Raw genomic sequence first — 72,089 nt, 5'->3', positions numbered from 1 at the left:
GCAGCTAATTGTGGATTTCTGTTGTATTATTCTCATAATTTTTAACCACCATAGCTCGCCTCCACATCATCATCATCAGGGAGGGAGCAAATGGCTACTGGGGATGGGGAAGAAGCTAATATCAATATTTTCTGCTGCATTTTACACATTCACGCACATTAAGTACAAATCTCAGGCACATTAAGCACAACACTCACGCACATTGAATACAAATCTCACGCACATTAATCCACCGCACATCCGCACGGGAACCTTTCAATATATATATATATATATATATATATATATATATATATATATATATATATATATATATATAGAGGAGATATTCCAATGAGACAAACCCCTAAGTGGGACTGTGAGACCAACATGGATGCACTATTCTACCCATATTTATAAATTTTGTGAGATATTCCAATGAGAACACTTCTCCCAGTGGGACCCTGAGACCAACATGGATGCAGTATTCTACCATATTCTACCATGCAACGTAACTTCAAATCTTTAAAATAGCATTCATGGGCACATCCAACTGAGCTGTACCTTTAGGGAAACATTGAATTCATAATACACATTTAACATGCAGCTGATGAGCTGTACCTTTTAGGGCGAAATGGATTCATAATACACATTTAACTTGCAGTGTCCTAACTCTGAAGTTAATTAATGTCGTTATTTGTAAGGAAACAGTTATATTATAAATATTGGTAATAATATTATTTGTGTTTGGCAGATGAAGAATTTGCTTCCATTGTTAATATTATACGTGCCATCCATTTATTCCTTATTTTTGCCATTATTACATTTTTACATGTAACAAAAACTTTATTCCTAATTAGTATTACAACTTTCAGTAGAAGTGTTACATTTTCATATTGATCCGACTTGACTCAACCCTTCTTACGAATAAGAATCTAAAAACACTCCCAAACAAGTGTGATCCAAAAATTATTGGCTTCACCATCCCTATTTATTCGTGATGTTCTTGTTTTGAATAGTTTTATCCTCCATCAAAAGATTTGTGGACCAATTATCAATCCAACCATCTTTCATTTAAATTATATATATATATATATATATATATATATATATATATATATATATATATATAAATATATAATAGAGATTAATAGGCTTCAGGTAAAGATGGAGTTTAATCTCAACCCTTAATCTAATCAAAACCAACAATCCAGGTTGAAGAAAACTTTAAAAATAATGCATGATAATTTGATCTTTTTGCGTATTAGTCAAACTTAAGGCATGTTGTTGGTGCGTGATTTCTGTATTTAAGGTGTGTCAGTTCTTCAATTGGGAACTTAAAATGCATTTTTTGTTGAAACTTTAAGGTGCGTCAATCCTTACCCCAAATATATGGCAACGATAGCCCGCATTGAGCAGTTCAACAGGTAATAGGGGTGAAATTTGGGAAGAATGACCAGGGATCGAGTCTCACCAGCGGTAACATGAGTGAAATTTAAGAAGAATGATCAGGAATCAAGTCTCACCAGCGGCATCAGTAAGCAAAGGTCGGTTCATCCTCCCATATGCTATATGGTAACGATCTGACAACATGAATTAATGTGAAGTTAAAGTCGTTATTTGTAAAGAAATAGTGAGATAGACGACACACTGCAATGTAACTGGAGCGTGTTGGGGAGCTATAAATATTGGTAATAATAATATTTGTGTTTGGCAGATGTAGAATTTGCTTCCATTGTTAATATTTTACGTGTCCGTTTATTCTTGATTAATGCCATTGTTATTATCCTAGCTAAAAACTATAAGAATTTGATGCATGAGTTATGATGATCACTTGCCCCAACTAGTTCATGATGACAGGGCAATTCAAATTCGTGGTTATGTAACATTACGCTAAAAGTGGTCATATTTGATGATAGGATAATGCACAACATGCTTTTAATGGATTCGAATCCGAGAGATGACAATTATTGCGTTTACTATTATACAAAAAACTGTAGTTAGTAGCAAATACATAACTTTATTTCTTTATATTTGCTTACTAATTAACACCACTGCACGTTTAGATTAATTCTCCTTAGCTTCTAAGTGATAATTTTAGAGAGAGCAAGTTATTGAATATATAGAGTTCAATTCAGGACTCATCTATAGGTGAGGAATAAGGACTAATCTTGTGCGTTCATTTTTTTTTTTTATTTGGATAATCCAAATTTGATTTTTAAAGATGACATGGGTAGATTTTTTTGTTAAAGTGGGAGTAGTTGTTTTTTTTTTTTTTTTTTTTTTTTTTTTTTTTTCAGTGTGAATGTATGGGTAATCTTTGGCCAAATTTATTTCCTATTTTCTTGGATCCTCACTGTTGCGTTTTGGATCCGCGATTTCTTCATCATCGATCGAGTAGTGTTCGTCCATGCAAAGCGACTAGTATTTTTTATTTTCTTTCATTCGTTCTTTTGACTGTTTGAGTATAATATTGCTTATATTTGGATGTTGGCGTATATGTACACATGTTTGGATAGTACGATTGTGCATTCGGGTGTGTTGGTTGTGCAACGCAATGTTGTGTGTTGTGCATCGTAGGCTACTGACATGTGCATTGGTGCACATAGTGCAGTGCATCATAGGACATTGGGATATCCATTATAGGATTTTTTTTTTTTTTTTTTTTTTTGCGGTGTTTGAATTCACAACTACAGAGTTATCGATGCACAACATTTAGTATAGGAATGCATGCTATTCTGTATAGGAATGCACAACTTCTAATAGGGTTGATTTAACCCTAACAGTATATTTTTTTAATATTTTAAAGAGATTTGTTTCCTTAATCAGTATAATTTCTTCCTTTTAATCTGAGTCGTGCATCATTATGGTTTAATGGTCTAGATTAGTCCTTCACGTCCTCACCTAAGGATGAGTTCTCATGTGAACTAGACCCTATATGTATATATATATATATATATATATATATATATATATATATATATATATATATATATGCTTTGGATTCCATGAGAACACATCCTCAGGAAAAAAACTAAGAACAAATCTGAGTCTTACATCTGTGAGAGTAGCTTAGCTATTAGCCTTTTTGGTTTGAGTTGGTTAACTATATATAGATAACCTAAGGCTAGTTTAATCCTTTGTTAGTTAGAATCATCAAACAGAATTTACCTAATATATACTCTGGGATAATAGTTGTAAATTTCTCTAATGACCCAAAAATCAAGTATAGTGGTTATTATTTTATACTAACATACACAATTAACTATGGCATGCATAATAAGAAGTAAATTAAAAACTGGACCTTCCTCACTATATATAGTCCGTAGTACGTAGCATTTACCGCTGCAACATTTTTCAGTCATGCATGCATGCAAGTTGCCGTGGCATTTAATTTTTGGAGTTAATTCTTTTTATTTCTGGACAGAAAAATTTATTTCTTAATTTATAAATAAGTCAGAGTTATCGAATGTGTCAATGTAATATATATTTTATTTTTAAGAATATTCCTAATTTGTTGTACCTGATGCAGTAAATCTCATACGTCCTGCAGGCATATATCTTATTTACCGCTGGAATTGCCAGTGATTTTTTTCTTTTCATCCTAAACAAGAAAGGTAATCATTCAAACGTCCACCTTCGAAGTTAAATTTTGAAATAGAGTTACAGAGACTAAAATTTTTGACCGGAGAATAATTTTTATTTTGTACTCTGCTAAAAAATAATCTACTTATTAATTGTTAGACGGCTGCTACATACGTTTCGATGACAGGATACCAAACTCGACTCCTCAATTCATTGTTATCGCCACCTGATGGATATATTGGACCCGGAGCGAACCGACCCGGAGAGACGGACCCGAGACGCCTCGGCCCAATCCCTTGGGCCGTGGCCGAGTCGGCCCAAAGCATCTCGGCACGTGTCCACCTCGGCCATGCCGAGTTGGCCCGCCTTGGACCCGGTCCCGGAGGGGACGCGGTCAAAGCGGGCCGATCTAACCACCCCCGGTCCTAGCGGTGCGGTTGGGGGTTTGAGCTGATATAAAAAGCCTCTATCTTGTCCTAAACAGGGGCACAACATATTCTTGAACTACTATCTTCTAGCATTATTGTCCTAATCAAGTCTTGTAATAGCTTATTAGCGATAATTAATACAATACACGGTCCCTGCGGCCTACGGTCCCTGCGACCTTATGATATATCTGCGTTACGTTATTTATTTTTTATATTCTCTTATCCGGGTTTAATAATTCGGACTACCCCGGGTGAATTAAATCCATCATTGGTGCTCTTGTTGAGAGCTGCTGTCCCAGCTCAAGCGTATTCTACATTTAATGGTCTACCACGACCTGCTACCCTGACGAGATCAAGATCCAACTCTCGCCACACCAACGGTTCCCGCGGCACCCAGCTCGTCGCAAACGGGAACGGCCCCAACAGGGCACCCAGCGTCCAACCGGCCGCCTCCAACAGGTCGGCAGGAGACCTGAGGGCCCAGCTCACCAACCACCGCAGCAGTGGTGCACCACCCCCCGTGGCTCCCTCTGCTACCGCTCCAACTCGCGCCCTCATCCAGGAGGGGGTGGCGGTCTTCGAACAAGCCTCCACGGCACTGGCCCGTGTCGCGGCGGGCCTCCGGGCAGAGGACCAAGCCGACCTAGGCGCCCACCAAGGGGACCTGCCGCCGAGCACTGTACCGCTTCCACCTCTACCTCTCTCCAAGGGGCGTAGCGGGCCGAGCACCGTGCCACCACCGGCACGGGCCACACAAGGGGAAGTCAACTCCCCCCGCCCGACGGACAGACGAGGAGGAGAGAGCTCCCGCCGAGACCGTCAGCACGGTGATGATGGAAGGGCCCCAACCCAAACTAGGCCCGCCCTGGAACGGTTGGGCGATCGCGTGTCGGCTCGGGACAGGCTGGGTCCGAGGCCGATCGCCAACGAGCCACCCGCAGCGGATTCGTGCTCCCGCAGGTTGCCCCGACAAGCATTGGGCACCGGGAGGTCGCCAAGCCACGGACCCCGACCCTGGCTGCGGCTGGATGCAGGCTCGCGTAGATCCCCAGATCGTGAGACCCGAGCTCCCCCGCGATGCGGACAGCCTACCCGGGTAGAGCGAACAGGTGAGACAAATGGCCGAGTCCCGAGCTCCAATCGGGACGAGGTCGAGCAGTTACGAAGGAGGATGAACGAGCTCCAGAAGAAGTTCGATGAGAGGGACGGGTCCTCGGAGCCCCATGACATACTGTCCACCCCGTTCGTGAGTTCTATCATGAAGGAACCTTGCCCAAGGATTTCCGTTTCCCCACCATCAAGGCATACTCGGGGACCACGGACCCGCGGTCGCACCTCACCAGGTACAGGGCCGCCATGATGATTATCGAGGCCACCGACGCCATCCTATGCAAGGGATTCTTTGCCACTCTGGACGGGCAGACACATGACTGGTTCGGGTCCCTCCCAAGGGGATCCATCTCCACCTTCACAGACCTAACCAAATAGTTCCTGTCCCACTTCGCCACCAGCATCCCAAGGAAGAAGCAGATCGCCGACCTGTGCGACCTGAAACAGAAGAGCTCGGAATCGCTAGCCGGGTATCTCAGTAAGTGGAAGAAAGAGGCCATGGGAGTCGCTAACTTCGATGGTAGGTCGGCTATACCAATTTTCAGGAATAATGTGAGGTCGGGTGCTTTTCACCAGGATCTCATCCGGTACCCCCCGAAGAACTATGCCGACCTGATGGATAGGGCGGCCAGATATGCCGACGCCGAAGCCGCCGAGAAGAGGAAGAGGGAGCAGGAAGAAGGGAGAGGTCGGAAGGACAAGGCCCCCAAGGAGGAGCGCGGCAGGGCATCTCGGCAGCATCGTCGTGAATATGCCGAGGGGCCCAGGCTGAACCCTACACGGTTCCTCACCCCGCTGACGCACCCCGTGAGTGTCATCCTAGCCCACGCGGAGGACCGGGGGATCGTCGAGTTTCCCAATGAGGAGTGCATGAAGATCTCGGCAAAGGGCGACCCCAAGAAGTACTGCCGGTTCCATAGCCAAAAGGGTCACGACACGGATGAGTGCATCCGCCTGAAGAAGCAAATTGAGGAGCTCATCCAGATGGGTTACCTGGGCCACTTCATCAAGCAGCCTAGCCAACCCCAAGGCTAGGGTCAGGACAACGTATGGAAGAAAGGGAGTGGTGGCCCCGCGCCACCCAACTCGGCACCCCGCAAAAGAGAGCACGGCCAAAGCTCTGAAGAAGATGACAAGACGATGGAAGACTCCCAGCCCCCAAAGAAGCGGTCCATCTATGTCATTTTTGGAAGACCCGAGGGTGGCAACACCCAAGCCAAACGGAAGAAATGGGCGAAGAGTCTGTACCTTGGGGAGGTGACACAAGCCCCACAAGAGAAGAAGCTACGGAGGGAACCCATCACCTTCACCGATGGGGCCCCCAAGACATGCCAGGCCTCAACCGCGAGGTGATCACACACAAACTGGCCGTGGACCCCTCGGTCAAGCCAGTCCAACAGCGGAAGAAGTACCTCTCCACATACAGGAGAGAGTTCGTGAAAAAAGAGGTCGACACCCTCTTGGAGATAGGTCATATCAGAGAGGTCCTGTACCCCACCTGGTTGGAAAATGTGGTCCTCGCCCCGAAGCCGCCCACCTGGAGGATGTGCGTGGACTACACCGACCTAAACAAGGCTTGCCCCATGGACCCCTTCCCGCTTCCTAACATTGACCAGCTGGTGGACGAGACAGCAGGGTGTGCCCTCATGAGCTTCCTAGACGCATTCAGGGGGTACCACCAGATCTTCATGGAGGAGGCCGACGAGGAGAAGACAGCTTTCACCACTCCAGAAGGGGTCTATTGTTACAAGGTCATGGCCTTCGGGTTAAAGAACTCAGGCGCCACCTACATCCGGATGGTAGCCAAGGTGTTCAAACAAGTCCTCGGCCGCAACCTACAAGCTTACGTCGACGACATGATCGTGAAGAGAACCGAGGCCAATCTGCACACGGACGACCTAGCTGAGTCCTACAGGTACCCCGAGATCAAAACACGGATGCCGACATGTTGTCCAAACTCAGCCAGGGGGCCCCGGAGCACATCTCAAAAATTGCCCGAGTTGAAGACTTCGAGAGGTCGAGTCTGGAGTCCTACCCAATCCTACCCATACAAAGCCGACCACCCTGTTGGTTGGACCACCTCAAGGAGTACAAGCAGACAGGTACGCTACCTCCTGATGAGGTTGATGCCAAGCTAGTGAAGTGGCGTGCCCCCACATATGTCATCATGGGGGACACGCTCTATAAGAGGTCGTACAACGGCGCCCTACTCCGCTGCTTGTACCCGGACGAAGCCAGGTCGGTCATGGAAGAAATCCACGAAGGGACCTGCTCCGCCCACCAGGGCGCCTTCACTATGGCCCGCCGAGCCATCTTGCAGGGGTACTTTTGGCCGAGAATGGCCAAAGAGTGTGCCGACTACACAAGGAGCTGCGAGACATGCCAACACTTTCAGGTCGGCCCCGACCGACCCGCCACGAACTACACCCCGATCAGCTCGGTCATCCCCTTCTCCAGGTGGGGGGTGGACATAGTAGGGGCCCTGCCTATGGGGTCGGGCAAAAGAAAGTACCTCATAGTGGCTGTCGATTACTTTACCAAATGGGTAGAGGCGAAGCCGCTGGCAAGCATCACAAGTGCCCGGTGCAAACAGATTGTCTACCAAGACATTTTATGCCGATTTGGAGTCCCGATGCAACTCATCACTGACAACGGGCGCCAATTCGAAGGGCAAGAGTTCGAGAGATTCTGCGCCGAGTGGCGCATCAACCATAGCCGAGTGGCCGTTTGCTATCCACAAGCCAATGGGTAAGTGAAGAACACCAACCGCACCATAGTAAACGGTTTAAAAAACAAACTTGAATCCGCAGGGGGAGCATGGGTGGAGGAGCTCGACGTCATCCTATGGGCCTACCGCACCACCCCCAGAAGGGCCACCAGGGAAACACCGTTTTCTTTAGCTTACGGTTTTGAAGCCCGAGCCCCCGCGGAGGCGGTCATACCTTCCCGGCGAGAAGAAGAATATGACCCCGACACCAACGAGGAACACCACCCCAACCCCAAGCCGGAGGGAAGTTCGCGGCGAACTGGGAGGGCCCCTACATTGTGGCAGCGGTGGTCCGTCCTGGCAGCTACACACTCAAGAACCCCAAAGGGAAGGTGATACCTAGAGTTTGGAACTCGGAGCATTTGTTGAGGTATTACCAGTGATCCACCATGAACTGGCTCGACCATTAGGGGTTAGGGCCATCTCCACTCTTTTTTTTTTTTTCCAAACAATGTCATAGGAGGCGACAAGCCCCCTCCGTTGCTATGAACAGAATAAAGTTATGTATTAAGAAACATTTTTTCTTGTTCACTTGTCAAGAAGGGAGGCGGCTTCTTACCCGACTTCCCCAGCCATACCCTAAGGGGGCACGAGGTCCGACCTCGCGTACCAACCCCGACGGAGGAGCCCCATGGTCTAGTCTAACGAGGACTATACTGTCGCGGCTGACATACCTAAGGGGGCACGAGGCCCGACCTCGCGTACCAACCCCGACGGAGGAAACCTATGGTCTAGTCCAGCAAAGACTAGGCTATCGCGGCTAACATACCCTAAGGGGGCACGAGGTCCGACCTCGCGTACCAACCCCGACGGAAGAGCCCCCCGGCCTTGTTTCCAAAGAACTCAGTTCGAACGGCTATCAAAAAAAAAAAAAAACGACTCGGCCAAGGCCGAGTCCCACATTAACCCCGGGCCCCAGGTCTAGGCCCCGGCCGACCAAGGTGTTCTCTCTTTGGTTTTTCCTTTGTGAAAGCGTAAAGACAACCAAGGCATGTTCTAATAAGTTTAAAAACAAGAAGAAGTCCACACAGGATAGAAGGTGCAATATCAAGTCAAGGAAACACGGAGTTCACACGGACAATAAGTTCGAACAAAATAAACAAGCTCCATTTGAAGCCAAAATAAGCATAAGTTTTTGGCTCTAAGTGCCACAAAAAAAGAAATCAGTTTTTGGCTCTAAGGGCCACAAAAAGAAAGTAACTACGGACTAGCCATTCAAGTCGGGGGCGTCACGGGCAACCTCGGGAGCAGCCATCCCCTCGACATAAGTGTTCAAGCTAGCATGGATGTTCTCCGTAGAGGGAGCAACGGAACCCGCAAGAGGGGCCTGGCTCACGAGCAAGGCATCCAACCTCCCCAATGCATTCGCACAGCTGGAAGCCACACCTCCATCAACAGCACGGGTCCTGCCTCAACAGAAGAAGCCACACCTACACCAACAATGCGGGTAGAAGTACCCGCCCCAGCAGAAGAACCGGCTGCGGAGCCCTCGGGCAGGGGAAGATAACCTGGCAAGCCCCTCGCCACAGGATCAAAAGTGGGGTCCTGTCGCTTCAAGATGGCATATATATCCTGCTGCATCGTGTACTCGCCCACATCATAAGCAGCCATCCCCTCGTCCTCGAGGCGACTCCTCCCCTCCTCCGAGGCAAGCCACTCGTCTATGAGCTCATGCCGCTGGCCCCGAGCATATGACATAGCATCCAAAGTGAACTGGTGGGACCTCTGGTAAGCCGGCACCACGCGGCCCATCTCCTCTCTCAGCCTGTTCACATCAACTCGGCGCTCTTCCCTCTCCTGGTCCAACAACTGGGTGAGCTCAGTGACCCGTCCCTTAAGAGTCCCATTGTGCGCCCGGAGTGCCTCATGGCTCCCGCAAAGAGAAGTGCAGTGGAGAACAACCTGTCACCCAAAAAGATAAAATACAAGTTAGAGATAACATGTGAATCATAAGGTCTCATCCCCTAGAGGAGAGACACAAGACTACCCCCGTTTGAGGGGAACACAAACATGCTCACCTCTATCAAATGATTATACCTGGCCCCCCTCATTAGCGACAGCCGGTCCTCGCGAAGAAACCAAGTCCTGGAGCAACGTGCGGAGGCGCGAGAGATCGGTGGGTCCCGACCGGCGTGGAGGAACAACCGGTGCTCGCGGCGGGGCGGTGGAATCGCCGGCCCAATAGGACGAGGTGGGATCGCCGGCCCAGTAGAACGAGGGCGCATCGTGGCTTCACTCCCCTCGGCCTCTCTATGGCGCTTCCTCCCTCGGTATCTCGCGACCCGATCAGCCATCAGGGGAACGTCTCCTGCAGACCACCAATCAAAGTACATGATCAAAACACAGGGGATGACATAAGGGCACGAGAAATAACCTAGAGGGGGGAGCAGCGACCTCTCGGCGTAGCCAGGGTAAGCTCAAGCTCGGACTCAAGCAGGACCTCGGGTGTAGAAGTCGGCCCCGCCGAGGCCGAGCTGGGGGACTCGTCCCGATCCCGTGGCAAGAACTCGAAGACCATATCATCCGAGTTCTCACCTCCGGAGGGCGAGTCCACGGCAATGGACTCGGGCTCATCAGCGGGGGGACCCGGCAAGGGGGGAGGAAGCGGGGCACCCCGGGCAAAGCCCAAACCCGCCAGGCTCTCCTCGGTCACCATCGGGGTGATGTAGATGATCGGGCCACCCCGTTGGAAAATACGGGCGTCCTCCAGCAAAGCGGCTCCTTTCCTAGGGGTAACATACTTCCGGAACCGGGGACTCCAAGGTGATATGAAAGGAAAGTCGGGGCCCACGGAGACATACACAAACTTGAGTTTCCATTTATGGTTAGAGGAGTTGAGATCTTGGAAGGTTTTCATACGGGCACGAGCCGAAAATGACACCCACCCCCTACTAGAACGACCCATGGAGTTGGTGGCTTGGAAAAGATAATTGAAGAGGTCGAGGTAAGGCATGACCCGCACCTCTCTACATCTAAGGAGAAAAGCGAAGAGGACACAATGCGAGTTCGGGACTAGTTGTCCCGGGGCAATCTCGTAGTAGTTGAGGAGGGACACGACAAAGGGGTGGAGTGCGAAACGCAACCAGTATGAAAGAGAAGCGACGTGCACCCCAAAGAAGCCGGCTCGAGGCGGGACGGTCACATTATCATCCGGCTTAGGTGTCAACACCTCGACACCCGGCCCCACTAGTTGAAGGGCCTTCTCGTGTTGGTAAGAAGAGAGGCGGGCCAAGGTGGTGACCGGGATGTGCGGGTCGAGGTCGGTATACCCGACCTCGGCCTCGTACGGGCCCGTAGTGGCCGAGTCGTCCCCGAGGTCCTCGGACCCCTCGGGGAGAAGTGTAAGCTCGTCCTCAAGTGGGATCGAGCCATTCGGAGAGTTCGGAGAGTTGGGGTCGCCCATATCAATTTCACTCTCGTCTATGGAATCTAGAATCCCAAAATCAAAGCTAATAGACATGCAAAGGAGACAAGGATGTTGAAAATCGCACCAAGAGCTCTCGGCCGAACCAAAAAAAAAAAAAAAAAAAAAAAAAAAAAAAAAAAAACGCAAAGGACGTAACTCGAAGCTAGGAAGGAAAAGGGGGAAGAAGAAACAACTAACCGAACTCGGGACGGAACTTGGAGACCCGGAGAAGATCTTGTGACCCTAGGAGGAACTTGAGAGATTTTTGGGTGTTGTGGGAGTAGTATGGCGAAAAAAGGAGAGGATTGGGGGGTTTAAATAGGAGATGGGTGGTGGAAAAGAGGGGGAAGAGGAAGAGTTGACTAGAAATTCAAATTTTGAAAAGGTGCATGGGGAAAATGAAAAGGTGATGGGGATGGGAAGTAGATTTGATGGGAATGATAAGGGGGATTCTCAAGATTTTATAGGGAAGGAGCTGCATTTTGAGTGAGATTTTACCATATCTGAGGAGGATTTTTCGGAAGGAAAATTCTATCCGCAACAAAGATTTTATCCGGACGAGGTCGGCCTATTTTCAACTCGAGACCTTATCACAACGAAGAGAGTGGGGGACTCGTGATGGATATATTGGACCTGGAGCGAACCGACCCGGAGAGACGGACCCGAGACGCCTCGGCCCAATCCCTTGGACCGTGGCCCAGTCGGCCCAAAGCATCTCGGCCTTGGGCCGAGCCCGGCCACGGACGAGCTCGGTACACCAGAGCTCGCCACCATGGACTCGCCCACTACGGAGCCGGTCCATGGTGGACTCGGCTAGGCCGAGCTCGGCACGTGTCCACCTCGGCCATGCCAAGTTGGCCCGCCTTGGACCCGATCCCGGAGGGGACGCGGTCAAAGCGGGCCGATCTAACCACCCCCGGTCCTAGCGGTGCGGTTGGGGGTTTGAGCTGATATAAAAAGCCTCCATCTTGTCCTAAACAGGGGCACAACATATTCTTGAACTACTATCTTCTAGCATTATTATCCTAATCAAGTCTTGTAATAGCTTATTAGCGATAATTAATACAATACACGGTCCCTGCGACCTTACGATAATTCTGCGTTACGTTATTTATTTCTTATATTCTCTTATCCGGGTTTAATAATTCGGGCTACCCCGGGTGAATTAAATCCATCACCACCCAACAATCCTCTCCCATCAATTGTTGGGAGAAGTTGATACCAACTGTCAGGATTAACCGCGTACCACTATGCCGGAAGTTAACTATAGCGAGTAGCCATGACACAACTTTATTTCTTTATATTTAAGCAACAGTCAGAGCCACATTTAGATGGCAGAATATTGGACTCGGTTCTCCAAGCCGCCACACAATAGATATTTTTAGTGAAATATTTTTTTATATACTATATTTATTATTTATACAAAAAGAAATAGAAAATAATATGTTTAAATGATGAATGATCATCAATTAATGTTATTTTGATGAACCTGTAATATAGTTTTAATGGACATGTGCACATGTTTAATCTAACAAAAAATTTAAATAACATGACATTAGATTTGGCTCTTTCAGTGGTTGCCCAAGACTTTCAATCGAACTGTCGCACATCTCTTAATGAAAACACAATTAAAGTTGTTTAAAAGACCAACCAGTTTTAGACTTTAATTTGCATTAAGGTTAGAAAGGTACAATATTTGTTGGACCAGTTGATGTCTTGCAAGGGGTGGTTTTTTGTGGGACCCACAAGAAAGAGAAAATGAAAAAGAGAGGCTCAGTTTTTGCGCGTTTCGTACAGTTCACGCGCCGCTGGCGTGTCAAGAGGCTTGCTTTTTTCTTTTTTTTTTTTTTTTTGCAATACACGTCAGATTTGTTTTTCTTTTTCCTTCTTCTCTCCCTGCTTTCTATTCTAATTGACACCTCAAAAAAAAATGCTAAATATAGTGTACACTTTTAAAAATTTAAGGGAACTCTAGAGCTAAGGCATACATTTTTTTTTATTATACGTATCTTAACTTTATTAAGGAATGAGTAAAAATTATAGAGTGTCAAGTACCTTAGCTTGTGCTTTAATGAAATCATTGTTATTCTTTCAAATGGAAGATTACAAGTTTGAGTCTCATTTCAATCAGTGAATCAAGGATATTAGAAATTATACTTTTTAATTAATATATATGTAATAATTTTTATATACTCATAAAATGTATTATATTATAATTAAAATAAAAAATATTATACGTCTCAGAGGATATAATCTCACACAAAACTTATCTAAAATTGTATATGATCTTTTTAAAAGGAAAAATGAACCAAAGATGATCATGTCATTAGTGACGTTATAGGATAGGACAACCCTATTTAATACTCATTTTATCCCTTTTTTTTTTTTTTTTTGGTTAACTCAACTCTTTCTTTTTAATTTTTTTAAAAAAGTAATTGTTAATTTTTTGTGTTTAATAGTACTTTTGATGTAATTTCTAAATATATAATTTTTATATACTAATGCTAAATTTAATACTATAAAAATCATCGTTAATTGAATTCGATACTTAAAATAAATGCAAATTATGTATTTTCAGTTAACGTATTATGTACATGTACATAATTTGGAATTATATAATATGGCAATTTATATCCTACACCACGGCGCGCGTTGCACTATGCACCCAGATGCAAAACGACGTCGTTTTAATTATTATTTTTTTTTGAAATTTCCCGCCCCAGTGAATGGCAGTAGTTTTTTCTTTAAAAAAAAAAACCGCTGTTCAAGAATGTACATAATGTTATACTAGAATACACATAATGTTATACATGAATGTACATAATTATATAACAAAATATACATACTCTTTTTAAAAGATAATACACATAATCTAACATAATACATAATAAACATAAACTTTTAACATAATACACATCAACTCTTAACATAATACACACAAATTTTCTGATTCGGATGTACATAATTGTATAAAAAGAATGTACATAATTGTATAAAAAATACACATAACTGTATGAACCAATACACATAACGTTGTGAACAAATACACATAACGTTGTGAACAAATACACATAATCTCAGCAACTTCCTACCGCGCCTCCCAACACTACCCCAAAACGACGTCGTTTTGGGAGGCACGCGGCGCACAGTGCTATGTGCGCCGTGGTGTAGGATATAACGATTGATATAATATGGAGTATATTAATTGTAATAGATATACAATTTATTAATTGAAAATACATAATATATTAACCGGAAACACATAATTTGATCAAGATCCACCATACATGGCACACCATGCATGGTGCATACGGATGCAAAAACGACGTCGTTTTATTAAAAACGCGCGTCTTACTTAAAAAAAAAAAAAAATCAGTTTCGATTCTCAGCAACAACATTATATTGTGCATAATTTGAACTAAAATTCCAGAATCGATGAACTAAAATTCCAGAAAGAATGAACTAAAAATCCATAATGAATGAACTAAATATCCATAATGAATGAACTAAATATCCAGCATGAATGAAAAAAAAACTCAGTTTCGATTCACGTCTAAATATCCATAATCAATGAACTAAAATTCCAGAATCTATGAACTAAAATTCCAGAATCTATGAACAACATAATGTTGTTGAGGGAAATCGAAAATGAATTTTTTTTTTAAGTGGGATGCGCGTTTTTAATAAAACGACGTCGTTTGGTGCATACGGATGCACAGCATAACGATCCACCATACATAGTCAAGGCCGGATTTTGGGCTGTGCAAGCTGCCCAACAGCATAGGGCCTCAAATTTTAGAAGACCAAATATTTAATTTTTACCTAACAAGTTAAAAAATAAATAAATAAAAATTTACAAATAATCTTAAAAGACTTCATGGAGGAATGGATAGAAATGTGTGTTTATAGTGTTTCATCTTGGAAATCAGAGGTTTGAATCCTGCCTGTCACGCAACATTTTACCACATAAGTATTGCTAAAATAGGAGGTCCTTTATTTAGCAGAATATAGTAGCACCATAATAGCTAGAATATGAGGTCCTTTATTTAGCCAGAGTATAGTAGCACCATAATAGCTAAAATATGATGTCCTTTACTTAGCAGAGAAGCACCATAATAGCAAAAAATGGAAGTAGACGTAGCAATTGATATTGCCATTATTATTATTTCTCATCTCTCATCTATATTTATACCTCTTCTTCTTCTTCTTCTTATGCATATTCTCCTTGCCAGTTGCCACCAAATCCTACAACATAATCCACATTTATCTCTCTCTGTCTCGATCTATAGGGTTAGTTGATCAGAATGGGAAGGTCACCGTGCTGTGAAAAGGAAGGGTTGAAGAAAGGACCATGGACACCTGATGAAGACAGCCAGTTGTTGGCTTACATTGAGCAGTACGGCCATGGAAGCTGGAGAGCTTTGCCTGCAAAAGCTGGTAAGTATTCTATACATACATTCTTTCTTTGCTTTCTGATATATATGATCATGGTTAGTTACGGTTTGCATTAACTTTTTTTCTGGAAATGTTTGTTTAGGGCTGCAAAGATGTGGGAAGAGCTGCAGACTGAGATGGACTAATTACTTGAGACCTGACATTAAAAGAGGAAACTTTAGTCTGCAAGAAGAACAATCCATCATTCAACTCCATGCTCTTCTTGGAAATAGGTAATTAACTAATCATATTCAAATCTTACTTTTTTAAGTGACAAGAAAAATTTGCAGCCGCCACTATTTGAGGGTGTGCATTTGGTAACACCCGTCACCTTATAACCCTAACTGGTAAATGATCATAAGGAGGTAAACCAGCCTATGTTACCTATTGCTAACCCACTCATACTAGGAAGGTTAAGAGTAGGCTGCTCCCTTAGGAAAACTAGGATCATTATAGTCACCAAGCTAAGTCAATAACCAGATCAATTTGGCTGGGGTTGCCCCTTTAACGAGGGAAGGACCGAATAAACCTGCCTTGTGGTCATAATCGACAATCACAATGTGGCCAATTCAAACCAATAAAATCAATAGGCTGCTCCTTTTGGAGTCAAACTTGAAACGATTTACCAAGTCAACAATCGATATATTGCCCCTATTGACCGATTCAACCTCTACCTGCAATCATGCAAATTTTCTCCCAAAAGGTTATTAAATCCTCAATTCTAAGAGCCCCACATTCAGCTCGATAGAGCAACAATAATCTCAATCTTAATGGCCCCACATTTCGGCTCGACAGAGCAACAATAATGTAAACATGATATTATGGTTAGTTTACTGACGTGAGAAATTATGAATTTTTGTTGAGTACAGATGGTCAGCCATTGCAGCTCACCTGCCAAAGAGAACAGATAATGAGATAAAGAACTACTGGAATACCCATTTGAAGAAGAAACTAAGTAAGATGGGCATTGATCCAATGACGCATAGGCCAAAGATGAACTCCTCCTTCGGCTCCGCCGCCAATCTCAGCCACATGGCCCAGTGGGAGACCGCCCGACTGGAAGCCGAAGCTCGCCTCGTCCGCCACTCTAAGTTCATCAGTTCCTCTCTTATCTCACCTCACCACTTCCGCCTCCACAAGCCATCGCCGCCGCCGCCGCCCAAAGTCCCGCCGTCTCTCGACGAGCTAAAAGCTTGGCAAGAAACGTGGACCAAGCCGCCGAGGACGAGGGTTTCATTATCCCATGTACACGACGGCGCGTTTCTCTCAAACGCAACTCCACATCAATCTCCGACAACCTTAAACTTTTCTGACCAAAACTTAAACTTTCCCGACCAAAACTTAAACTTTTCCGACCACGAAAGTTCTTGGAATATAGGAAACCCTAACACCACCGGCGACGACATAATCCCGCACGTTGCCATGGATCCCTTATCGGAGCTCCCAACCTTCATTCATGGATTCACGGAACTTTCACCGGAAACCCTCACCGGATACTTGGACCACGACAATATCGTCGGAAACTGCGGCACGGCCGACGTGGAAGACATCAGCCGTTACTGGAACAGCATCCTTAATAATCTGATGGCGTCTCCGGTGGGTTCGCCGGTTTTCTAGCTAAATATTATCACTTAATAAGTATCCTTAATTAATTAATTAGGATTATTAGTGTGATAGTACGTGCAGTGTGTTATCTGATCAGCCTTTAATAATAATCATTAAACAGGAGAAGTCGATAATTATGTTACACCCACCTCACCTACCTCTTCCAAAGTTAAACTCATACTTTGATGTTAACAACCAGGTTTTTCACTTCAGTCAATAACCTTCTAATTATATGGTTTATTTATTTTTTCCTTTTATGAATCAGTTAAGAGTTCTACTACAACATGTACTTTCAAATCTTACCTCATCAATTTACTACATGGACTTTCAAATCTTACTCCATCAATTTTACTTCTTGATCGATATGACATGCTCTCATAGGTTTTTTTTTTTATGTAGATCCCAATACAAGTGTTTACATCAACATTTTGTATGTGAAAAGTAAAAATTTAGAGTAAAAAATGAGAGTACACATAATATTTTCCTATATAGAATTAGGACACTACATGTTATATACGTATATAGAATTAGGACACTACATGTTAAATACGTAGATCCAAATACAAGTGTTTGCGCATGTTCTTGTTCTGTTCCCAATGAGAGTACACATAATATTTCCATTCCTTGCATGTTCTTGCATTGATATTATAGGAAGAGCTACAACAAATAAAGTTAAATTAAATCAAATCACAGATACTAGTATACAAGCTAAGAGAGAAATATAATGAAACACTTAAAAATGATAGAAGCTGGGGAAGAGAAAAGCTCACCTAAGTGATTGGAAAATATTTTGAGAGTCTTTGACTGTCTTATCACAAGCCTAACTTGAAAACTGAAAACAGGGTCAAGTGTTTACTATATTCTTTTCCTATTTCCAAAACTGAGAAATATTCTCCATTTAAGAGAAAATCTGAGACACACTAAAAATGTGTTTTCTATTTAGAAAACACACGGATGAACAGTAACCACGAAAGCATCGAATCCTAGCCGCAACAAATTGCTTCCTCACTTTTCTTCTTTCTTCGTCAATCTTCTACAGCCTTTTTTCTTCTTCCCATCTTATTACTGCTTCAATTCTTTCTTTCTTCGTCAGTTTTCCCCAACCTCTTTTTCTTCACAATTCAGCCATCGATATCTAAGATCTGCAAAATCATCTATTGAATCTGTTGAAGTGGTATCTAGTTGTGGGTTAGCTGTGGATCTGAAGTGTTGATTAGCTTAACATATATATAGGTCCCAACTCCTCTATAGAGACTATTTTCAATTCTTCATCAAGGATGGAGACGGGGACATACAGGACAGGGTTAGGGTTTCAAAGACGATGAGTATACTCCCCGCTCTGTTGTCATCCCTACTTTAAAAGGTTTCAATTAAGTTGCTATTGTACTAATTTGGACTCTTCTATTGTTATATAGATATAAATTTATCAAAGCACCCGTGTGTTTAATTTGTTTTGTGAAACCAAATTGACAAATATGTTAGAATAGTGCATTATTTATATCTTAAATAAGAAATAGTTAGTTTACAAACGAACTCACGTTTGAACAATTTTTTATTCAAAAAAAATTTTAAAGTTTATATCTCAAGAAAAATAATTATTATTAAATGGTATTAGCTAGAATTCTATTTTCTAATTTAAACTGACGGGTTTATCTAACCCAATGTATTAAAAATATATAACACCTTGTATGTTCTTAATTGTGCATACATGCATTTCTTCTCAACTTTGGATCGATTTTTGGGTGTAATTGCATTATATAAATTCGTAATCTTTATTGCATAATCCCTTGGTCTTAAATCAAAGTATGATCTAATGCATGTTAAGAATGATCTTTGTTGTGTTTGTTAGTGCATTGGAACTATTGGATCAGAGCAAGTATTGAAATAAGAGAATGGTTGGAGCAAACCCAGCCCATGATTGAAAGATGGAAAATGGCAATTTTAATTTGTTGGTCCCGGTGACAAGTAAAAGTTAAGATGGGGGTTGAATACATCGGCTTATATAAAAATATTGAATTTAAAGCATATAAAAATGTTCACAACAAAAGTAACTTGCCAAGAATTTAAGAAAAAGCTTTGTAGCTTTGTTGGTTTTGAATGCTTAAGTGTTTGTGTGTGTGGATGATTTGCTTATAGATTAATAGAGTAGTATAGTCATATAGACAGAGTGTGTGTCTTTTTTATAGCGGTTCAGAAAATTCTTTACTCCACTGTACTTGATCTTCTCATATACATTAGAGGATTGAATTCACTATATATGTATTGTTACAAATACACATGAATAGCCTTTCACAAAAATCAACCACCAAATCCCCTTGTTACTAGCTCAAACTCCAAGTCCTTTGAACATCATAATCATCACCTAGCATCACTATTTGACTACTTCAGTGCATTTATTTATAATAAAGTCCCCTTGAGTATAGTGTCTCAAACACTTCATGAACGAATTCTATTATAGGTTGATGTTGGACACTTTGAACACGGGATGTACGTAGCTAGATTTCAATTTCTCTCTAGAAAGCTCGATAAGATCGAGTACAAAGTATGAATGTGCAAAAAAAGTTATTCTCCAAGCTCCTAAGTTACCCTTTTATACTTGCGCAATTGCTACCTTGGAGAAATTTCAACATTTTCAAATTGTCCAGTTAACACTCCTCTTAGGTAAGTAGATGTGTCCAAAAGTTGTGAACCCTTAAAATTCGCTCCAAAATTCATTTGGTATGCAAGTAGGCTAGACCGGTGCTCACTGCGCACAAGAAGCCCCCCTCCTCCTCTTAGGTAAGTAGATGTGTCCAAAAGTTGTGAACCCTTAAAATTCGCTCCAAAATTCATTTGGTATGCAAGTAGGCTAGACCGGTGCTCACTGCGCACAAGAAGCCCCCCTCATTTTGAGAGGGTGCTCCCACACTATCGCTGGTGAGACTTGATCCCTGGTCATTATTCCAAAGTTTCACCTCTATAACCAGTTGAGCTACCCATGCGGGCGGTATGCAAGTCTTCTTTTTACTGAAAAGGTGCTTTATTGCTTTTTGACCTTTTTTTTTAAAAAAAAAAAATTATTATCTTTCTTGATATTTGGATGAGCGTAATTGATTCAAGATTGATAGATTGAGAAACGGTTACAACACAATAGAGTCCTGCCTAAGATAGGGAAATCAGCGGCATCCGAAGACTCTAAGGAATGTGTATGTGGGGGGCGGGGGGAGGGGTGTTTTATGTAGACGGTAATGTGGGCTTTCAAATTGTATTACAGACGACGGGAGATAATTGATTAGGTGGGTGGCTGTTTCAAACGCATAATCTCAATATTTTAGCGGGACCGAGCTTTCATCAGCAAGTAATGCTAAACCGGTTTCGACAATGTGTCTGTTTCGGCGCTCAACTCAACCATTTTGTTCGTGCGTGTAGGCACATGATTCAGGATACCAGATGAGCGTAATTGATTCAGAATCGATAGATTGAGAAACGGTTACAACACAATAGCGTCCTATAGGGATGACTAACATAATAGTCTCCTATAGAATAGCTAGGCTAATAAGTCAATCAAACTATAACCACTAGACTATTGAACATATACTATAATATTATTATTGACAATTTGAACCCAATAGCTCCTTTTTCAATAGATTCGAGATTGTTAACGGTAGACATTCTTCAACATTCTACTTTTTCAAGAAATTTTTAACTTGATGTCAAAACGATAAATATATAATTAAATAAATTTGATAGATTATCAATCACCGTAAAAAAAAATTATACCTCCCAGAGATTTACTTTTTTTTTTATTCAAACTTTCTTAAGTCAAAAGATTGCACCAAAAGTGAAAATAATTTTCTAATATTTTAAATTTTCATAAAAGTTTGATTTTTTTTATTTTTTATTTTTACAATGGTGCAACTCCGAGTTTGCAGTTGCTTGCCTGCAAAGCCAACATATTTTGGAAATTCCTAAACTACATTAAATGTATCCAAAATTTAACAAAACATTACATTAAACTCCTAACTTTTAGTTTGATAAGAATTAAACTCCTAACTTTTATTTTACCACCAAATGATATGCATTAAACTAATCTAGATTATTCATAAATTGTCGATTCAAACCAATAAAACCAATATCCAACTCTCACTAGTTAAACTTCTAACCTTCCATTAAATAAAAATGTATGAATTAAAAAAAAAAAAACTACAAAAGAAATATCTAATTTTATATAGTTCTAATATCATGTAATAATAATTCTTTTCTTAAGATATAAAAATAATTAATATAACATATAATCATACATATACATATGGACTCTTGACAATTGGGCTAGACAATAGGCCCTCAAGTGCCTTCCGGCCTATAATAAATATTCATTGCAGAGACTTTCTCTTCTAAAAGGTCAAACTTGAAAGGAAATATTCTTTGGAGGTTTAACAAATAGGGGTTTAAGAATTAAGAGCAGCCATGGAAGACGATTCCTCCACTACTGCAAACCCAAACCCTAGCCAACCGATCGCAATGTCTCCGTCAAAATCCGTACAAAGCGAGGCCGACCCAGAGCCAGAAACCCCAGAACCCGACGCCCCAATCAGAGAATCCTCAGATCCTCCGCCGGAGAAGAGCGATCAAGAATCCCAAGAAGAAATTCCAGAGGAAGAGGAGGAGGAAGGGGAATGCGGGTTTTGCTTGTTCATGAAGGGGGGAGGGTGTAGAGACCCCTTTATCGAGTGGGAGAAGTGTGTGGAAGAAGGCGAGAAGAACAAGGAAGACATTGTTGAAAAATGCTTCGAGGTCACATCTGCTCTGAAGAAGTGTATGGAGGCGCATTCGGATTACTATTCCCCAATTTTGCAGGCGGAGAAGGCTGCTGAGGCCGAGGCCCTGAAGGAATTGGAGATGGAGAAGGAAAAAGTGGACGATAACAATTCTGAAGTGCAAATCCATGAAATTTGGTAGGAATGAAATTGTAATTCCATCCTATAAAACACTCCATTAAGGTGCATTAATACAACATATAGGGTGCATAAATTTGAAGCCTGAGGTGCATCAGTTCAACAATGATGGAAGGAAAATACATCTAATTCGCTTGTTTTTTTTTTTCTTGATTTGAGCAGTTGATGTAGATTAGATCGAAGGCTCAGATCTCATCACATTTTTAACTTGACAAACTATTCACATGTGAACCATCCCCTATATATATAAAAGATTGTTTAAATGATAATTGGTCCACAAATCTTTTGATGAGGGATAAAACTATTGAGAATAAGAATATCAGGAATAAATAAGGATATTGAAACCCTTATTTAATTTCTAGATCATACTTGTATAAGACTGTTTTGGGTCCTTAGGTTTTAGCTAGGATAATAACAATGGCATCAATCAGGATGGCACGTATAATATTAATTAACACTGGAAGCAAATTCTACATCTTCCAAACACAAATATTATTATTACCACTATTTATAGCATATCCATTTATATAACACCTACTATATTATTGTAAAACTAAAGCACATTAATATGCTCTAAAAGGTTCAATAATATGTTCAAATGTACCGAAAGACAAAAAAAGGTTAACTTATTTATCCAAAGCAATGTGCACCCTATGATCTATAAGGTACAACATTGTGCTCTAGAGGGCAGAACAATGTGTTCTGCGAATAAAAATTGCTTCATTCTGATTTTTTATCTAAACTGAATATATATATATATATATATATATATATATATATATATATATATATAAAAGACTTAGGTTTTTAGTTTTTAAAATTAAAAATTACACTAATTTAAAATTTTGACTAACAGTTGATTGGCTCCTGCCTAATTCTCTGCAGGGACGGGGATTGAGACTATTTTAAATTTTTCGTCCGGAATGGAGACGATAACGGGAAGTATACTCCTCGTCCCGTCTTGCTGCCCCGTTACCATTAGGGCTGTGCATTTCGTCCAGTCTTAAATCGAAGTACTGATCGGTACTCGGTTCGGATAAAATCCAAATCGAACTGAAAAACCGATCATTTTTTTTTATATAATATAATGTATTAAATGTCTAAGGTGAGGTTTGAACCCTTAATCATCAAGTTTTTTACACAGTGTCTAATCCCCTCGGTGAATTAATCATCAAGTTAGAAAGCAAGAGCTTTACCCATTAAGCTATAGGCACATTTGTGTCAATATTTACATTTGTATGCTAATAAAGATATACATTTTTCATTAAATGTTGTACACTCCAATTATAATGGACAAAACTGTCCCTACTACATTCTTGTTAGACAAAAGTACCCTTACACCGTTATAACGCCGTTACTATTTAATTTTAACTTTCATAACTCTATCATTATTATCATACACCTATATCTATGATATCTTTTTCCTATTCTTTAATTATCATTTTATTAAAATCATTATATAATTACTTTAATTGTTGATTATGTTGGGCGTCGGCCGGGTTGGCCGAGTTCAGCCCCTGCTCGATTCGAGACGTGGCGCTGTGGCTTACCATGGAGAGATATGGTTAAATGGTTAATGTCCACCTACTTATCACCAATTGATTTTGAGTAGGATATGGCAACCAGGTACCATAGAACTCTATGGTTAAGCGTGTTTGACTTCCGGCAAAACAGAACCGAATACCGAAACCGAACTTTTTCAAACCGAACCGAACTCTATTGATAAACCGAATGATTTAATTGTTTTAAAACTAAAAAAAATCGAACCGAAACCCGAAATGCCCACCCCTAGTTACCATGCCTACTTTAAAGGTTCCAAGTTGCAATTGTACTAATTTGGACTCTTCTATTGTTATATAGATATAAATTTATCAAATCGCGTGTGTTTAATTTGTTTTGCGAAACCAAATTGACAAATATGGTAGAATAGTGCATTATTTATATCTTAAGAAATAGTTAGTTTACAAACGAACTCACGTTTGAACAATTTTTTATTCAAAAACATGTTAGTTTATATCTCAAGAAAAAATAATTATTATTAAATGTTATTAGATTTTTTTTTCTAATTTAAATTTACGAGTTTATCTAACCCACACTACTACAGAAAACGGATTTAACGTCTACATTATAACGTCGGTTTTTTGAAAATCCGACGTTAAATATTTAAAATTATTTTTTATTTTTTTAGAAAATACATATGACGTCGGTTATTTGGTATGGCCGATGCCGTATATTAAATAAAAAATAAATAAAAAATAAATACGAGATACGACGTCGGCGTTATACGTTGCCGACGCCGTATCTCAAATAAAAAAAAATATATATATATGGTATACGGCGTCGGCGACGTATATCGCCGACGCCGTATATCGCCGACGCCGTATACTTGAATTTAAAAAAAAAATAAATAAATAGTAGATACGGCGTCGGAGAATTAATCTCTGACGCCGTATCTCTAATAATTAAAAAAATAAAATAAAAATGGTATACGGCGTCGGCGACGTATAACGCCGAAGCCGTATACTCAAATTAAAAAAAAAAGAAATAATAAATAGGAGATACGGCGTCGGAGTTAAATCTCCGACGCCGTATCGTATAATTAAAAAAAAAAAATTAAAATGGTATATGGCGTCGGCGACGTATATCGCCGACGCCGTATACTCGAATTTTTAAAAAAAAAATAAAAAATAAATAGTAGATACGGCGTCGGAGAATTAATCTCCGACGCCGTATCTCCAATAATTAAAAAAATATATATTTAAATGGTATACGGCGTCGGCGTCGTAGAACGCCGACGCCGTATACATAAATTAAAAAAAAAAAATTAATGAAGCTAGCTAGCTAGAACTTTTCAGATCGGCACTCCTAGCTCAACATTTCACTCCTCACTGCTCCAAACGCCCTACGCCACCGATGCTCTCCACCGCCGCCTAAGCCGTCGTCCACTGCCATCGGCCTCGCTCTCCGCACGTCGACGTCGTCCTCGGCCTCGCTCGCAACAGTGCCGTCGTCTTCGTCTTCGGCCTCGGCCTCGCTCGCTGTCGTCCTCGCCGTCGCCCAACGTCGTCGCCGGTCGCCGCCTCTCCTGCAAGGTACGTACGTGTATATATATATATATATATATATATATATATATATATATATATATATATATATATATATGTGTGTATATATATATATATATATATATATATATATATATATATTATAAATGGTTATGTATATATATTTTTTGAATTTTGAATTTTATATATTATTATTGTGTATATTTTCGAAATTTTAGGAATAATTGTGTATATATTTAATTTTATAAGTTAGTGGGTCAATTATGAATTGTTGTGTATATGTGGAATTTTATGAAATTTTGTTTATATATTATTGTGTATATCTTGAAATTTTAGGAATAATTGTGTATGAACATTAAGGAATAAGGTTTAGTTTATAGATATATAGAACAAATATTATGAATATAATACATAATTTAAGTGAACAAATCTTAGCTTGCTAGGTGAATCTTGGTCCATAATTTGCCTTTTTCAAGTATATAACTTACCAAATAATTTAAGTAAACAAGCTAAGTGTATAATACATGATGATGTTATTGAATATATTGCACTAGTTGATACTTAATATAAAATGATGTTGTTTTGGACCAAGACCCACCATGCTAGGTGAATCTTGGTCCATAATTTGCCTTTTCAAGTATATAACTTATCAAATAATTTAAGTGAACAAGCTAAGTGTATAATACATGATGATGTTATTGAATATATTGCACTAGTTGATACTTAATATAAAATGATGTTGTTTTGGACCAAGACCCACCATGCTAGGTGAATCTTGGTCCATAATTTGCCTTTTCAAGTATATAACTTATCAAATAATTTAAGTGAACAAGCTAAGTGTATAATACGTGATGATGTTATTGAATATATTGCACTAGTTGATACTTAATATAAAATGATGTTGTTTTGGACCAAGGCCCACCATGCTAGGTGAATCTTGGTCCATAATTTGCCTTTTCAAGTATATAACTTATCAAATAATTTAAGTGAACAAGCTAAGTGTATAATACATGATGATGTTATTGAATATATTGCACTAGTTGATACTTAATATAAAATGATGTTGTTTTGGACCAAGACCCACCATGCTAGGTGAATCTTGGTCCATAATTTGCCTTTTCAAGTATATAACTTATCAAATAATTTAAGTGAACAAGCTAAGTGTATAATACATGATGATGTTATTGAATATATTGCACTAGTTGATACTTAATATAAAATGATGTTGTTTTGGACCAAGGCCCACCATGCTAGGTGAATCTTGGTCCATAATTTGCCTTTTCAAGTATATAACTTACCAAATAATTTAAGTGAACAAGCTAAGTGTATAATAAATGATGATGTTATTGAATATATTGCACTAGTTGATACTTAATATAAAATGATGTTTTGGACCAAGGCCCACCATGCTAGGTGAATCTTGGTCCATAATTTGCCTTTTTCAAGTATATAACTTACCAAATAATTTAACTTAAAATGTTGTGAGAAAAATGTAATACTAATTGGCCGAAATGAATATAGTGTAGTTGTTGTAGTAGTTATAATTATATAAATTTGTTAAAATGTTGTTAACAAATGTTTAACTATGTTATTATTATTTTAGATTGGCTTGTGATGGATAAAAGTTGGATGAAAGCTGGTAGGGAATATCCCGACCGACATAAGCTTTACCACGACCGACTTGCCTTTGTTTTTCTCTCTTTGTTTTTGCAGGTAACAGGTCGGGCTTCATGCGAAGAACCTGGTCGGGATCTGACCGGGAGTTGCCCGAGCAGTAGTGTCGACCACCGAGCGGTAGCCCTTTAGCGAGAGAGCTGACGAAGGACACGTGGCAGCTCTCTACGACGACAGACAGGGCACCCGGGAGGATGACACGTGGTGGCTATGTGGAGAACATGCCGAACGACCGGATTCTTGTCCCCGGCACAGCGGCTATAAATACCCACAGTAGCTACAGTGTTGGAGAATCCCGACCGCAGTCAGTCAGCACTCAGAGCAACCAAGTAGATTGTACTTAGGGCCTTTACCGTGATCAATAAAGACTTTTACTCGCTTTAATTGGTCTCGGGTTTATTTTATATTGCTTACGTAGAATTAGAAGTATCATTTTGGCGCCGTCTGTGGGGATCCGTGCGAGAAAGCAACGTCTTGACGAGCACCCGGTCTCTTCGCAATCATGTATCCGTGGGCTTACAACAACTTCGCCGACGACCAGGCGGATGCAGCGAGCTCATCTGAGCACCATGCCACCCAACAGCAAGGTCAGACGGTGGAACTGAATCTTAATCTCTCACCACCACATCCATCTAACACATACCCGGTTGCCCAACAGCCGGTGAACTACATTCAACCGGGATACCCAACGCCCGGTCAGCCATATCAGCAACAGTCGGTGATGTACCCCGGCCAATATCCATACCCGGTCCCACCTCCGCCGTACAGGTATTGGCCTGGCCAACCGATGTACTACACTCCCCCGGTTGGGTATCCACCATATACGCCTGCTTACACGGCTCCAGCCGCCGCCCCTCCAGTTCACCCGACCGCACAGGTAGAGCCGCAGCGTCAGTCCGCTTCCCGGGCTCGACGCTCGGCTCGTTCGCGTTTGGGGTCGGGGGGTGCTGATGCGATGGAGGCACCAGGGCAGGCCCAACAAGCGGCCGAGGTTCCCGTCCAAGCGGAGGACCCCGAAGAAACTGCCCGAGCGGCAGCTTTTGATCGTATTCGACCGAAGATGCGTCAGCGTTTGGGACCCTAAGACCCAAACCGCCAGCAAGAAGACGTACAAATGCAGGAGGCCAGCCAGGAGGCTTCATCCGGGTATAGCGGGTCGAGATCTCACCGACGGAGACGTGCTCGGGATACAGCCCAAGCTGCTCAAGCCGCCGAGCTCAACGAGACCCGAGGATTACTCTATAACCTCCAGGCGGAGTTTGCACAATTCAGAAACGCACACCCTGCAGCACCCCCGGTCGACCAACCGACCCTACACCAGACGCCTTTCACAGCGACGGTGATGGCTCAGCCTTACCCGCTTGATTTAAAGGTCTCTAGAGAGAAGAGTTATGATGGCCGGACAGACCCTGAGGCTCACGTTAACGACTTCTACAGCAATATGACGCTGAAGGGCGTGTCAGACGCCGTAATGTGCAGGGCTTTCTATTCCACGCTTACCGGTTGGGCGGCGGAATGGTTCCGAACTTTGCAGCCGGGTTCAATCGACAGGTTCGACACCTTGGCGATCAAGTTCGTGAGGAAGTTCATTACTTCCAAAGTGGTGAGGAAGTCCTATATGTATCTAGAGAAGGCCAAGCAACTTGAAGGCGAAAGCTTGACCGACTTCTTCATCAAATGGAAGGCGGCGGTCGGGGAGGTCGAGCCCATGGACGATGCGACCGCCACCCACATGCTACACATCTCTCTCCGGGCGGGGTATTTATATCAAGATTTTATTTTACATCCCCCGGCCACTTATGAGGAGGCCCTTCGAAGGGTCACAGATTATGCCAATGCTGGCGAGGCGAACGCCGTAAAGCGCTCGCAGGAGGTCGGGTCTTCGTCCCGTAAACCGGCCGGCCGGGTGGAACACCGATCGGGTGATGACCATCCCCGATCCCGCACCAGGCCTGGCGAGTTTACGGCCTTGAACCGATCCGCCGCGGAGGCCATGCAGTATGCCCAGTCTTGCAATCTCATCAAGCTTCCCCATCCCGATAGAGATGGTCCTGACAAGAGTAAGCATTGCGCTTACCATCGATGTGCTGGGCATGACACTGAAGAGTGTACCCACTTGCGCCAACTGTTGGAAGATTTGCTCAATCTTGGGAAGTTGGACAAGTGTGTGGGGAGGAGAGAAGACCCCAAGAGGAATACCGATCGGAGAGATCAGCGGCGCTCTCATCACCGCTCCGATCGGTCAAGTCAGGACCGAAGAGACGATCGAAGAGATGATCGTCGCGATGACCGACGGGACCCTGACCCTCCATCTAGCAGCCGACCAGCAGGAAAGCCGACCATCCACGTTATTTTCGGTGGATTGGAAGACGCTTCCCGACCGCGGAGTAATTGTCCGGTCGCCATAGTGGATTCCCGGGAGACCGGGAAGAGGCAAAAGATGGAGCCCATAACCTTCACCCTGGAAGATCAACCCAGCAGCGGCGACCACGACATGGAGGCGCTCGTGGTCACAATTGATGTGAAAGGGACGGATGTCCAGAGGGTTATGGTCGACACTGGCAGCAGTGTGAACGTCCTTTATTTGGACGTGTTTGAAAAGCTTGGACTAGACAGGAAGGAGCTGACTCCGGTCGGTGTACCACTGTCTGGCTTTACCGGGGCTCTTATTTACCCCGAGGGAAAGATAACGCTCCCGGTCGAGATCGGCACAGCCCCGAAGTCGATCAAGACGGAGCTAGAATTCGTTGTGGTCAACCTCCACTGCGTCCACAACATTATCTTGGGCCGACCCGCCATTATGAAGATCGGTGGGATAATTTCAATGCCCCACCTGTGCATGAAATTCCCCACCCCCAATGGGGTCGGTGTAGTCCGTGGCGATGTCTAATCCGCCCGGAAGTGTTACACCCGAGCGGTTAACAGACGTGATTCCGGTTCGTCTTCCCGGGTGAACACCATAGCCAAAGAGGAGGCTAAAGATCGGAAGGAACAGCCAGAGCCTTCCGAGGAGATAGAAGAAGTTCCCCTATCCGAAGACCGACCGGATAGGAAGATTAAGATTGGCCGGGCCCTTACCCCCGAGCTCCGAGCAGAAATTTTGACCATACTCCGGGAGTATGCCGATATCTTCGCCTGGGGGCCCGAAGACATGCCCGGGATCGACCGATCGGTAATTTGCCACAAGCTAGCCGTTGATCCCGCAGCAAAGCCGGTCGTGCAAAAAACCCGGCACCTTTCTTCCGATCGCCGCGAGTTTGTTAGAGAGGAAGTCAAGAAGATGGCGGCGATCGAGCACATCCGACCAGTGATCTATCCCGAGTGGGTGGCTAATATAGTTCTTGTTCCTAAGCCCCCAGCATGGAGGATGTGCATTGATTTTACCGACCTCAATAAGGCCTGTCCGCTCGAGATGGTCGACGAGACGGCCGGGGCCGAGTTAATGAGTTTCATGGATGCATTCAAGGGTTATCATCAAATCATGACGCACCATGAAGATGAGAGCAAGACAGCCTTCGTGACCCCGGACGGGCTGTATTGCTACCGAGTGATGCCGTTCGGTCTCCGCAATGCAGGAGCGACCTACCAGAGAATGGTCAATATGCTCTTTGCCGATTTGCTGGGCCGAACGATGGAAGCTTATATTGATGACATGCTGGTCAAGAGTCGGGACCGATCCGACCACACTCGGGATCTTCGGGAGTGCTTCCAGATCATGAGGAAGTACCAGCTGCGGCTGAACCCGACCAAGTGTACATTTGCGGTTCAGACCGGCAAGTTCCTCGGCTATATGATGACTAAGAGAGGAATTGAGCCCAACCCGGCCAAAGTGAAAGCGATTCTGGACATGCAACCACCTTCTACCGTTCGGGAAGTCCAGCAATTGACCGGTCGGTTGACAGCCCTCAGCCGATTCCTCTCCAAGTTAGCTGAGCGCGCTTTACCTTTCTTCAAGGTATTGCGAAAGGTTAATGGATTCGTCTGGGACGAAGAATGCCGAGCGGCTTTTGATGAGCTGAAGGAGTATCTCATGTCACCAATCGTGCTCTCAAAACCCGAGCTCGGAGAAGAGCTAGACGTATACCTCGCCGTCTCCGATCGTGCAGTAAGCGCAGTATTGTGCCGAACCGATCCGGAAGGGGTCCAGCGACCGGTGTACTATGTAAGCCACGTGCTACATGGTCCTGAGCTCCGGTACTCCCGGTTTGAGAAGGTCGTCTACGCTTTATACATTGCCGCGAAGAAGTTGGCTCCCTATTTCCAGGGTCGAGCAATTCCCGTATTGACCGATCAGCCGATCGGACCAGTCCTCCGAACTGCTTCATCGTCTGGTCGCCTTGTCAAGTGGGCGTTGATGCTAACCCAGTACGCGATCGAATACCGACCGAGACCAGCTATCAAAGGTCAAGCCTTGGCTGATTTCTTGGTCGAGTGCACCGCCCGGGATACCCGACCCCCCGAGGTTGCGGATCCCGAGGCTGAGTGGTGGTCGTTGGCTACTGACGGGTCGAGTAGCAAGAAAGGGGCAGGAGGAGGAGTGGTGGTCACGAGCCCGGAGGGATTCAAAGTCTATTTTGCTCTCATGTATTAGTTCCATCCGACCAATAATGAAGCTGAGTACGAAGCCTTTGTTAATGGCTTACAGTGCGCTCGGGACTTGGGGGCTGAATACATCCGAGCTCAAACAGATTCTGCGCTCGTGGTCGGGCAGGTTCTCGGAGATTATGAAGTTAATGGAGAGCGTCTGCAGCTATACCGAGACCTAGCCATGGAGAAGCTTGCTCAGTTCCGGGGGTATACCATCCGACATATACCCCGATTGGATAATGCCGACGCGGACATCTTGTCTAAGTTGACTCAAGACGCCCCGGAACATATGTCGAAGATAGCATGAATTTTGGTGATCCCGAGACATAGCATCGATCGCCTACCGGTCAATCCAATCCAACCGGTAGAAGACAATTGGATCACCGATCTAAAGGAGTTCCTCGAGCACGGTCGACTCCCAGACGACCCACAGCGTGCTCGGAAGGCCAAGCTTAGAGCCCCAAAGTTCCAAGTCTTGGACGGTCGTCTCTACAGGCGATCGTACGGAGGACCTCTTATGCGTTGCTTGACCGCATTTGAGGCTAATCTGGTCATGAAGGAATTGCATTCGGGAATTTGTTCTTCACATCAAGGAGGCCGATCATTAGCCCGTCGTATCATGTTGATCGGGTACTATTGGCCGTCCCTCCAGCTAGACTGTGAAAAGTTAGCTCGGGAATGTGAGACGTGCCAACTGTTTGCCCGGATGCCTGGACGACCGGCAACTTTCTATCAGCCGGTTACGACTGCAATTCCCTTCGCTAAGTGGGGGGTAGACATCTTGGGCCCCTTCCCTTAGCTCTCCGGTCGGAGAAAGTTCGTGATTGTCGCCATCGATTACTTTTCTAAATGGATCGAAGCCGAGCCCTTAGCCACGATCACTTCTCAGCAGTGTGCTCGGTTCCTTTGGCGCAATGTGATTTCTCGCTTTGGTGTGCCCGTGCATCTCATCAGCGACAACGGCCGCCAATTTTTGAGCCAATATTTTCAAAATTTCTTGGCCACGATCGGGACGACCCATGTCCGGTCGTCGGTGGCTTACCCGCAGGGAAACGGAAACGGACAAGTGGAAAACGTTAACCGGACGATTTTAGAAGGTCTAAAAAAAAGCTACACTCGGCTGGTCGTAGTTGGGCCGATGAGTTGCCATATGTGTTGTGGACTTATCGGACGACCCCGAGGGAAGCTACTTTGGAGACCCCTTTCGCCCTGGTTTACGGAGCAGAGGCCCGACTCCCGATCGAGGCTTGGATCCCGACCGATCGAGAAAGAACCTACAATGCGGAGGAGAACGAACATGCGATGGTCGTGGATCTCGACGGGGTTGAGGAAAAAAGAGAGCTAGCCGCTCGGCGTATGGCTGAGTATCAGAAGCGAGTCAAGAGTTCGAATGATGTTCGGGTCAACCCTCGTTATTTCCAGGTGGGAGATTACGTTTTACGACGAAGGGAGGCCAGTCAACCTTTGGAAGGCGGAAAGCTAGCTCAAAACTGGGAGGGGCCGTACATCATCAGCGCTGTCATACGGCCGGGTACATACCGACTGGAGACGACAACCGGTCGGATAATCGAGGGGACTTGGAATTCCGAGCACCTCGTTATGTTTAGGCAGTAGCCTATTTTTTGTAATCTTTGGACGAAGTGGGGGCTCGACCTGCGAGTTGGTCCCGGTCGTCATTTGTAATTAAATTTGTTATTGTAAATATTTGTTAACCGCCTGTAAGCGGGAATGTTTAATGTATATACGATCGGTGATTGCTCGACCGTTTACATACGGCGGCCTCGAGAGCATACACCGGTCAAATACGCTCCTCTTCGGCGGACAATCGGGTCACGCCATTTGATCGGGGAAGCCAGGAGCATACAGCATAATTCCCCGATCTAATCAACTTCTTTCCACTATTGCACTCACTCATGCCTCGAGAGCACAATGGTGTGGGGGCTGGGATAAGGAAGTATCTGTTAGGCCCATCGCTCGGGAAAAACTCGACCGTGGGGGCTTACCCATTTTCAAAATTTCGTCAAGGCCAGGAGATCGAGTAAACCTGATCGGGTTGGCCAGTATGACGTTGACATAGGTCTGTCGTTCGGGGATATCCTGAACGTGGAGGCCTACTTACTCCCTACTCTCAAAATTTTGACAAGGTCTGAGGATCGAGTAAACCCGGTCGGGTAGGCCAATGTGATGTCGAAATCTGGGGTGTACGACTGGGCCATAAGGCCACAAGGTCGGATGTCGAGTGAGTAGGAATGGTGCATGACCGGGCTTAAAGGCTGTAAGGTCGAGCATCTACGATCGGTGTGTGCACGTTGAAAACAAAGATATAAAAAGCGAACGACACAAGTTATTAATCAAAAAGAAATTTATTAAATCAAAAAACGTGCCCGGTACAACTTGGGACCGGGCTCCCGATCAGCACCACTTACACAAAGAAGCAGAATTTAAACCTATCCTACTTCTTCGCCTCCTTCGCCTCATCCTTCTTGGAAGTACCCGCCTCGCTCGGGGTGGTTCCCGTTGACGTGGTCGGGTTGGCAGTGATATCCTTCGAGGCAAAAGGGGAAGGACCGGGATCAGCCAGGTCGGGAGGGAGTGCAGACAATACGAGCTGGAGGTCGTCTCCTTCGAGAGCTTGCCCCAATCGTTTTTGGGCCTTCTCCAGCATCTTCCTTTGGCCGGCCTTGAAGGCCCACCGACCAAAAGATAGAATTAGGTCCTCCCCGACCTTGGTCCGTCGAGCGGCTGTGAGGAAGGCCGAGCCTATCTTGTCGTCCTTGAAAGCTGATTGGGCCAGCTCGTCCGGACTCTCCAAGCGGGTTTTCAGCTCCTTGTTTTCGCCGATCGCCTGTTGGGCGACCTTTTCCGCCAGGACCCGGTCCTCCTCACTCTTCTTCAAGGCCTTCTGGACTTTCTCCAGCTCGGCCTGGACGTCCTTAACCTCCTGAAGACGCCGAGCAGCCATCTTCTTGTGTCGGTCGGCTTCCTCGGCTAACATTGCCCGACCTTGAAGAAGTTGAGCCGCTCGGGAGATCTGCAACGGAAAATGTTAGTCAGCTCGACCAGAAGCACTTGAAAAATATTTAGGAGGAAAAGGTGCTTACCTCGGCCAGGTCGGGGCCAATTCGTTCAGCCACTTGAGTTGGGGTCATCTTCCCCAGATCTTCTTTAACTGGCCCGGCGTTCCCGATACGGGCCAGTATGGACGACTCGTCCTGGTTTCACCCGGTCGACGGGCTCGGGCTATGCTGCTCCCGGCGGCGTTTCATACCGCCCACCTCGGTCACGCCCCGCTCCGGTGCCTTTTCTTTGCCCCGGGCGACTTCCACCCGGGTGACCAGCACATAGCTGGGCTCAACCACAAAACCCTCGGCCGTCGTGATGGTCGAGGTCCCCAGGGGTCGGGCCACCGGAATTTCCTTCTGCCCGGCTGGCTTCGCCTTTGCCTTCTTCTTACCGCTAAGAGAAATCTTGGCGGGTGGGGGAAGGGAAGTGTCGTCGTCTCCAAACTCGGCCATTTCTGCAAAATAAGAAGGAAACAGTTAGGTCGGGAAGTTAAAGAGCAGTCGGGATATAACGGGTCGGGGAAAGTAGCTAGCCTCGAACCTTTACCCTTCCTCTTGCCCCGAGTGGGCATCCTTGCAATTGTCACACCCGCCGGCTCGTGTTTGTACTTTTCGGTCAGATCGTAGACCGGATCGGGGAGTTGGGCCGCCTCGTAGCACTCGGGCGACTTAAAGATGCGATACTCGTAGATCTCGCTCGAGATCTTGGTCACAGCATCTATGAGGGCCTGAGTCTCGATTGGGACGACTTGCCTTCGAAAATGCTGACTCCAGACCCTCTCGACCGGGAGGATCCACGGATCGTATTTCACCGAAAAGATCCGGTTCTTCCACCCCCGGTTGTTCCCGGGCAGCCCCTCAATCGAGCATTTATCCGCTCGGGACTGGGTCATCAAGAATCCACCCCCGTACGCGGCCGCCAGCACCTTCACCTGGTAGACGTAGTTGAAGAGCTCCATGGTGCAGGCTAATTGGTGCCGACTGCAGATCTGGGGGAAACAGGCGATCATACGATGCGCGTTCGGGCAAATCTGCCCGGGCATAACCTGGTAGTAGCCCAGGAATGCGGTGAGGAGGCTGGAAAAGGGGAACGTGATCGGGGCCATTAACGAATCGTAATGCATCCTGATCCACTTCCCCTGATGCCGCTCGATGATGTTCCCGAGCTGCCTGCTGGTGTCGAACTCAACCCGACCAGCAAGGGTTGCCGCGATTCTGCTCGCTTCCCCCTTCGTCAGCAAGCTCATCTGGCCTTCGACGTTTTCGCTATTGAGGAATTCAAACCCATCCCCGCTTGGCGTCGCCGGCCCAGCCGAGTCTTCCTCGACTGCTTCCGCTTCGTGTGCCCGGTGTTCCACCTCGGGCTCAGCTTGAGGGTAATCCCCTATTACCCTCGTAGGCGTTTCCCTAACGCCCGCATCCGGGGAATTTCGTCCGCTCGTGGACGTCTCATCGCTCCCCGACCCGCTGGAGCTCGACCCGGATGTCCCCGACGAGCTCGATGATCCTTCTGGCCCGGGGGCTCGGTCGGGTATGTGCTGCGGTCGTTGCTCGACCTCTGGAGAGTAGGACATGATGTCCACCTCCTCGCTGCTCTGCTCGACCGTGTTGTCGTAGTCTGCGACTGAAGCGTTCTGGTTATCCGAGTCCGACATATTTAGTTCTACCTAAAGGTCGGTCGGGGTTAGTACAGGGTTCGGGAAGTTAGTCCTATCCTACTCCTACGCAAAGTTAAAAGCTAAGTAAAAGCTAAAGAGTAGAGAGTTTACCGATTGGAGAAGCTTGGCTGAAGTTGGTTGAGAAGTTGCTCGGTTGATCTGCTGAGTAGCTCGCTCAGGACTCTCAGAGGGTGCCGATTGGATCAGAAGATTGAGGAAAGTTCATTTGAAGGCCTCAAGGGCCTATTTATAGGAGAGCATTTAGGCGGGAAACCAATCCACTTGCGTGACACGACCCGCACTGATTCCGAGGCGACCGTTGCAGTCGTCGAGGCCAGCAGTGGCCGACACATGGCGAGGGAAGGAATGACAGCTGGGCGGTCGGTTTGTTGACCGACGTTTGGGCTTCTTCATCCCGTCCCATTTTTTCCCGGACGGTCAAAAAGGCCCGGGCTGGGGGGCTTTTGGTAGGGAATATCCCGACCGACATAAGTTTTACCACGACCGACTTGCCTTTGTTTTTCTCTCTTTGTTTTTGCAGGTAACAGGTCGGGCTTCATGCGAAGAACCCGGTCGGGATCTGACCGGGAGTTGCCCGAGCAGTAGTGTCGACCACCGAGTGGTAGCCATTTAGCGAGAGAGCTGACGAAGGACACGTGGCAGCTCTCTACGACGACAGACAGGGCACCCGGGAGGATGACACGTGGTGGCTACGTGGAGAACATACCGAACGACCGGATTCTTGTCCCTGGCACAGCGGCTATAAATACCCACAGTAGCTACAGTGTAGAGGACTTTTGGACGATCGATAGGTTGTTACTAGAGAATCCCGACCGCAGTCAGTCGGCACTCAGAGCAACCAAGTAGATTGTACTTAGGGCCTTTACCGTGATTAATAAAGACTTTTACTCGCTTTAATTGGTCTCGGGTTTATTTTATATTGCTTACGTAGAATTAGCAGTATCAAAAGCTAATCGACTTAGTCAGGAATATGAAGATGGAGTTAGAAATTTTTTACAGTTTGCAAATAATAACCTTCCGAATAGTAATAAGAGGTTCTTCTGTCCTTGTACGAAATGTTGTAATCAGAAAAGGTTAGGTGAAGAAGACATATATGATGATCTAATTGTTAATGGGATTAATCCATATTATACACAATGGATTTGGCACGGTGAAAGCGATGTGGCTACAACATCTAACATGTATGTTGACAATGAAGATGATGAGTCTGAAGATCGGTTGGATGAAATGTTTCGCGATGTTGGAGAAGAGTTTACCAATCGGTCAAATGAGTTGGATGAATTATTGAATGATTCAAAACAACCTTTATGGCCAGGGTGTAGTAAATATACCAGATTATCTGCTGTATTAAAATTATTCAACTTGAAAGCTGGGAATGGGTGGAGCGACAAGAGCTTTACTGCTTTACTTAAAATAGTCAATGATATGCTTCCAGATGGTAATGAACTTCCCAAGAGTACATATGATGCCAAAAAGATGTTGTGTCCCATGGGTATGGGATACAAAAAAATACATGCTTTCCCTAACGATTGCATATTGTTTAGGAATGATTACAAAGACTTGCATGCATGTCCAATATGCGGGGCATCTCGTTATAAAACAAGAGAGAGTGGTAAAGTACGTTTGAAAAGTCCACCAGCTAAAGTTTTGTGGTATCTCCCAATTCTTCCAAGATTTAAGCGCATGTTTGCAAATCCAAGCGATGCGAAGAACTTATCATGGCATGCAGATGAAAGAATTTCCGATGGCAAGCTTCGACACCCGGTTGATTCTTCTCAATGGATAACATTTGATAATGCATTTCCTGAATTTGGCCACGAGTCGAGAAATCTTAGACTTGGACTTTGTACTGATGGTATTAACCCTCACGGGAACCTAAGTAGCAAGCATAGCTCGTGGCCAGTTATGTTGATAATTTATAATCTACCCCCGTGGTTGTGTATGAAACGCAAATACATATTATTAAGCTTGATGATTTCTGGGCCAAAACAACCAGGCAATGATATAGATGTTTTTTTGGCGCCTTTAATTGATGACTTGAAGCAATTATGGGATGAAGGTGTGTTAGTGTTTGACGCATACCGGAAGGAGACTTTTAAGTTGCATGCAATGCTTTTTTGCACAATCAATGACTTTCCAGCTTATGGTAACTTGTCTGGATATAGTGTCAAAGGTCATAAGGCATGCCCCATATGTGAAGATAATACCTGTTATCATCAACTGGTTCATGGTAGAAAGACTGTATACATGGGGCATCGGAGATTTCTTGATAAATTTCACCCTTATAGAAAATTAAAAAAGGCATTCAATGGCGTTCAAGACTATACAGATGTTCCACAACCATTAACAGGGAATCAAGTTTATGAACGAGTTGAATGCATCAATGTTACTTTTGGTAAGACTCAAAAGCTTCAATCTCAGAGAGGTAAGAGGTCAAAAGAGATACCTACAAATGAGAAGAGTCCGTGGAAAAAGAAATCTATATTTTTTGATCTTCCATATTGGAAGACACTAGATGTGAGACATAGTATTGATGTGATGCATGTGGAGAAAAATGTATGTGATAGTTTTGTTGGAACTCTTTTAGACATTAAAGGTAAGACTAAAGATGGACTCAATGCTAGATTGGATTTGGTTGAAATGTGTATACGACCTACATTAGCTCCACGTTGCGGGGATAAGAAAACATATTTGCCTCCAGCTGCTCATACTTTATCAAGAAAGGAGAAAATAAGTTTTTGTGAGTGTTTACGTGGAGTAAAGGTACCACAATGGTATTCATCAAATATCAGTAAACTTGTTAATATGCAAGATTTAAAGTTGGTGGGGTTGAAGTCTCATGATTGTCATGTCTTAATGCAACAACTATTGCCAGTGGCTGTTAGAGGCATATTACCTAAAAAGTTGAGATATACCATCATAAGACTTTGTTTCTTTTTCAATGCAATATGTGGGAAAGTTGTTGATCCAGACAAATTAGATGAATTGCAAAATGACATTATTGTTACACTGTGTCAGCTAGAGATGCACTTTCCACCTTCATTTTTGATATCATGGTTCATTTGCTTGTGCATTTGGTGAGAGAGATCAAACAATGTGGTCCAGCTTATTTGAGGTGGATGTACCCATTTGAACGGTACATGAAAGTATTAAAAGGTTATGTTAGGAACCGATATAGGCCGGAAGCATCTATAGTTGAAAGCTATGTTGCAGAGGAGGTTACTGAGTTTTGTACAGAATATTTGGCAGGGGTAGAGGCTATTGGTGTTTCTACTAATCGACATGAAGGAAGAATTGCTGGGAAGGGTACTCGAGGAGTCAAAGTGAAGACTATGCCTCGTGAAGATGTTGAGGAGGCACACTTGTACATCTTGCATAATACAAGTGAAGTCGAGCCGTATTTAGATGAACACAAGGCATTGATTAGAGAGCAAAATCCAAGAAGGACAGACATGTGGATTGTGGGCGAACATAATCGAACTTTTATTCGTTGGTTCAAAAATAAAGTTATTGAAGAGAATAATATGTCTGAAACTGTTTCATGGTTAGCACATGGTCCTGGTTTGGATGTCCTATGCTATAATGGATATGACATTAATGGGTTTTCTTTTTATACAAAAGCTCAAGATGAAAAGAGCACTATGCAAAACAGTGGAGTTACTTTGGTTGCAAATTCCATGCATTTCAGTAGTTCGAAAGATACAAATCCTGTGTTCGCAGAGTTGTCATATTATGGTGTGATTGAAGAAATATGGGAAGTTGATTATGTTTTGTTTAGGGTGCCGGTGTTTCGATGTAGATGGGTAGATAATAAACATGGTGTAAAAGTTGATGAGTTGGGATTTACACTTGTTGATTTTAATCGTGAAGGGCACAAAAATGAGCAGTTCATAATGGCATCCCAAGCAAAACAAGTCTTTTATATTAGTGATCCTTGTGACAAAAAATGGTCAATTGTTCTTCATGGAAAGAGACAAATTACTAGAGATGAGAATGAAGATGTTAGTTTTGATATTGAGGAAATACCACCATTTTCTTCAAGTTTATTGCCCACTATTATTGATAATGAGATAGATGAAGTACATGCATCACGAGATGATCATCATGAAGGGATATGGGAGAATTGATTATTACATGTAATGCCCGCTATTTATTTTGTTTTTTAGTTTTCTTATTGTAGTACTTTTATATATTCTAATAATTTTTGTTTCTAAACAGGCGTATGGATTCAGCAAATGGTGATGGTACTACACAGGATGGTACTGCACAAGATACTCATACTACTCAAAGTAGTAATACTACTTCTAAGACGAGGGGCGCCACTCGTATGCAAAAACTCATTCTGCAGCGTTCTACTGAAGGGAAACACCACATTGAGCTTGATGGATTGGAGCCTGTCTACGGGCCAGAAGGCAGTGCATTTAAAAGTTATGTTGCATTAGTGGGACGAATACATACTCCTATCACAATAGATGAATGGTCGAATGTCCCAGAAAATATTAAGAGTACTATTTGGAAACAAATCCTGGTAACTTTTAATTTTGTAAGATTTTGATTTATTCATAAAGTTTCTATAATTACATTTCTAACTAATAAATAATTTTGTTTTGCAGAATACTTATGATATTCCCGACACAACTGATATGAGGAAAGAATGGTTAAAATATGTGGGTGATCGGTGGAAAGATTTTAAAGCGAAATTGGTGAGCAAGTATATATACGGTAGTTTTGCAGGTATGAGCCCATGTATAAAATACAACTTCATTGAACAAGAGACATGGGATGAGTTTGTAAAGTCGCATACAGGTTCAGCATATGAGGTATCGTTATTATTTTATCAATATTTCCAACATAAACTCTATCATTATTATGAGGGACATGTAAAGAGTTTGATTAATATTTTGTATTTATATAGGCAAAAAGAAAAAAATATCAAGACATACAAGCTAAGAATATTCATCCACATCTTTTAGCTCGAGGAGGTTATAAAAGGTTGGAGAAGATGATGATGGATGAGAAGTTGAAAGAAAAACAAGCGTTGGCTGATGCAGATCCGACGTATACAATGAGTCCTCCAAGTCCTCCACGTAGAGCCGAAAAGTGGAAGAAAGCAAGAATTGACAAGTCATGAAATTATCACACTGAATCAACAAGATTGGTGGCGGAAAAAATTGTAAGTAAATATGTTGTCATTTACTAAAGTAATAGTAATTATTATTGAATAATTTTTATATATGTTAGGATGCTCTTGAGATCCAAATTTCTCAAGGAGAATTTGTTGAGAAAGGAAGACAAGATTCATTGACTGTTGCATTGGGTACTGATGAGCATTCTGGACGTGTTAGAGCCATGGGAAGAGGACATGGCTTCAAAAGTGTATTTGGCCATGCAAAACGTCGCGAAAAGCCTCCTGAAGATGTTCAACAAATGGTTGATGATGCTGTTGCAGTAGCGTTAGAGAAACAAAAGCAGCAAAATATTTCTGAACGGGAGGAATTTGGTCAACGATTAACTGAGCAATTTGAGGCAAAAATAGCTAGTATGATGTTGAAATTTAGTGCTATGCAGACTCCTTTACAAGCAAAGCAGGTGGATGACGTATGTGTGGATGTTGTGTCACTACCTCCAAGTGACAAAGCTAGTTCCCCAGACCCTTTTAGTAATTTACCGGCTGTAAGTATTCGTTTAAAGTTATCTTATTATTATTTATCAATAAAATTTTATATGATTTTTAATTAAAAATTATTGTAGTTAGGGGCACGATGTCAACTGTTCTTAGAAGACCCAATTAGACGTCCAGTAGCATATGGGACAGCTTACAGTGGTGGACAGGTTAATGGGATTGTACTGGATATAAATCATGTGAAGGTGAGCGTAAATGAAGTTAGTGATCCAAGTGCACATGTACCAATCCCCACCAGTGAGGTTCAGCTTGTAGGTGATGCAATTCAACACTTTATTGCTTGGCCAAAGAAGCTGGTAGAGTTATGTACTAAAGTTGATGTGGTATGTATACTGAAAATATTTCTATTTTAAAATAGTAAGTAATTTACTTTTTAAAATAATAATTCTTACTTGTATTATAATTCACAGTCAAAAGAAAAGACCAAATTGACTTTTCATTCGGGTGTGCAATCCGTTCATCAACAATTCACTATACCTGATGATGATTCTTTGACTGATGGATGCAAAAAGGCCTTTTCAATAGCTCGCCGTTTTGAACACCCTCTTGTGGTCCATGTGGCTCGTGGTATTATGGGCAACATTGACTATGACTTGCACCTTCTAAGTGATGATAATGCGTTTCTTAAATATGGAGACCATCGATGTTTCTCTAGTTCAGTTCTTTATGAGGTAATAAGTTCTTTAGTATTATTTATTCATAATAGTTTTATATTTATATAGTTGGTAATCTATATATAATTGGTTGTGTTTGTGAATAGGGGTATTTACATTAGTTTTGAGTTGGCATCAAAAGACACGTATGGCTTCCTAGATCCATATTGGATTCAACCACAAATGAATAATATGGAAGACAGGAAATCATATATAAATGCCACCATGCAGTCGGGGAAGAAATTGGTATACTTAGCCCCATATGTTCTCAAGTAAGTATTAATTACGTTTTAAATAAAAGTACTTATATATAATATATTTTTATTATATATTATATTCACTTAAAACTAATAAATTATTTATTTGTAGTGAGCATTGGATGTTGATGGCGATTTGTCCTCGACTAAATGAAATTTTTTGGTTTGATTCACTTGGTCATGGGCCGCGTGAAGACATTAAACATATAATGGAAACGTCTGTAAATTTATATAATTAATTAGTAGTTATCATTAAACTAGTGATGCCAAGTATTTATATATATTCTATGTCTTATATTAATAGGTGTATGACTGCAACAAACATGATGAGTGGAAAGAAACAAAATCGTTCACCAAAATGGACTATATGTTCGGTAAGTACTTCATTCACTTTGTAAAACATGCAAACTTATTGTTTTTTTTTATTAATTTATTTTATTTTTATTGTAATTCAATGTAGTGTGCTATACAAAAGGGAACCACCGAATGTGGTTATTATGTGATGAAGTTCATGTTTGAAATTGTTTCCAACAATCTAAGCAAAGGAATGGATAAGGCAAGTAATTTCTTAATATATCTTTTGGCTTCAAATGTTTAAAAATACTTGCTTATTTATTAATTTTATTTCTTTTGAACTTTGTAGGCTTTGGAAAGACAATGAAGATTGCCCTACAACAAAAAAGAGATTGATGAAGTTAGAGACAAATGGTCTAAGCTTCTTATTGATGAATGGGTTAATAAAACGCTTCTTAGTTGATACTTTACGTTTAAAATTAGTTTATGTTTATTGGCTTAATGTTTAGTAGTTTTGTTGAATTGTGGTACTTATATTAGTTTTATGTTTAGTAGCTTGAATTAGCTTAATGAATTGTGTTCTTTATATTAGTTTCATGTTTAATAGTTTGATACTTTACGTTTAAAATTAGTTTATGTTTATTGGCTTAATGTTTAGTAGTTTTGTTGAATTGTGGTACTTATATTAGTTTTATGTTTAGTAGCTTGAATTAGCTTAATGAATTGTGTTCTTTATATTAGTTTCATGTTTAATAGTTTGAATTAGTTTAATAAATTAGTTGATGTTGAATGTTGAATGTTAAATTGCTAGTTGCGCAGGGTTTGAAAATTGATACAGGTGGGGTAGAAAACATAAAACGCATATAAATAAAAATAATAATAACATACGGCGTCGGTTTTTAGGTAAAAACCGACGCCGTAGGTTAATTATTATTTTTTTAAAAAATAATAAATATATACGGCTTCGGCTTTTAGGTAAAAGCCGAAGCCGTATATATTTATTATTTTTTAAATATATATATATATATATATATATATATATATATATATATATACGGCGTCGGCTTTTACCTAAAAACCGACGTCGTAGGGTAATTATTTTTTATTTTTTAAAAATAATAAATATATACGGCTTCGGCGTTTACTTAAAAGCCGACGTCGTATGTAAATTATTTTAATATATATATATATATATATATATATATATATATATATATATATATATATATATACGGCTTCGGTTTTTAGGTAAAAGCCGAAGCCGTATATTACATACGACGTCGGTTGTTCAACCGACGTCGTATCATTTACTTACGACGTCTCTTAAGACGACGTCGAAAGATAACCGACGTTAAATGGGGTATTTTAACCGACGTTAAAACCGTTTTCTGTAGTAGTGCCAATGTATTAAAAAGATATAACACCTGATATGTTCTTAATTGCGCATACATGCATTTCTTCTCAACTTTGGATCGATTTTTGGGTGTAATTGCATTAATTCCTTATCTTTATTGCATATTCCCTTGGTCTTTAATCAAAGTATGATCTAAATATCTAATGCATGAACTATTGGATCGGAGAGCAAGTATTGAAGCAAGAGAATGATTGGAGCAAACTCGATGGCCCAGGGTTGAAAGATGGAAAATGGCAATTTTGTTGGTCTCGATGACAAGTAAAAGTTAAGACATGGGTTGAATAAATCGGTTTATATAAAAATTTTGAATTTCTCTAGCATATAAAAAGTGTGCACAACAAAAGTTTTTAAACTTGTAAAGAATTTAAGAAAAAGCTTTGTAGCTTTGTTGGTTTCGAACGCATAAGTGTTTGTGTGTGTTTGGATGATTTGTTGATAGATTAATAGAGTAGTATAGAGAGAATGTGTTTTTTATAGCAGTTCAGAAAATTCTTCACTTCACTCTTTTCATATATATACACTAGAGGATCGAATTCACTATATATGTATTGTTACAAATACACATGAAAAGCGTTTCACAAAAATCAACCACCAAATCCCCTTGTTACTAGCTCAAACTCCAAGTCGTCTGAACAACATAATCACCCCTAGCTATCGTTCTTCACTATTTGACTACTTCACTACATTTATCTACCACAAAGTCCCTTTAAGTATAGAATCTCAAACACTTCATGAATGAATGCCATTATAGGTTGGTGTCACTGCATTTCTCATGGGATTTTTAACTTTGACGCTAAAATGATAAATATATAATTGAATAAATTTGATAGATTATTAGTTACCGTGAAAAAAAATTATACCTCCTCTAAGTGAGATTTACTTTCTATGATTTGAACTTTCCTAAGTCAAAAGATTGCACCAAAAATGAAAATAATTTTTTAACAATTTAAATTTTTAAAAAAGTTTTATTATTATTATTATTATTATTATTATTGTTGTTGTTGTTGTTGTTGTTGTTGTTGTTGTTGTTGTTGTTGTTGTTGTTGTTGTTGTTGTTGTTGTTGTTGTTGTTGTTGTTGTTATTGTTATTGTTATTATTATTATTATTATTATTATTATTATTATTATTATTATTATTATTATTACAATGGTGCAACTCAGAGTTTGCAGTTGCTTGCCTGCAAAGCCAACATTATTGTGGAAATTCCTAAACTACATTTAACCGACAGAGCTTTGATAAGAATCAAACTCCTAACTTTTATTTTACCACCAAATGATGTGCATTAAACTAGTCTAGGTTATTTATAGATTGTCAGTTCAAACCAATAAGACCAATAGCCAACTCCCACTAAGAGTCAAACTTCTAACCTTCTATTAAATAAAAATGTTTGAATTAAAAAAAAAAAACCACAAAAGAATTATCAAATTTTATATAGTTCTTTTCTTTTTTTTTTTTTTTTGAAAATAGAATTTTATATAGTTCTAATATCATGTAATAATAATTATTTTCTTAAGATAAAAAAATAATTAATATAGCAAATAATCCAATCGTTATATCCTACACCACGGCGCGCGTAGCACTGTGCGCCACGCGCCTCCCAAAACGACGTCGTTTTGGGATCGTTTTGGGAGGCGCGGTAGGAAGTTGCTGTGATTATGTATATTTGTTCACACAATTATGTATATTTGTTCATACAATTATGTATATTTGTTCATACAATTATGTATATTTGTTCATATAGTTATGTACATTCTTTTTATACAATTATGTACATCCGAATCAGAACATTTGTGTGTATTATGTTAAAAGTTGATGTGTATTATGTTAAAAGTTTATGTTTATTATGTATTATGTTAGATTATGTGTATTATCTTTTAAAAAGAGTATGTATATTTTGTTATATAATTATGTACATTCATGTATACAATTATGTGTATTTTAGTATAACATTATGTACATTTTTGAACAGGGGTTTTTTTTAAAGAAAAATTAACTGTCATACACTGAGGCGGGAAATTTCAAAAAAAAAAAAATTAAAACGATGTCGTTTTACATTTGGACGCACAGTGCAACACGCGCCGTGGTGTAGGATATAAATTGCCCAAATAATCATACATATACATATGGACTCTTGACAATTGGGCTAGACAATAGGCCCTCAAGTGCCTTCCAGCCTATAATAAATATTCATTGCAGAGATTTTGGCCCGGGTTGGTAAAATACAATCGTTATGCTGTAGAATCGTGTCCATCTTACAAGGTGGATACGATTCTATGTTAATAATTACTGAACTATATGTTCAATATTATAAAGTTATATATTTATAATTTTTTAACTTCATATTTATAATTATTGAACTCTATATTCACAATTACAAAACTCTATGTTAATAATTACTGAACTATATGTTCATAATTATAAAGCTATATATTCATAATTTTTAAATTTCATATTTATAATTATTGAACTCTATATTCACAATTACAGAACTCTATGTTAATAATTACTGAACTATATGTTCATAATTATAAAGCTATATATTTATAATTTTTAAACTTCATATGCACAATTATTAAATCCCTATATTCATAATTACAGAACTATATGTTCATAATTATGATCACAACTCTATGTTCATAATTATAGAACTATATGTTCATAATTTTTTAACTATATATTCATAATTATGAACAGTTTTGGAACCGTGTCCACCTTGCAAGATGGACACAAATCTACATAATTTGCCGGTAAAATAGTTACCCTATAGGCCAATTTTAATTTATTTGACCACTATGAATTTTTTGATTTGGTTAAAAAATCAATACAAAGTGTTTGATTAATTAACTTTTTGTAACTCCAAAATGCTAAAATTCAAAAAGCTGTCCAAAACAATTTTTTAAATTGACCTTTTTTAAAAAAGAATTATACCAAACAACTATGAGCTAACAACTAATTTACCAAACACTTTTCTAAAATCAATTAATGTTATTAACTAATTATACTCTAACACCTTTCTAAAATCAATTAATGTTATCAACTAATTATACTCTCTAATTACTCAATAAGCTAACCGCTAATATCAATCATTGACCAAAGAGGGCCTTTCTCTTCTAAAAGGTCAAACTTGAAAGGTAATATTCTCTCATTTCTCTGGAGGTTTAACAAATAGGGGTTTAAGAGCAGCCATGGAAAACAATTCCTCCACTGCAAACCCAAACCCTAGCCAGCCGATCGCAATGTCTCCGTCAAAATCCGTACAAAGCGAGGCCAGCCCAGAAACGGAAACCCCAGAACCCGATGCCCCAATCAGAGAATCCTCAGATCCCCCGCCGGAGAAGAGCGATCAAGAATCCCAAGAGGAAATTCAAGAAGAAGGGGAGGAAGAGGAGGAGGAAGGGGAATGCGGGTTTTGCTTGTTCATGAAGGGGGGAGGGTGTAGAGACCCCTTTATCGAGTGGGAGAAGTGTGTGGAAGAAGGCGAGAAGAACAAGGAAGACATTGTTGAAAAATGCTTCGAGGTCACATCTGCTCTGAAGAAGTGTATGGAGGCGCACTCGGATTACTATTCCCCAATTTTGCAGGCGGAGAAGGCTGCTGAGGCCGAGGCCCTGAAGGAATTGGAGATGGAGAAGGAGAAAGCGGACGAAAGTAATTCTGAATCAGGATCGACAGTAACGGTGGGAGATTCAGAGAGTTCTGAGAAAAAGGAGTCTTGACTTTGGTAATCAAAAGAATTGAGCTTTTTTTGTTATTATTTTTTCCAGCTATACATGATTTTGATCAAGAGAAAGTTATGGATATTACAAAGCTTATTACTAACATTGATATTCTCAAATAATCGTGTCGAGATTAACCAAATTTATGGATTCATATGACTCTATTTTGGAATCAATTACCACATTTTATCAGCTTCATAGATTCCCAGTTTTTTTTTTTTTTTTTTTCTCAGCTTGGTATGTTTGATTTGATGGTTTCTGATAATCATGTGATGGATGTAGGGTTTTGTAGCAGGACAGATTTGAATTCAAGCTAAAAATGTTGTGTTGTACTGTTTAGATACCAATAAAGTGCATAATTCAAACTGTGAGTTGTTGTCATATGTTTTGCTATGTTATGGTTATGAAGTATTTATTTAGTTAAGTGATTTTGGTCCATTGTTAGAATTAGGTTCAGTGGCATGGCATGCTAGTGCTTTCCCGAGTGAATCGACTTCTTACTGTTCGGGAACTTGAATGGAATCAAGATTCTTGACTGGAATTACTCGTAGTCAGACTCGATCACACTTGCATAGTAGATTAGCAGGTATAGCTGTTTTAGTTTAGCAGTGGAATTAGGTTTAGAAATAGGGGTATGTACGGGTTAGAAGCACATACATATGAACATACATGTTGTATTTGCACACAGACATATCTTCGGTATTCCACTTCCATGTAGAGCAGATAACTCCATTGGGGTGCGAGAATTTACGGTTTAACTTCCATGTAGAGCAGATAACTCCATTGGGGCGAGAGAAGTTATGGTTAGCTCTAGGGTTACAGCGGTTTTCTTGACAGCATAATGAGTCTCATTTTATAGGGCATGGTTGTTGTGTTGTTTGGAGTTTTCTTTTGAGTGTGGATATTGTTTGAAAGGTGAAGCCATTGTTGCCCTTTACAATTGCTTTGGAACCATTTTATGTTTTATTACCCGAGTTAATTCCAGCAATGGTCCTTCGACTATTGCCATTTTCCAAAATTGGTCCTCGACTTTTTATTTGGACGAAAAAGTCCGTCTGTTAGCCATTAGTTTAGGGGGCAAATTGGTCTTTTCATTAGCTTGCTTTCTTTTTCCTCATTGCCTAGCTTATTTGACGCAGAGAAAGCAATTGGTCAGCCAGCACTTGTGAGACTCTTGCTTGCATATAATTTCAGTGTGTAATATTCTTAACAATTAAAAATTGGAATTGCGATAGATCATAGATGTCTTGTGTTGCTTTATCTTCTCTGATTGAAACCATTGAGATTGAGTTTGTGCAACCCACCTCAAGGGTGTATGGTGGTGATGTAGCTGCAATGTTATCTGTTTTCTCCAAAATTGCGGCAGAGGTTTTCCAGATTATCAACAGAGAAAAAGAGCATGAGAAAGAGAGGGAGAGAGTGAGGGAGGTGACTTGTGATGTTTTAACTTCTCTCAGGAAAACAATTGATCAGATGGAGTACATAATATCAATGCAGTCTCTTCATGATAAAGATAAAGACAAAGCGGGAATCAAATCTAATTTATTGGAAAAGCTTTCTTTTTTGCAACTCTCTAGTTGAGTGTCTTTTTCATCCAAATTAAAAGTCGATGACCAATTTTGGAAAATCGCAATAGCCGGAGGACCATTGCTGGAATTAACTCTTTATTACCCTTTCCCCTTTCATCCAATAGCTCTAGCATTTTTACAAGTTTGGCTTATGAAGGTGTTGGGGCATGAATAGATTGTTTTTTTTTTTTTTCTTTTTTTTTTTCTCTCTCTTTCTTTACTATACTTCGAAACATGTCACCTTTGAACGCATATGTATACAACAATGCTCTTTAGGGAGTTGTAGTCCCAAGAGCTCGACTAGATTAGTATCATCTTGCATTTGAACTCCGTGTGTATATAACAACACTCTTAGAGAACTGTAGGGCTCAATTGAGTCTCAATTGGATTAGTGTCTTCTCGCATTCAAACTCAATGTGTGTGCATACAGTAATGTTCGTGACAAAATTGTTAGGGCTCAATTGAATTTCAATTGGATTAGTATCATCTTGCATTCGAGTTCCCTTATGTATACAACAACGCTCTTGAGAGAATTGTAGGGCTCACTTGAGTCTCGATTGAATTAGTGTCTTCTCAAATTTAAACTTCATGTATATGCAACAATATTCTTGAGAGAACTATAGAGATCAATTGAGTCTTAATTGGATTAGTATCATCTTGTATCTGAATCCCCTATGTATACATCAACGCTCTTGAGAGAAATGTAGAACTCAATTGAGCCTCAATTGGATTAGCGTCTTTCAATTAAGTTTCAATTGGATTAGTATCATCTTGCATTTGAATTCCATGTATATACAACGCTCTTGAGAAAAGAATGCAAAACATTGAATTAGTATTACATGCTTTCATTGCTGCTGCAGACAACAAACACTCATGTTTATTACAATGAACCACAAATGAAACCTGCATTTCACTGAAGCAAGAAAAGACATTACATATATGATCCAAATGAATGAACAAATCCTTGGAAGCCGCATTAAGCACCCCCTACTATCTTCCTCTTCTTTCTTTCATTTCCACGGTTTCCTATCGACATAACTTATTGCGTACAAACCAATCTTCAAATGCCACGTTACATACCGGGGCATTTCTCTGCCATTAAACTCAAGCTTCACTGTGTCTCAATCGTTCTGTGAATGTTGCTAACCACATTGTCACGAGTTCACCATGGTAAATGCATGTGCAAGTCTGTGAAGCTTAATATTAATTAGTCAGACTTGGCTTACCCGAACATGTATTTCTCGACTGTAAGGACCTAATAAATTATAACAAATGCCCTTGCTCGCTTGCAGTTGAATTATGAGGAGCTAATAAGTCATCACAACTCGCGCCTTGACATAGGCACTCGTGAGGATTTGCGTAGAAGTAATCTTCTTCTTTGGGCTTGTCTACAATAACCCTACGGCGAGCTGGTTGCCCCATTTTCCCTTGATGTGCCTGCCGCACTGCAGCTGAGAATCCATCCCACGAAAGTGTTTGATTCTGATGCATATCCAGTAATCCTACGAGCTTTTTACGATCCAGTTGGATGGTTTTCCTATACCCAAAATACCTGCACGGGATCTCATCAGGGATGTGCACAATGATAATTTTTACTAGCGTTAGAAAGACAGAATGTTTATTATCAATCATACCTACGATGACCTTCAACAACTTTCGCCATATTTCCATCATAAGTGGGAATGAATGTATTACTAGCAACCGACACTATGAAATCGAGGGCTGCCATTTGGGATGAATGATCCTGGAAATCATGCAAGTCACTGGGATCAAGCAAAGTTTCCTTTTTCACCTGCAATTACAATTAGGGGGGAAAAAATTGTAATTCGATGGAAAAAGAATAAGGTGGGAATAAAGTAGGAATTCAAATTACGTTGTTTAGCAGGGGAAATAGAATTATGGGAATTGAGAAGGAAATGGGTGGTATAAAGACTAAAATACCCTTGTGTAATAATAACCAAGGGTAGTAGTGTCATTTCATCTATTTTTCCTTTCCCACATCCATTGAATTGCAATTCATGGGGTACCCCCATGAATTGCAATTCAACAAAAGGAGGAAATTGCAATTCCGTCCAACCAAACAATGTAATTGAGGCCTCCATTGAATTCCAATTCAACTACAACTAAATTACAGTGAACCAAACAAGCATTTAAGGGAGAAGTGAAAATTCATTGCAAGAGCCATGGTAATGCAGTGCATTTGACAAGCCTCACCCGAAATGCCACACCAAGAATGGGAATAAGATACAAGAAAACACTAATCACTTACCGTCTTAGGAAAAGCAGCTCTTAGTGTGGCAAGCCTTCGTTCACCGCCATAAATCTCGCCCGATGCAATATATATTAGTGTGTCATTTCCAAAACCCAATGCTTGCATAATTAAAGCTGCCTCCTCTGGGGTAAGAGGACATAAACCTTGAGATCTCTTCTCTGAAGAGACTATCTCTTTCTCCCTCCACCGAGGGAATGCGTACCTGAACCAATAAAGGAGCGCTAAAAGTATTGTCATGCCACCGAACTTGTATTTTCTTGAATTCATTTTATAAATACAAAGACAAATAAGGCAACTTTTTTAAATAAGTTGAATCTCAATGTGTATCACCTCAATTGTTTGAGCTCCTCTGCTTCCTCCTCTGTGCAGCCATGGGTACAACCTGAAAAGGCCAACATGTCTTTCTCGTATCTTAGATGCAATGCTACGAATGGCCCCTTCCCTTGGAGAATGTGAACCAATTTCTGACCCAAAGCCTCAATTTGCGGGGTGAATTTCAGTCCATGAAAATTGACACGGCATCGAAGTCTCTGAAGTTCAAAAGGGATCCCATTGTTTGCAAGCCGTGCATCAGTCCTATTGAAGTGTATTACCTTGTGCTTGCTGAAAAGAGGCAGAATCTGCAGAATGAAAGTCCAATACATTACATCAGGAAACTAACTCCGTAAGAAGAACAAGCCAAATATATGCTTCTTTATCTATATGAAATAAGTGGATAAAGCTCAAAATGATAAAGGAGAAAAGGATATCCTTCTTTCAGAAGTTGATATGTGCAAAATTGCAAAATTGCCACAACTAAACAAACGTTCTGAATAGTGATCAACTATTAATTGTTGCAATCCCAAGAAGAATCAACAATTCATGATAATTCATATATGTGTGTGTGGCTAGTGACAAAAGTTGAGCACTATAAGCAATCTTTTTTTTGGTACTACTGACTATTACAATGCAGTATCTGTTCATAACTACTTTCTCAACCTACTGAAGCTCAAAGAGTCAATACGGCCTCCACTGAGGCTTGAACCCACAACCTCTCATATCCTACTGAAGCAATCCTATTTTTTCAATGTTGAAATGTGCAAATTGACACAATTAAAAAAATTTCTAAGTAGTGACCAACTAATAATTGATTCAATCATCTATTCATAACTATGCACTACTGACTTGAGTGATAACACTAGAAACCCAAAAATCAAGACATACATGTTCAAGATAGTATTTTTCATTAGACCAGCTAATAGGGGGCATGGCATGCGGTTGGTATCCAGATCTCCGGCCAAACCTCTTCGGCAGCCTCTTAACAATTCGAACTTCATCTCTTAGCGAATCAATGAAGTGTCTCACATCAAAAATATCTCCAAAGTTGCTGTAAAGGAGAAACTAAAAATCATTCTAATGCATTAACTATAACGCACAAAACTGCTTTTATAGAAGTCAATTACCTAGAATCAGCCCAGAATGATGCCTTATCAAGCTCCGGAACAACCAAAGTGAGGTTTAAAAACCGGGCAATTGTCACCATGTCACATATCTGCATACCAAATTCATTATGTCACTCTTTGAATATTTTTGCACACAAAAGATTAGGAGATTGGAGGAAAATTCAGTTCAAATCTGAGCAAAACAATTTTCTTTTTCTATAAGCAATAATCAATTTCAAAGACAGCTGAAAGTATTATACTCAAACAAAGAGAGCAAAGGAGCAACTACCAACCGCAGCACGCATTTGATTCAAGCCACCATTGCAAGAAACTGTAAGAAAACCATTGCTCGTATAATTCCCTGCATAACAGTATATATTGGCATCTTGCTGTAGTAGAAAGTTATTCAAGCTAATCACACAAGTCTAACTCCTTTAAATTAAACTGAAATTACCAAATAATTTTACAGGAAAAGATTTTCACAAAAATGTATCTATTTCTGGAGTTTTTTTTCTTTTGTTACTTGCCTAGAGAATAGGAGTATAATATGCTCACCCATGCACTTATGAACAAATTACCTACCATACTATAGGAGTAAAGGCCACTATACTTCTCCATATACTGATGTACGGGTTCAAACAGAGTTTTTCGCACGTTTGGTCCCACGACTATAGTGGCACTATCAAGATTGACCCACGACTTTCAAACCTTGCAATCTCGGTCAACGACTATTGTTTTTTTTTTTTTTTTTTTTTTTTTTTTTTTTTTTTTTTTTTGTAAAAACGGTCCTTCGGCCCATTTTCCATCAAGGACCGGAATAATCATGGACCGAGATTGCAACAAAAAAAAAAAAAAAAAAAAAAAAACAATAATCGTGGACCGAGATTGCAAGGTTTGAAAATTGTGGATCAATCCTGATAATGCCACTATAGTCGTGGGACCAAAAGTGCAAAAACTTCGGTTCAAACACCTATATTGAAGAAATTTCTTCTATTATACAACAGTTCCTTCTATGTCACATTGTCCCTGAAGGGAAACCAATCAGAACTAAGAATATGTTTTTTTTTTTTTTTTTTCAATTTATATACTAAAGTTCCACTGGACTCCAAACCTTAACCTGCATTTCCACAAATTAGCACGAAGTACTAATCAATGGACTTCATTTAGCCCTAATAATCAGGGATCATTTGAACTAAATTACAGAAGCTTCAAGTTTCAAAACTAGACAACACCTCAACTAACCAACTTCTCAGCACATTAAATACACAATCCAAAAAGCAGGATAAGCATGCATTCAAAGAACAAATCAGAAACAAGTTGAGAGTTTAACTCACTAGCGGGAGGAAGAGGCGGAGGTGGAGGCGACGGCAACTTATCCTCAATCCGAGCCGACAGCTTAGTAAGTCCGGCGACGCCGACGAGCGAGCGCGGCCGCCAGAACTCCGCCAAGGCAACGAGCTGAACCAAGCAGGTCCATATCAAAATACTGGAACAAACTCTGATGAACCACACCCGTAGCCGCGTCCGCTGGATCACCTGCAACGACGCCATTTTCTCACCGCTCCTCCCCTGCACCGACACACTCTCCGATCTGCCCGCCTCCATTTCTCCTCCCCTTCTTCAGTCCTCATTCCCGAATCAAACCGAACATTCCATACATCCAATCTTCCGTAACTGCATCAGTGAATCCAAAACCCTTATCTAGAGTATAATTACTTCAATTTTGATTCCGAAACGGGAAATTGGGGAATCTGTCGAGAATCGAGGAGAAGAAAAGGAAAGCAATAATTTAAGGACAGTAGTCAAATTAATAATTTTATCTTTTTTACTGTTGTGAACAGAATTTTTACTCCGTACTTCTCTGGTCAACCTTTTTATATTCAATTTTTTTTTTTTTATTTCATTGTTCAGGGCCTTTGTACTATTTATTCATTTAATTTAATTTATCTGAATGAGAATATGAAGATACATTTGCTAAATTCACAAATTAGTCATCGATTTTCAATTTCAACAAATTAAGTCTTTAATTTTGTAATTTTAATACAATTTGGTCATTTATTTATTTAACTGTTTGTTGACTGTGATTTTTGAGGATATATATGTACTTTCATGATCCATAGTCGGTTTTTTAAGGTTTCGGTTGCATTTCCAGACCGCACTGTTACATTCGACTCCACTCCCGAAAGCAATCTACCAAATTCGGTCGCCTTTCTTCATCCTCCCTTTGGATTCAATGTAGTTGAGTTCGTACCAGAGCAAAGAAGACGACGTGTTTCCGAACCGGTGCAACATTATCCTGGAGGCCTCCACGTGCTCCGATGAGAGCTGAAGGTTCTTCTGGAGATCGTCGATCACGATCAACAAACGGTCAAATAGATGGAAGACCAAATCGTGTCAAAATTGCAAAGTTAAGGACTTAATTGGTTGAAATTGAAATGCAATGACCAATTTGTGAATTTAGCTATAGTCGAGGGATCATTTTGAGTATTTACTCTTGAAATAAACATTAATACTCCCTAATTGGTAATACCGGGTAGATCTCTTGGGTCACCCATTCAATTCTCGCAATATTTGAGATTGTATGTACCTTCCATCACCAATATAAGGTTTATATATACCTCGAAATTCGTTGTATATAATTTTTTTAATATATATTTTTTAATTTAAAAATTATTACACAATAATAAAGTTTATTTCAAGCATATCTTCAAATAATAATATAGGAGTCATTTATCAAAATGGAAAAATTGAAATTTTTTTGAAAAAATAGAGAATTGGATGAGTAGAAGAATGAAAAATGAAAAATTTGTTAACTAAAATCAATTCTCAAATATAATTTTCCATCTCCATTCTTCCATTTCTTTAAAATTTTAGAGAAAGGAAATTCCATGTTCTCCATTTGGAGAATTGGCAAATAACTCATGCCTTGCACTGGCTCCTCTTCTTTAGTTTTCTCTTATTATTTGGCGCCTCTTCTTCAGTTTTTCTACTTCACTTATTATTATTATTATTATTATTATTATTATTATTATTATTATTATTATTATTATTATTATGTTTATTTTTTTCTTTTTCCTTTTCTCCTGTTGTTGTTGTTATTATTATTATTATTATTATTATTATTATTATTATTATTTACAAATGTTATATAAGATGATTGTATTTAATAAAATCAGAAAATTAGAGAAATGATGATGATGATGATTATTATTATTATTATTATTATTATTATTATTATTATTATTATTTTTGTTGTAGAAATGTACACATGCTATTTGAGATGATTGTATGTAATAAAATCATAAAATTAGAGAAATTAAAAACTAGATGAATGGGAAATGAAAATTAGAAAATTAGAGAAATGGAAAACTGGGGGAATAGAGAAGGAAAAATAGAAAACGGAAAAATAGAAAAATAAAAAACTGGAAATGAAAAAACAGAGAAATGAAGTAAACGACCCCATAAATTTTTCACGTCGTGAAAGAAAATAGAGCTAAGAGGTTGAATAGTGTGGCTTATTTATTCTACTATACATGCATGTGTCTTATCTGTGTCTATATATATGTATGTGCTTTTACTTTAATGTTTCATTTCATCGTATTAAATGATTACAAAGTACTATCATATAATTTATTTTGTCATATTATCTATCATGACGTCATTGCATAAATTGCCTTTAGAGTAATCACATTAATGAGAAAATATCATTTTTAGTCCTTTGATTATATATAATACATGTATCAATTTTAGTTCTTGACTATTAAAATTTTTGAATTAGGTGAAGGACACCATTATTCTAGACACGCGTTTTTGACCTGGATCACTTGTAGGGTGAACCTGGTCCATAGCATAATTTTCCCTAACAGTCAAGTATATAAACAAGAAGACGAGAGCGAAATAACATGAAGACGATTCAAAATAATGGCAGAGTCTTCTCCTTCGCCAGCGTCTTCGTCGGCGCCCCCACCATCGCGGAGTCCGATGCAGAATCTCTTCATGGGCGAGACTCTCCCTCCAGACTTGTTCTGTAATAACGATCCGCACCCATTTTCTCAGACAATGGAGGAGGAGGCAAGAGAAAATTCCGATTTTAGTTTCGGGTGCACACCCCCGCGTATACACCGTTACTAATCATTCTGTAGGGCTTCAGCTCAGAGATTCTATTGGGTAGGTATTTAACCATTCTCGACTGTCAAATAATTACTATATCTACTGATGGCTGAAACATCAACATTTGCTAGGTTGGATTCAGCCCTGACATTTTGTTGGATTCTCCTTGCCATGTTATTTAACAAAACTTCCATTTCTTTTTTCACTATGTATCTATAGTAGTTGCAAAAGTCACGCTTAGCCTCCTGTCAGTCACCTAGCGTATCACTATAATAAATGGTTGCTTTATCATACATGACCAATCGCCTTAATTTAGATATATGACCATTGCCCAAAATTGTATATATAAGCCTCAAGGAAAATCAATAAACACGAGGAAATAGTATTTTAATTCTTACATGGTATCTTCATCTGGTAAACACTATTATTCTTAAAATATTGTAAATTACTGCCTTAATTTAGGCATCTGATGGTTGCCCAAAATTGTATATATGAGTCCCAAGGCAAATCAATAAATACGGGAAAACAATATATCTTACATGAATGTATCATCAACAAACCCGTGCTCCATTTACAGCTCAACGAGGCATTCAATCTGACCATCAATCTTCTAATGTTTCACATTCTAATAATAATGTATCAGAACCTTGTTCTTTTCTTGTTGACAAGCATGGTGATGATGGTTATAACTAGAGAAAGTATAGGCAGAAACCAATCAAGGGGAGTTAACCAGAAGTTATTACAAGTGTACTCATCCAAACTGTCCCGTGAGGAAGAAGGTTGAGCGTTCTCTTCATGGCCAGATAATCGGGATTACATACAATGGAAAGCATAACCATTAGCCACCTCGACCCTGAATGGGGGAAAGATATGGAAGCCAAAATAGCCTCCAAGATAGCTCTGAACTGAATCTCGTTGATAGCGTTTCATTTCAATCTCGTAATGCATAAGCAAGAATGGATGGAGAGATGATGATGATGAACATTAATCAAACCTAGGTCTGTCTCATTTCCCTTAAGACAACATAATGTAGTGGTTTGATGTATTTATGTGGTACATTCATATTGCTGTAGGGTCATAAAAGTGTAGATCCCGGAGGTAGTAACATCATACTGTATAGTTACAAAACCAAAGTTCGTCATTCAGATTGTAACTCTCATAATCTACCACACATGAACTAACTAAGTTACCTGTGCGGATAACATGTATACTGATAATGCAGTTAAGAGATTATCTTTCCATTTTGTTTATGTTTGTTTTTTATCCTACAGGGTCAGTTTCGAACGATTAAAATATAGAAGTTAGATAAATATGTAATCAGTATTATTCTTAGGATATTGTTAATTACTGTCTTAATTTAGACATATAATTGTTGTCCAAAATTATATATACAAGCCTCAAAGAAAAATCAATAAACACGGGGAAACAGTATTTTTTACATAGTATCAGAGCAGTTCAATCCTTCATCTCATAAACAATATTATTCTTAAAATATTGTAAATTTTTACCTTAATTTAGGCATATGACCGTTGTCCAAAATTGTGTATATGAACCTCAAGACAAATCTATAAAAATGAAGAAACAATATTTTTTACATGGTATCAGAGAAACCTAGGTTATTCTTTTTAACTTTACTCTACGTTTTCTTTATTTCTTCCTCCATGCTCTGCCTTATACATCAATGGCGGACAATACAATTGTTACTTAACTTTCAAAACCTTACACTTTAATTTTAACCCTTTATATTTTGTACTAGGTTTTGAGTTTATTTGTATTATGTTAGATTATGTGTTTTATGTTAGGAGTTTGTGTATTCTACAATACAATTATATATTTTTTTAATCATACAGGACCATCTTTCTTCATCTTTGGCTCCACCCCTGCCTGCACCGCAACCTTGATGGATATGATTGGAAAAGGTATGGGGAGTACACACTGAATGGACTGAAATAAAGAATTTATTTCATGTATGCTTATAATAGCTGAACTCCAGCGAAGAAGAAGGTTAACTGTTCTAATATATAGCCAGATAGTTTATAGTTTAAATAAATATTAATAATTGGTAATATTATCTCTTGTGTTAGGTTGACAAGCTTATTTAGGAGTTTATAGTTCATTTTAAACTAGTAGCTTAAAATAAGAGTTTATTTTGAAATGTTACCTTAGGTAGCGTTTCAAAAATAAGCAAGTAGCTTCCTAACCTTTTTTTCATCTTTTATCTTTATTATTTTAAATAAAATGACACCATTTACTTCTCCCAATTAAAACTCTTTTGACCATTTCCCAAAATTGTATAGATAAACCTCAAGGCAAATCTAAAAAAATGGAGAAACAATATTTTTTACATGGTATCAGAGCAACTTAAGTTATTCTTTTTAACTTCAGTCTATGCTTTCTTTCTGTCTTTCTCCATGCTCTGCCTTATACATCAATGGCGGACAATACAATTGTTACTTGACTTTCAAAGCTATTCACTTTTAACCATTTGTTGACCACATTTTGTACTAGGTTTAGAGTTTATATGTATTAATGTAGGAGTTTATGTGTATTCTACTATACAATTATATTTCCTTTTGATCATATAGGAGTATCTTTCTTCATCTTCGACTCCACTTCAGCCTGCACCCCAGCCTGTTGGATAATGATGGATATGATTGGAAATGGTATGGCAAGTACACATTGAAGGGGACTGAAATAAGAACTTATTTCATGTGTGCTTATAAAAGCTGCACTCCAGCGAAGAAGAATGTTGACTGTTCTAATTGCAGATAATTGAAATAAATATTAATAATTGGTAATATTATCTTTTGCGTTAGGTTAACAAGCTTATTTAGGAACCTATAGTTCATTTTAATATACTAATAAGCTAGTAACTTAAAATAAGAGCTTATTTTGAAATATTACCTTATGTACCGTTTCAAAAATAAGCTAATAGCTTCCTAAGTTTTTTTTTTTTTAATCTTTTATCTTTATAACTAAAAATAAAATGACATCATTTACTTCTCCCAATTAAAACCATTTTGGATGTTGCCCAAAATTGTATATATGAGTCTCAAGGCAAATCAATAAAAATGGAGAAACAATATTTTTTACATGGTATCAGAGTAACCTATTGTTGGGTAAAAAGGTGGAAAATCCCAAAATAATAATAATCCTACGGAAAGATTAATATTATATGGGAAAACAGAAAAATTGGGAAGGAAAAAGTTGAGTGTTTGGGTATAGGTTTAGCACGAGTTCGAACACAAGGTTCTTTTCCTTAAAACCTTATTTGCTACCTCCCACACGTGCTAGGAGCGTTGTAGCCTAGGTTTCCCAGGATAAAACGTACTACGATTCCTTGTTTAAGCACCTAAACAAGGAACCCGACAAACAAAGCAAAGCTTGGAACACTGGTTGGCTAAAGAAGAGAGTAGAAGCAGAGTTTCTGAGAGAATAAAGCTACTGGAATTCCTTTGTTTCTACACTGTGTAAAATGCTACTGCTTCTACCTCTCTTTATATAGGGATGTTGGAGTGATAGCATTCAACATGGCCATTAAATTGGTGTTAAAACCAATTGTGTAACACCTGTAACGGTCACCACTAAGTAGGATTAAACTCAGAATTTAAAAATTGGAATTAAAACAATATTAATTCCGTAACAGATGAGTTTAATCTTCTGCACTTTCAGGTTTCAGACCGTTTGGGTGCAGGTTCACACGAGAGCACACGGACCAGTCAACACGAGAGTACATCTCTCGTGTGCACTGTGGTGCAACCCGAGAGTGCACTACTCTCGTGGTCACAGATGCACGAGAGTTGTGCTCTCGGTGCACCACAACCTCTCTTGCTCCTCTGTAGCACGAGAGTAGGTGCTCTCGTTTCGGTTCTGGCCGAACCAAGTGACTATACCAGATGGAAAATGATACCAAAGTTAGGCATAACTTAGCCCGCAAGGCCAGCCCATTTCCGGACGACATTCGTGCCCGCAGGTGCCGGCGCACACGAGCTCGGGCTTGAATCAAGCCTTTTCGATGTCCTCTAGTTGGATTTTGATTTGCACCCCCCCTACCCCGCGCGAGAGAGTCTCTATGCTATACAATTCTACAAGCTTGAAAAGAGCTCATGTATATAAGGGGGGCAAATCTTGTTTCCAAACCAATGTGGGACAAAGTCCTACATTTTCCCTTCATTTCCCAACTTAAATGGGTCTACTTTGAGAATCAATATCTCATTCACCCATTATCCGTTTTGAGCGTACAATATATCAATCTCTTCGTCTTACTACGAAGAATCCGAATCCACTTTGACCCGACCCAAATCGGAAGTGGACCCCACTGATAATTGTACCACAAAATAGCCACTTAATATGTCATTTTATGCCATTTTAAGCTAAGATATTGTTAATTATTGCCTTAATTTAGACATATGATCGTTGCCCAAAATTGTATATATGAGCGTTAAAGGCAAATCAATAAACACGGGGAAATAATATTTCTTACATGGTATCAGAGCAGTCCAATCTTTCAAAGTGAATTCCATTTTTGGTCCTACTGTTATATGGGCGTTTCCAATTTTAGTCCACCTTAATTTTTTTTGCCACTTTATAACCACTATTATTGAATGTGTTCCACTTTTAGTCCCACCGTTAGTATTTCCATCAAGAGGCCGTGTAATCTAGGGGTATTTTGACATTTCTTCTCATCCAAGACTATGTTTGACTAAAGAAATGAGAACATTAAACCTAAAACCTAAGAAACCTCGCCGGCCCATGTTGGAACGAACCTAAAACCTAAGAAACCTAAAACCTAATCTAGGGGTATTTTTAACTTCAGTCCACGTTTTCTTTATTTCTTCCTACATGCTCTACCTTACACATCAATGGCGGACAATACAATTGTTGAAAAATCATTATCTTCCTCTCTATCTCAACCTAATGATAAATTTGAATCAAAGCGTAAGTCTGTCTTATTTCCCTTTAAGACAACATAATGCTTTGATTTATAAGTCGAACTCATTGCATATAGTTTTTTTTAATAGAGTCTTCTACTTCGCCAGCGTCTTCGTCGCAGAATTCGATGCAGAATCTCTTCATGGGCGAGACTACTCTATCTCCAGACTTGTTCTTAAATAACGATCGCACACCCCAGCGGACACACCATTACTAATCATTCCGGAGGGCTTAAGCCCAGAGATTCTAATGGATCCTGCCGAGGTATTTAACAATTCTCGACTGTCAAATAATTACTATATCTATTGATGGTTGAAACATCGACACTTAGACTTGGGCCATAGTTTCACTATGTCTCTATGTCATTGTTGCAAAAATAGTCCATACACTCTTGATCCGTCCACCTAACCGACAAATTATATCGTTGTATCTTATTTTTAGTTTTTCCAAAGTTTGGTTGAGGATATGTTGCTCTTGTGTATTTGTTTTCTGGATTGTGTATGCATTTATGTATGTTCATGCATGTGCTTATGTGTGTTTGTTTGTGTCTTTGGTTGTTTGTGCATTTTGCTTATCATTAGTCATTGACCTAGTTGCCTCTAGGCTCAGAAATGGGTGTTTTGGGCAATGTGATGGTTATTGTTCATAGTTGTCTGTGAAAAAATGTTTACTCCAGTTGTTTTTGTTGGATTGTGGACTTTTTGGACTTTCTAAAATTTATTTTTTGGTGGGAATTATGGACTACATGTACTATTTATGGCTTTTGTCATTTTTGTTGCACCTACTGGGTGGCTCTTGTGGTACTAGAACTTATATAATGTGTGTATATATTTTTGCTGCTATCAGTGTTACCTGTGGGGCTAGAAGTAGAGCTGTAGATACATACTTATTATTTCAGAGAAAATGCTATCATTGCTCAATATTGTTTGCTATTTGTAATTGTTTCTGAAGATGCATTGTATTGCTGTTTTTCTTAGTGAACTACACTGCAGATTTGAACACAATACCAATTGGTAGGGCTGGGCACTTCGGGTTTCGTTTTGGTTTTTTTCCGTTTCGATTTTAAAAAAATTAAACCATTCGGTTTAAAATAGAGTTTGATTCGATTTCGGTTTCGGTTTGAAAAGTTCGATTTCGATTCAGTTTAGTTTCAACGGTTCGATTTTGGTTGAAGTTTACTATTTGAAAGTTTCCTTTTTTGCCTGACCGATTGTTCAGTTGGCTCACCTGGAGTGCCACTTGAAGTGTTTTGTTGATGACAAGATGAAGAACCATCTAACTATAGTTAATATTTGAAAAATAAGAATTATTAAAACACCAAATGTTGGGACTTACGACTTAGTTGAGATCTGAGGATTTGAGGAGTTGAAATTATTAATTATTATAATATTTATATATAATACTAGCATTTTGTACGCGTGATTCGCGAAAATTTATGCCCAACATTAACAAATTGATTATACGTTACCATCTTTCTTCATCTTCGGCTCCACCCGAGCCTGCACCCCAGCCTGTACCCCAGCCTGCAACCGAGCTTGTACCCCATCCTGCACCCCAGCTTGTACCCCAGCATGCACTCGAGCCTGCACCAGAGCCTGTACCCCAGCTTGCACCCCAGCCTGTACCCCAGCCATGATGGATATGATTGGAAAAGGTATTTGGGGTACACACTGAAGGGGACTAAAATAAGAACTTATTTTATGTGTGCTTATAAAAGTTGCACTACAGCGAAAAAGGTTAATTGTTCTAATTGCCCGATAGTTGAAATAAATATTAATAATTGAAAATATTATCTATTGTGTTAGATTGAAAATCTTATTTATAAGTTTGTAGTTTATTTTAAGCTACTAATAAGTAAGTATCTTAAAACATAAGAGCTTATTTTGAAATATTACATTTATCAATGTTTCAAAAATAAGCTAGTAGCTTCCTAACTTTTTTTTTTCTTTACATTTTTTATCTTCGTTATTATAAATAAAATGACATAATTTACTTCTCCCAATTAAAACTCTTTTGGTCGTTGCCCAAAATTATATATATGAGTCTCAAAGGCAAATCAATAAAGACGTGGAAAAAGTATTTCTTGCATGGTATCAGAGCAGTCAAATCCTTTATCTCATAAACAATATTATTCTTAGAATATTGTAAATTATTACCTTAATTTAGACATATAGTCGTTGATCAAATTTGTATATATATATGAACCTCAAGGCAAATCTATAAAAATGGAGAAACAATATTTTTTACATGGTATCAGAGCAACCTAGGTTATTCTTTTTAACTTAAGTCTACGTTTTCTTTCTTTCTTCTTCCATGCTCTGCCTTATACATCAATGGCGGAAAATACAATTTTTACTTGACTTTCAAAACCTTCAACCTTTTAACCCTTTGTAGACCATATTTTGTACCCGAATTTAAGTTTACGTGTATTATGTATTAAGTTAGATTATGTGTATTATGTTAGGAGTTTATGTGTATTCTACTATACAAATATATTTTCTTTTGATTATACATGACCATCTTTCTTCATCTTCGGCTCCACCCAAGCCTGCACCCGAGCTTGTACCCCAGCCTGCACCAGAGTCTGTACCCCAGCTTGCACCCCAGCCTGTTGATGATGATGGATATGATTGGAAAAGGTGTTTGGGGTACACACTGAAGGGGACTAAAATAAGAACTTATTTTATGTGTGCTTATAAAAGTTGCACTACAGCGAAGAAGGTTAATTGTTCTAATGGCCAGATAGTTGAAATAAATATTAATAATTGGAAATATTATCTATTGTGTTATATTGACAATCTTATTTATGAGCTTGTAATTTATTTTAAGTTACTAATAAGTTGGTATCTTAAAATATAAGAGCTTATTTTGAAATATTACCTTTATCAATGTTTCAAATATATGTTAGTAGCTTCCTAACTTTTTGTTTCTTTAAATTTTTTATCTTCGTTATTGTAAATAAAATGACATCATTTACTTCTCTCCATTAAAACTCTTTTGGTCGTTGTCCAAAATTATATATATTAGTCTCAAAGGCAAATCAATAAACACGTGGAAACAGTATTTCTTGCATGGTATCAGAGCAGTCAAATCCTTTATCTTATAAACAATATTATTCTTAGAATATTGTAAATTATTACCTTAATTTAGACATGGCCGTTGACCAAATTTATATATATATATATATATATATATATATATATATATATATATATATATATATATATATATATATATATATATATATATATATATATGAACCTCAAGGCAAATCTATAAAAATGGAGAAACAATATTTTTTTACATGATCAGAGCAACCTAGGTTATTCTTTTTAACTTCAGTCTACGTTTTCTTTCTTTCTTCCTCCATGCTCTGCCTTATACATCAGTTGCGGAAAATACAATTGTTACTTGACTTTCAAAACCTTCAACCTTTTCACCCTTTGCAGACTATATTTTGTACCCGATTTTAAGTTTACGTGTATTATGTATTAAGTTAGATTATGCGTATTATGTTAGGAGTTTATGTGTATTCTACTATACAAATATATTTTCTTTTGATTATACATGACCATCTTTCTTCATCTTCGGCTCCACCCCAGCCTGCACCCCAGTCTGTACCCCAGCCTGCACCCGAGCTTGTACCCTAGCCGGCACCCCAACTTGTACCCCAGCCTGCACCCAAGCTTGTACCCCAGCCTGCACCCTAGCCTGTTGATGATGATGGATGTGATTGGAAAAGGTGTTTAGGGTACACAGTGAAGGAGACTGAAATAAGAAGAACTTATTTCATGTGTGCTTATAAAAGTTGCACTACAGCGAAGAAGGTTAATTATTTTAATGGCTAGATAATTAAAATAAATATTAATAATTGGAAATATTATCCATTGTGTTAGATTGACAATCTTATTTATGAGCTTATAATTTATTTTAAGCTACTAATAAGCTAGTAGCTTAAAATATAAGAGCTTATTTTGAAATATTACCTTTATCAATGTTTTAAAAATAAGCTAGTAGATTCCTAACTTTTTTTTTCTTTTCATTTTTTTTCTTTATTATTGTAAATAAAATGATATGATTTACTTCTCCCAATTAAAACACTTTTTGTCGTTGCCCAAAATTGTATATATAAGTCTCAAGGGCAAATCAATAAACATGAGGAAACCGTATTTCTTACATAACAGAGCAGTCAAATCCTTTATCTCATAAACAATATTATTCTTAGAATATTGTAAATTATTACCTTAATTTAGACATATGGCCGTTGACCAAAATTGTATATGTATATATATATATATATATATATATATATATATATATATATATATATATATATATATGAATCAAGCCAAATATTTTTTAAATGGTATCTGAGCAACATAGGTTATTTTTTTTAACTTCAGTCTACTTTTTCTTTCTTTCTTCCTCCATGCTCTGCTTTATACATCAATGGTGGAAAATACAACTGTTACTTGACTTTCAAAACCTTCAACCTTTTAACCTTTTGTAGACCATATTTTGTATCCGATTTTAAGTTTACGTGTATTATGTATTAAGTTAGATTATGTATATTATGTTAGGAGTTTATGTGTATTCTACTATACAAATATATTTTCTTTTGGTCATACATGACCATCTTTCTTCATCTTCGGCTCCACCTCAGCCTGCACCCGAGCCTGTACCCAAGCCTGCACCCGAGCATGTACCCCAGCCTGCACCCCAACTTGTACCACAGTCTGCACCCCAGCTTGTACCACAGCCTGCACCCAAGCCTGTTGATGATGATGGATATGATTGGAAAAGGTGTTTGGTGTACACACTGAATGGGACTGAAATAAGAACTTATTTTATGTGTGCTTATAAAAGTTGCACTACAGCGAAGAAGGTTAATTGTTCTAATGGTCAGATAATTGAAATAAATATTAATAATTGGAAATATTATCCATTGTGTTAGATTGACAATCTTATTTATGAACTTATAGTTTAAGCTACTAATAAGCTAGTAGGTTAAAATATAAAAGCTTATTTTGAAATGTTACCTTTATCAATGTTTCAAAAATAAGCTACTAGATTCTTAACTTTTTTTTTCTTTTCATTTTTTATCTTTATTATTGTAAATAAAATGACATCATTTACTTCTAGCAATTAAAACTCTTTTGGTCGTTGGCATATAACTCACCAACTCTAATGGTGTATTTTTGAACACTGTATGGTGTTTTTACTCACACCTAATGGTGTGTTGTTGGTGATGCGTACCTAATTTGTTTGCGTTTTTGGTGGTGCATTTCCGACGTTGATGGTGTATGTATTACTTAACTATTGGTGTATTCTGAAAATCGCCACATGACCACACGGGAAGGGGTCGACACACCTGAGTGCGATTGTGTGTGTGTGTGTGTGTGTGTGTGTGTGTGTGTGTGTGTGTGTTTAGACTCTAGTGTGAAGAAGGCTTCAGGTGCGAAAGTGAGGAGAAATTTAGACTTTGATATGTCCAGATCAACGACTCTAAAACAAAATTAAAAAATAGCGTTTTTAATCTACACGATGTCATCTTCTCCAGTAAACCTTCTCTAATATACTGTCTCTGCATTTTGTTCAAATCATGGAAGACACAAACTTGTCTCTTGGAAGGCACAACAATGTATACTGGAAAACACAACAATGTGCTCTGAAAGGCTCAACAATGTGCATTCCAGGCAAAACAATATTCCCTTCCAATCCACAACAATGTGCTCTGAAAGACACAAAATGTTTATTAGTCTTAACGGGATTATTGAAGTCTTTTCTTGAACCCATTTCCTTCCCTCTTTCACGAGACTTAGCAACAAGTCTGTTGAGCCAATTCAACCAGCCTGTTAATAATGTGCACTAGAAAATACAACAATGTACACTCTGAGGCAAAAATAATGCAACAAAAGACAACAAAAATACACTTAGCAAAGGATCTGATAAACCAGCCTATTAAAAATGTACACTGAAAGGCACAACAATGTGCACTACAAGACACAACAATGTGCACTCCAAGGCAAAAACCAATGTACCCAAAGACCAAAAATATGCACTTACATACAAAATTACCAAATAGCCACCACTTTTAAAAATTTTCCCTCTGAATTTAATCAATGTGATAGTGCTAATTGCCACGTAATGCGGTAATTAAATAGACACAAGACCAATTAGAGCAATTAAATAACTCTTATTGATCACAGTGAAGGCCCTAAGTACAATCTAAATGGTTGCTCTGAGTACCGACTGACTGCGGTCGGGATTCTCTAACAACAACCTATCGATCGTCCAAAAGTCCCTCACACTGTCACTATCCCGGGTATTTATAGCCGCAGAGCCGGAGACACAAATCCGGCCGTCCGGCATGCCTCCCACGTAGCAACCACGTGTCGCCTTCCCGGGTGCCCTGCCTGTCAACGCGTAGAGTCGCCACGTGTTTCTCACCAGCTCTCTCGCTAAAGGGCTACCGCTCGGTGGTCGGCAACGCCAATCGGGCATTACCCGGTCGAGAACCGACCGGGTTCTTCACAAGTAACCCGACCTGTAACCTGTAAAGACAAGAAGAAAAGGACAAAAAGCACTGGAGTCGGGGTAACATTATGGCGGTCGGGGAATTCCCTACCAAGGACCCCCCAGCCTGTGCCTTTTTGACCGTCCGGGAAAAAACGGGACGGGACGAAGAAGCCCAACCGTTAGCCACCAAACCGACCGGCCAGCTGTCATTCCCTCCCTTGCCACGTGTTGACGACTGCTGGCCTCTGCGACTGCAACGGTCGCCTCGGAATCAGCATTGGTCGCGTCACGCAAGTGGACTGGTTTCCCGCCCAAACGCTCTCCTATAAATAGGCCCTCATTTGAACTTTCCTCAATCCTCTGAATCGATCGGCATACTCAGAGAGTCCCGAGCGAAATACTTCAGCAGACCACTCGAGCAACCAACTTCCAAGCTTCTCAAAGTCTCCCCAATTGGTAAGCTCTCTAACCTTCTGCTTTTATACTTGCTTTACTTTCATATAGCGGTTGGTAGGGCAAGACTAACCTCGACCCAAACGTCCCGAGCTCCACACTAATCCCGATCGACCTTTAGGTAGAAAGAATGTCAGAATCAGACAGCCAGAATATATCAGTCGCGGATTACGACGATGAGGTCGAGCAGGTCAGCGAGGAGGTAGATATAATGTCTTACTCGCCGGAGGTCGTTCAACGACCACGACAAACTCCCGAGCGAGCCCCCGAGCAACAACGGTCGTCAAGCTTGTCTGGGACGTCGGGATCGAGCTCCAGCGGATCAGGGAGCTCGAGCGATGAGAGCGGGGAAACGTCCACGAGCGGACGGAATTCCCCGGCCGAAGGCATTCGGGAAACGCCTACGAGGGTAATTGGGGATTACCCTCAGGCCGAGCCCCAAGAGGGCGATCGAGCAAACGACGCGGAACCGGTTGAGGAAGACCCGGCCGAACAGGCGGCGCCGAGCTCGAATTCCTCAACAGCGAGAGCGTCGAAAACCAGATGAGTTTACTGACGAAGGGAGAGGCAAGTTAAATCGCTACAACACTCGCTGGTCGGGTCGAGTTCGACACCAGCCGGCAGGTCGGGAACATAATCGACCGGCACCGGGGAAAGTGGATCGTGATGCATTACGACTCCCTGATTGCCCCGATCACTTTCCCCTTCTCAGGCCTTCTCACCGCGTTCCTGGGTTACTACCAGGTCGTGCCCGGACAGATTTGCCCGAACGCGCACCGGATGATCGCGTGCTTCCCCCAGATTTGCGGTCAGCACAGCGTGGCCTGCACCATGGAGCTGTTCAACTTCGTGTATCAGGTGAAGGTTTTGGCAGCCACGTACGGGGGCGAGTTCCTGATGACCCAATCCCGAGCAGATATGTGCTCAATCGAGGGCCTACCCGGGAACAACCGGGGGTGGAAGAACCGGATTTTCTCGGTCAAGTACGACCCCTGGATCCTCCCGGTTGAAAGGGTTTGGAGCCAGCGTTTCCGGAAGCAAGTCATTCCGATCGAGACGAAGGCCCTTAAGGACGCGGTCGCCAAGATCTCGAGCGAGATTTACGAGTACAAGATCTTCAAGACGGCCGAGAGCTACGAAGCGGCCCAGCTACCCGAACCGGTCTACGAACTGACCGAGAAGTATAAGACCGAGCCAACGGGCGTAACAATTGCAAGGATGCCCGCTCGGGGCAAGCGGAAGGGAAAAGGTCTAACACTAACCAATTCTCCCCGACCTTAGCACCCCGAACGTTCTCTCGCCCCGATCTAACTACCTTTTATTTGTTTGCAGAGATGGCCGGTTTCGGAGATGATGACGCCCCTCTACCCCCGGTGGCCAAGATCGTGCTCGGCAAGAAGAAGCCGAAGACTAAGCCGGCCGCGGAAAAGGAGGTCCCACTTGCCCGACCGATAGGTTCCTCGACCGTCACTACGCCGGAAGGCTACGTAGTTGACGCGGCTGATGTTCTGGTTGCCCGGGTGGCCGTCGCCAAGGGCAAAGAAAAGGTGCCCGAGAAGGGCGTGGCCGGGAGTGGCGGCCTAAAGCGCCAACGGGAGCAACGAAACCCGAGCCCCTCGACCGGGGGAAGCAAGGACGGCTCGTCCATACTTGCCCGGATCGACAACGCCGGGCCAGCCAAGGAAGACCTGGGCAAGCTGACCCCGACCCAGGTGGCCGAGAAGATCGGCTACGACTTGGCCGAGGTAAACGTTTCCTTCTCTTAAGCTTTTTATGCAAGTATCCTCATTCGGGCTAACCCGATCGTATATATGCATTGCAGATCTCCCGAGCGACCCAACTTTTACAACGACGGGCTCTGCAAGCCAACGAGGGCGTCGTTTTGAAGAAGGTCGCCGACCGGCGACTCCAAGAAGTCAAGGACCTCCAGGCAGAGCTGACGAAAGCCCAGGAGGCCCTGAAGAAGAGCCGGGAGGACCGGGAGCTGTCCGAGAAGGTCGCGCAGCAGGCGATCGGGGAGGTCGCCGAGTTGAAGACGGCGGCCCAACAGGCGACCGGGGAGATCGCGAAACTGAAGGCTCGGTTGAACAACCAGGACGAGCTGGCCCGGTTCCTTTTCCGGGACAACGAATCGGGCACTCAGTTCCTTACGGCGGTCCAGGGTACAACGGTCGGGGACGAGTTGATCTGGTCGTTCGGCCGGTGGGCCTTTAAAAGCGGCTAAAGGAAGATGCGCGAGAAGACTCAAAAAATCATGGAACAGGCGCTCGAAGGAGAAGACCTTCAGCTGGTCCTGACCACACTTCCTCCAGATCTTCCCGACCCTGGGCCAGCACCTTTCGACCCGAAGCCGAGGACGGCCAAACCGAGCGGGTCTGCTGCGGCCACCCCAAGCGAAGCGGAGCCTTCGAGGAAGTAGCTGTAGGCTCTTCTTTTTTGTAAGTGAACGTGATCGGGAGCCCGGTCCCGAGTTGTACCGGG

At 40.7% G+C, this 72,089-nt stretch overlaps 3 protein-coding genes across 3 annotated transcripts; 2 read left to right on the top strand and 1 right to left on the bottom strand.

Moving 5' to 3' along the window:
* Window positions 1-15,575: 15,575 nt before the first annotated feature.
* On the top strand, window positions 15,576-17,432 carry LOC109166189 (myb-related protein Hv1-like). The gene is made up of 3 exons (XM_019315091.1): window positions 15,576-15,712; window positions 15,813-15,942; window positions 16,579-17,432. Exons 1-3 carry the CDS (start codon window positions 15,580-15,582, stop codon window positions 17,324-17,326), a joined length of 1,011 nt encoding a protein of 336 aa, XP_019170636.1. The 5' UTR covers window positions 15,576-15,579; the 3' UTR covers window positions 17,327-17,432.
* Window positions 17,433-21,713: 4,281 nt separating this feature from the next.
* On the top strand, window positions 21,714-48,653 carry LOC109166080 (glutamic acid-rich protein-like). Its single transcript, XM_019314967.1, has 2 exons — window positions 21,714-21,965; window positions 47,996-48,653. The coding sequence occupies exons 1-2, from the start codon at window positions 21,761-21,763 to the stop codon at window positions 48,331-48,333; spliced, it is 543 nt and encodes a 180-aa protein (XP_019170512.1). The 5' UTR covers window positions 21,714-21,760; the 3' UTR covers window positions 48,334-48,653.
* A 2,261-nt stretch (window positions 48,654-50,914) lies between these two features.
* On the bottom strand, window positions 50,915-55,387 carry LOC109166391 (uncharacterized protein At1g04910-like). The gene is made up of 8 exons (XM_019315373.1): window positions 54,929-55,387; window positions 53,888-53,955; window positions 53,616-53,704; window positions 53,377-53,539; window positions 52,504-52,793; window positions 52,171-52,375; window positions 51,536-51,693; window positions 50,915-51,453 (listed from the first exon to the last, which is right to left on the bottom strand). The coding sequence occupies exons 1-8, from the start codon at window positions 55,197-55,199 to the stop codon at window positions 51,165-51,167; spliced, it is 1,533 nt and encodes a 510-aa protein (XP_019170918.1). The 5' UTR covers window positions 55,200-55,387; the 3' UTR covers window positions 50,915-51,164.
* Window positions 55,388-72,089: the final 16,702 nt, after the last annotated feature.

Source organism: Ipomoea nil, unplaced genomic scaffold, assembly GCF_001879475.1.
Source record: "Ipomoea nil cultivar Tokyo-kokei standard unplaced genomic scaffold, Asagao_1.1 scaffold3087, whole genome shotgun sequence".
NCBI lineage: Eukaryota > Viridiplantae > Streptophyta > Magnoliopsida > Solanales > Convolvulaceae > Ipomoea > Ipomoea nil.
Note: the sequence above shows the minus strand (reverse complement) of the source record. Positions and strands in the feature narration are given on the sequence as shown.

What these genes read in the sequence shown, in the direction of transcription:
- LOC109166080 (XM_019314967.1), top strand. Translation starts at nt 21,761, where the DNA reads ATGGAAGACGATTCCTCCACTACTGCAAACCCAAACCCTAGCCAACCG. An exon ending in AGAGGAAGAGGAGGAGGAAG is followed by an intron (nt 21,966 to 47,995) that starts GGGAATGCGGGT and finishes AAGAAGAAGGGG; the next exon opens with AGGAAGAGGAGGAGGAAGGG.
- LOC109166391 (XM_019315373.1), bottom strand. Translation starts at nt 55,199, where the DNA reads ATGGAGGCGGGCAGATCGGAGAGTGTGTCGGTGCAGGGGAGGAGCGGT. An exon ending in TCCGCCTCTTCCTCCCGCTA is followed by an intron (nt 53,956 to 54,928) that starts GTGAGTTAAACT and finishes ACTGTTATGCAG; the next exon opens with GGAATTATACGAGCAATGGT. An exon ending in GTTGTTGAAGGTCATCGTAG is followed by an intron (nt 51,454 to 51,535) that starts GTATGATTGATA and finishes GATCCCGTGCAG; the next exon opens with GTATTTTGGGTATAGGAAAA.
- LOC109166189 (XM_019315091.1), top strand. Translation starts at nt 15,580, where the DNA reads ATGGGAAGGTCACCGTGCTGTGAAAAGGAAGGGTTGAAGAAAGGACCA. An exon ending in AGCTTTGCCTGCAAAAGCTG is followed by an intron (nt 15,713 to 15,812) that starts GTAAGTATTCTA and finishes ATGTTTGTTTAG; the next exon opens with GGCTGCAAAGATGTGGGAAG. An exon ending in CATGCTCTTCTTGGAAATAG is followed by an intron (nt 15,943 to 16,578) that starts GTAATTAACTAA and finishes TGTTGAGTACAG; the next exon opens with ATGGTCAGCCATTGCAGCTC.